Consider the following 72089-nt stretch of genomic DNA (forward strand, 5'->3'; position numbering starts at 1 on the left):
GTATTTACTCCGGTAAGATTTATCGTTTAATGCGTCGAACTTACTAAGCTTCATTAAGCTTACTTGTGTTGTTTAATGTCATTGTAAATACTCAGAAGGTTGGACGATTAGACCGGCACTAAATTTACACTATCCAGCTCAATTCAGTAGTTTTTGGAATGTTTATTACATATCATATGGCATGTATAGGCTCTTGTGTGATTATTGTTAACTTTTTGGTTTATATAAAAATTATGGATGATCTTTTGTGTAAATGGTCAACTTATATAATATATGAGAATGAGGTATAGGTTCTATGCTAATGTGAATGATATGTATTAAAGAAATGTTGTGATTGAGATACCTTTGATAGGTATTGCTTGAATGAATTGATGAGTTGAATTGATGATTATTTTGACGTATAATTATATATACTTGTGTACCAATGAGGGTACATTGGTTAGGCACTTAATAGGTTGGTTTTGGTGTGTTTTTAGCTCGATTAAAGCCATTTTGATTTATTATTTTCATTGGTATTTGAGTTTTTTAAGGTCTAAGCAAACTTAAAATGGTAATCTTGTATTTTAAGGTTCATTTTGGGTCCACAAGGCCTGAAACATAGGTGTATGTCTCAACCGTGTGTGACACACGGCCATGCAACACGGCTGTGTGTCCCTTGTAGGTTAAGGGCATGCAAGTCAGTGAGTTACACAACCTGATACATGGGCGTGTGTCTCAACCATGTGAGTCACATGACCTGACCATATGGTCATGTGACCCCTATAGTTCAATTTTTTTCAAATTTTTCCTAAACTTTCCCCGTGTGACACAACCTGAGACATGGGCGTGTGTCTCAACCGTATGAATGCATTTAAATGAATTTAGAATATGTATTACATTGATGTATGAATTGAATGGTTTACTGTTTTCTTTGTTCGGTAATACTCTGTAACTCTATTCTGGCAATGTATACGGGTTAGGGGTATTACATTTAATGGTATCAGAGCTACGATTTAGTCTATTCTCAGACTTAACGTAGTGTGTGAAATGTCTAGAATTACATGCCATATAAATTTGTTATAGTGTGGCGTGTTTGATCCGATCTAAGATTTGTTTTCTTATAGATTGTAAGATGTCAGACGGATCTGATCGTGCTGAAATGATGAGGTTAACAGTAATGTACCAACCTATGATCATGGGACGAGTAGTAGTATTTCGATTCCTCCTGCTCAGGAACATGAACTTAAAAATATGTTCTTTGGGTTTATGAACCAGTGGTTTAACGAGTTTATGCAAATAAACTTAAAAATTGGTCCATAATGTTATTTTGTTAATGAAAGATATGTTTGATGTGTATATATGAGAATTAGATTTAGTAGCTTTACGACCTCCACCCCCTTACCTTCAAAGTCTTATACAACAGAATTCATACAAGATTTATGTTGATTAAGTCTGCAAAAGAGAAGCTATAGAATTCAGAAATTGAATTAGTAATAACGTGGTCAAAGCCGAGAAGGGGTTAGCAAGTAAATAGAGTTCTCGAAGAGATATTAGATTTTTCTGAAGATCATTCGAGATACGCAATTTTGCTATTAAAAAAGAGGTTAATCATGGGTAATTGACTAATTCAGCTATTATGACTGAGTATCTTACAACGATCTCCTCTGGATATTCTATATGTTCTTTTATCTTCAGAGACATATGCAATTGTCCATCTTCAGATGTGATTTTTATCATATGGGGATGTTGGCTAACCATAACGCTGGATAGAGGTACTATTAGTCTGGATGATCTTTTGTGTAAATGGTCAACTTATATAATATATGAGAATGAGGTATAGTTTCTATGCTAATGTGAATGATATGTATTAAAGAAATGTTGTGATTGAGATACCTTTGATAGGTATTCTTTGAATGAATTGATGAGTTGAATTGATGATTATTTTAATGTATAATTATATATGCTTGTGGTACCAAAGAGGGTACATTGGTTAGGCACTTAATAGGTTGGTTTTCATGTGTTTTTGGCTCGATTAAAGTTGTTTTGATTTGGTATTTTGGTTGGTATTTGAGTTTCTTAAGGTCCAACTAAACTTGAAGTGGTAATCTAGTGTTTTAAGGTTCATTTTGGGTCCACACGGGCGTGTGTCTCAATCGTGTGTGACATACGGCTATGCGACACGGCCGTGTGCCCCCTATAGGTTAAGGGCATGCAAGTTAGTAAGTTACACGGCCGTGTGACCCCTTAGTCCAAATATTTTTCAAATTTTTCCTAAACTTTCCAAATCTTTCTGATTTAGTCCCAGATTGATTCTATTATATTCTTAGGGCCTCGAGGGCTCGATTAAGGGATGTTATGAATATGTTTCAATGAATTTAGAATATGTATTGCATTGATGTATGAATTTAATGGTTTATTATTATTTTTGTTCGGTTATACTTCGTAACTCTATTCCGACAATGGATACGGGTTAGGGGTGTTACAAAACCATCAACAAACAACGTCAATCACGTATTCAATGCTCACAAAGCAAACAGAGACTTTCTACTCAAGGCATCAGCGCTGTCTCAAATTCAAATCTTTCTGCGACATTAACTACTTTATGCTTTTATGATCTGTGAAGATTTGACATTTTTTGTCGTACAAATGGTGTCGCCAAGTATTCAACGCAAACACAATCGTGGAAAGCTCTAAATCATGCTTCTGATTATTCTTTTTGTGCGTTTTCAATCATCTAGAAGCATACGCTATTACTTTGTCTTCCTACATCAAAACATAACCCAAACCATTTAAAGATGCATCACTATAAATCACAAATTGTTTACCCGATTCATGTTGAACTAATATCAGTGCTTCGGTTAACAATTCTTTCAACTGATTGAAACTTTGCTGGCATTTCTCTTTCCAATCAAATTTCACATCTTTCTACAACTATCTCATCATCGATGTAGCAATCATCGAGAATCCCTTAATGAACCTTCTGTAATATCTAGCTAATCCCAGGAAACTTCTAACCTTAGATACATTCCTCGGAGGTTTTCAATTAACAATTGCTGAAATTTTGTTCGGATCAACTCTGATTCCCTCAGGTGATACAACATGTCCCAAAAATCTGACTTCCTAAAGCCAAAATTCACATTTGCTAAACTTAGCGAATAATTTCTTTTAACACAATGTTTGCAAAACAATTCCCAAATGCTCGACATGCTCTATCTCATCTCATCAATAAATCATAATATCATCAATGAAAACCACGACGAATCTACCTAAATACGGGCTAAAAATTTTTTTCATTAAATCCATAAATACTGCAGGTGCATTAGTCAAACCAAACGGCATCACAAGAAATTCATAATGACCATACTTGGTTCTGAATGCGGTCTTCGGCACATCTGAGTCTTTAACTCACAACTGATAGTAACCAGAACGAAGATCAATCTTTGAAAATATTGTTGTACCTTTCAAGTCATCAAACAGATTATCAATATGCGATAATGGATACTTTTTCTTGATTGTGACTTTATTGAGTTGGAGATAATCGATACATAATGGCATAAACCTGTCCTTTTTCTTAACAAATAGAACAAGTGTAGCCCAAGGAGAAAAAATGGGTCGAACAAAACCCCTATCTGTTAACTCTTACAACTACGATTTCAACTCTTTCAACTCTTTAGGTTCCACTCTGTAAGGAGCTATCGATATTGGAGATGTTCTCAGTACTAACTCAATAGCAAACTTAACCTCTCGGATCGGTGGTAACCTGGGTAACACCTCTGGAAACACATTTGGATACTCACATACCACTAGAACCGATTCTAGATTCAACTCAAAAACTCTAGAATTAATACAAAAAAGATACGCATCATAGCCTTTTTCTAACATATCTCTGTGCTGAAATAGCCGAAATAACATTAGGCATACTATCCAGTCTATTTGACACAATCTAAAGCTTTTCACCATCTTGACACTTTAATACAATAAGCTTTCATCTAAAGTTCACAATAGCATCATGCAGAGTTAGTCAATCCATACCCAAAATCACATCAAACTCATCAAATGGCAACAGCATCAAATCAGCCAGAAAGTTACAATCCCAAATCATCAAAGGACAATTTTTACAAACCTTACCAACTAGCACATACTGACCTGGGGGGTTTGTTACTTTAACCACAAATTTAGTGGACCCAATAGGTAAATTCTTACTTGACACTAAATTAGTGCATACATACGAATGTGTTGATCCCGAATCAATCAAAGCAGTAACATCAGTATCAAAGACAAAAAAAGTACCAGTACTAACATCTAGCACAGAAGCTTCCTCTCGTGCACAGATCGCATATGCTCTTGCTGGTGCTCGTACCTCAGATCTCACAGTAGAGTCATTTGTCCCACTACGGCTGTTTCCCACATTTCCAAGGTTCCTTGGCGGTCTCCCTCTCGCAGTTGTGTTACTTGGTCGAACAGTTTAAGCTTTTTTCTTTTTCGGACCTTTCAGGGCAATCTAGGATAAAATGTTCATATGAACCACATTTGAAACATGCCCCGACTTTCATTTTACACTCACCAAAGTTTTTTTGTCCACACTGTTGACAATCAAGCTTATTGCCCTTGACACTGTCTACGCTTGCAACAGACGTAGCTTTAGGTTTTGAGCTCGCACGCTGTTTACCAATATCTCTACTAGAATATCCCACTAAAGCTATCGAACAGTAGTGTTCTTTCGACTTCTTCGATGACAATTGATATGACTTTCCCTACGATCTCTTTCTGAAATCTCAAGCTTTATAATCAGCTTTTCTCTTTTCTTTGCTAAGTTCTTCAGCTTTATGCGCTCGATCAACTAAAAAAAAATTCTTTCAATTCAAGTATCTCGACTAATAGCTTTATGTCTTCATTCAACCCTTCTTCAAACCAATTTACACATGGCAACTTCAGTTGGTATACATTCCTAGGCATACTTGCTCAGTCAAACAAATTCTCTCTCATGCTTGGACACTGTCATTTGACCCTATTTAAGCTCGAGAAATTCTTTGCGTTTCTAGTCAAGAAATATTTGACTTATGTACTTCATTCGGAATTTAGTTTGGAAAAAACCCCAATCGACTCGCTCTCTCAGTACCACTGATACCAAAGTGTTCCACCACTAATAAGCTGAATCTTTCTGTAAAGATACAACACATTTTACACACTCTGCTGGTGTACAAGACAACTCGTCAAAAACTCTAATATTATTTTATAACCAGAACTCGGCCTTCTCTGGGTCATCTTCAATTGTAACTCTAAATTCTTCAGCTCCATATTTACAAATTTTATCAATTGGTGGCTTACTAACTCACATTGGTTCTAAACTCTGAGGACCTATAAGGACCAGTTGGGGAACAAGTGGGGGTGGAGGTCGTTGAGCCCTTGGGTTTGTTTGTACGAACTCGAAAAACCATTAATTCATCATATGAAAGAAGGCTTCCTTATCCTCTCCTCCCTAGCCCTCAGATACGGGCCTAGTGCCATTCAACCCTGCTCCATGAGCGGAGGCTTGTGCGTTACTTTCAACTTCATCAGAGTCAGCTCGGTTGGATGTCATTTCTATATGAAAGCATATTTCAAACATGTCAGGAGTTATCACACTATCATAGCTTATATAATGGCATGCCTTTCTAGACTCATTCACACTATGTTCAGTCTAAGAATCGACTAAACCGTAGCTCTAATACCACTAAATGTAACACCCCATAACCCGTATCCGTCGTCAGAATAAAGTTACGGAGTATTACCGTAAAATCTCAACTTAAACATACAATTCCAAACATTTCATAAATCATAGTATAACTCATTTAACACATGTTTATTCCCCCTTATTTGAGCCCCCGAGGCCTTAGAAATGATTCAGGACGAAATTGAAAACATTTAGAATTTTATAAAAAAAAAGATAGACAATTTTACACTGCAGGGGTCACACAGCCGTGTGACTCACACGACTAAGACATACGCCCATGTCTTAGGCCGTGTGGACATTCAAAGTAGGGACACATGGCCGTGCCCCAGCCCATGTAACTCTCTGACTTGGGTTACACGGGCAAGCCACATGCTCGTGTTTCTAGGTCGTGTAACTCTCGAAATGGCCTCACATGCCCGTGTGCCAGGCCATGTGCTAGGCCATGTAACTGCCTGACTTGTGACCCTTTAAAACCTACAAAGGACACATGGTTGTGTCATATACAGCTAAGACACACGCCCGTGTCTTAGGCCGTGTGGACAAGAAATAGGCCAATTTCAAGCCATTTCTTTCACCCAATTTAAGCTCACACCTACAAGCCATTTACACAACTAATCAAGCTTTCAAACATACCTAAAACATGCATATTAAGGCTAATTCAAAATAGCATCTATCCATACAACCAATATGCCAAAAGGCACCTCAATCACAAAAATAACGTATGCTTAAACATATGCATAATTTAGCCATTCATCAACCATACATTTCTAATCTATTTCCATACAAAACTTACCACAACTACCACATGCCAAAATCACATTCAAGCATACTAAATAGGTCATTCAAAACATAACTTTACTTGACCATTTCAATACCAACCATCAAAGCATTAAAATGCCAAAAGTTCATCAACCTAAAAACTACATTTACAAGCCAAACATAATGATTATCTCATCAAACATATTTCACCTATACATGCCATTATAACCATGACTCAAAACATCAAATCTACCGAAATAGTCACGAGATAGTGTGATAGGTCTCTGACGAGCTTCCAAACCGATCAAGCTTCCGATAATCTATAACACATAGGAAAGAAAAATGACATAAGCATATAATGCTTAGTAAGTTCATAAATCATTAACAAAACTTACCATTTCAATGCATAATCATAAATATAGACATGAATCAATCCAACACAAGCTTCGCACAAGCCTAAGCATCACCACCAACACAAGTTAGTGCTTAATCACATAACTTAGCCAAATTCATCACATGGTAAGGTAAATCTCATAATCATAATACATATGAATTCATACTTTTCATAACATGGCTATACATACTTTGTTCATCAATACTTCATACATTTCCATAATTTCATACTGATATCAATTTGAACCCTTACCGGTTTATCCCTTTACATGCCCGTTAAACCACTTAGAATATTATCAGATACACGGGAAGCTCATACAAAGTGTGCTAACACATGGTCGAAACCATTCCTTTCCTTATCCTTTACATAATCGCTCAAACGAGCCATAAATGGGCCTGCTCACACAAGCTAATGGTTAGAACGTAGCTACTTGATGCCACTCACACAAGCTGACGAGTATCTGCTACAAATGTTTGAACTTAGCCATCTGTAGGATGTTTAGGACCAACACCCGAAACATGGTAACCCTAATGACATGTCATTCGTATCCTATATATTCCTAAGGTTTAAATGGGGCTCGATAGTCGTCGTAACATCATTGGATTTTCTGTCGAAGCATAATATGATAAATAGCATAATAGCATTTAAATCAAAGGCATTAAAATGCTATTTAAACTTACAAACTTACCTCGATCACAAAAATGATGAAATAGGATTGATTAGTCCAACACTTTACCTTTCCCTCGATTTAAATCTGTACGAAGCTTAACTTGATATAGATAAGCAAATTCAATTCATTCAATATTCATTCTATTCAATTCAATCCAAAATTCATTTTTTGCAAAATTATGCTTTTGCCTCTATTATTTTGATTTCTTTAGAATTTAGTCCTTAAACTCGTAAATTAAAACTCATGCAATTTCATCCCTAACCCAAGCTAGCCGAATCCAATATAGGATCATAGCAATTCATAGAATTCATTATTTCATAATTTCACAACATAATTTACACATTTTACAAATAAATCCCTATTTGACATTTTCAACAAAATTCACTTTACAAAAGTTTTTTATTTATCAACAATGATTCATTTTCTTCCATCGAACATCAAAAACCACATGTATACATTCATGGAAAAACCCTAACCTTTTAACAGTTCTGCAAATTTGTCTCTGGGCTAGCTAGATTAAGCTAAAATGATCCCAAAAACATAAAAATCATTAAAAATAGGACCGAAATTTACTTACATGCAAAAGGAATGTCTAACCGAACTCAACAAGCTCCCATGGAGGTTTTTTTTCTTCTCAAATTCAGTGGAGTAGTTCATTAAGGAAGATGATAGCTTTTTCTTTTATTTTTTTACTTAACATATTTATCAATTTACTTAAATAACCTTATAATTTAACCTTTAAAAACACACATTTAATGTCCATATTTGTCCACTCATAATAACAATGGTATAATTACCACTTAAATCCCTTAACCATTTAATTTCATAGCCATTTAGTACCTTTAACTTATGGAACTTTAATTTTGCACCTATAACGATTTAGTCCTTTTCACCAAATTAAACATGCAAACGTTGAAATTTCTTAACGAAATTTTTATACGACACTACTATCATACTGTAGACTTTAAAATAATATTGAAATAAACATTTTCACGTCAAATTTGGGGTCTCAAAGCCACTATTTTGATTTCACTAAAAACGGGTTGTTACATATCTACTAGGGTTTCTGCGTGTCTTAGGGCAATGATGGGCAACCCTCACGCGATGATGAGTTTAGGAAAATTCGTATCGCAAGCATGACAGTTCATGTAACACCCCTAACCTGTATCCATCATCGGAATAGTGTTACAATGCATTACCGTAAAAACGTGACTCAAATCATTAATTTCCAACATTTCATAATCATTGCAAAATCAAATCAAACACATGCATAACGTCCCTTTTTTGAGCCCTCAAGGCCTTAGAAACACTTTAGAAATGATTTGGGACTAAATCGAAAACATTTAGAATTTCATGGTAAAAGATAGAAAAATTCATACTATAGAGGTCACACGGCTGAAAAACACGCCCATGTCTCAGGCTGTGTGGGCATTCGAAGTAGGGACACCGCCCGTGTAACTCCTAACTTAGTTCACACTGCCAAGCCACATGCCTGTGTGCTAGGCCGTGTAACACTAAAAATGCAACCTTTAAAAAACTACAAGGAACACACTGCTGTGTCGCATGGCCGTGTGCCACACACGGTTGAGACAGACGCCCATGTCTTAGGCCGTATGGACAAGAAATAGTTCAAATTCAAGTCATTACTTTCACCCAATTCAGGCTCACTCCTATAAGACATTTGCACATACAATCAAGCTTTCAAACATACCAAAGCATGCATATTAAGACCAATTCAATAGGTCATTTATCTATACAACCAATATGCCAACCTTAAACATGATCATCAAATCAACTTAAACATGTGCACATTTACCATTTATCAACTATTTTGTTTCCATGCCAAAACATATCACAATTGATACATATCAATCATACTATATTAGATTCATGTCATATCAAAATAACCTTACCATTTGGACCATTCCTCTCATGCTTCATAACCACCTAAATGACATAAACCAACCATTTCCAAATAGTACCAAACAACCAACATTTATATACCATATTTACATCATGCACATCTAGTTCAAAACCTTTCCAAAGTAAACTATATATTGACGATGTTTAGATCAATTTATCACATACCATTTTGTCCATTTAAAGATACGTTAACACATACCAATTTTGGTCATTTCAAAACATGCATCAATTTGACCATATTAACCACAACCAACAAGACATCAATTGTACCTTAAGTGCCTCAAATCCAAGGCAACATTTCATGTCATAATCATCAACCAAAATGATATATACATGTCAAACTCATCAATTAAACATTAGACGTAGTCCACCTATGCATGCCATTATAACCATGACTAAAACATCAAAATCTACTGAGAAAATCAATGGATAGTGTGACGGATCTCCAACTAGCTTCTAACCCGATCAAGCTTCTGATAATCTGTAAAGTAAAGGAAAATAACTACGTAAGCAATGAATGCTTAGTAAGCTCGTATAACCTTTAAGCATGGTATCCCATTTCAATAAAAAACTTCATAGAATAAACATAAATCTAAGCCAATGCCATAAGATTCATAAATCGATATAATCAACAACTCACAGATGAGTAAGTTCATTAATGCCACATATATTTATCATTCATAACATGATAGAATTTTATGGGACTTAATAGATAATCATCAACCTTTCTATAAGATTATCACTTTTCAATTTACTCTCTTTTCATTCTATTCCCAATGCTTATCATAAGCCTAAACCATATTATCAACTCCCGACTTAGTGTATTTATCCATGATATAGGTATATTCATCCATAGCATACGTAAATTTCTCACATATAATACATCATTCAAACTCATTATTCCCTTTTCTTCAAATTTCATTTCGACTATGAATTTACAATTTCATTACTTTTCCTCACCCATTTCATTTGCATAACACGCAAGTTATAAACATAACATCAACCATGACTACTAGCTAGTGCATTTAAACATGGCTCTTTTGGAATTAACTACATAATCAACCAATGCATATTAAATTACATAATTTGATTTATTCCACCTTTTCATGGACATAAGCACGTTACCAGTTGAGCACTTATCGTTTCAATGTATTTCATTAAGATTAAACATTATATAATTCAATCATAAACTTGGCACAAGTATAAGCACCAAAAACAACACATGTTAGCATAATTCAATATAATTCATGTGAACTTAACATAGATAACCATTATACTTGAGCATGATCCAATTGAATTTATCATCCTTCATAACATATCATGTTTTCTATATATCACCATTTCAATAAGTGTCATACACACATGTCTTGGTTCATATTGAACACTTACCATTTCATTTGCATAACACAAAAGACATAAACATAACATTTACCATAGTCACAAGCTAGTGATTAAACACATAATTTAGCAATATCATCACATGGTAAGATATGATACATAAACATAGCATCACTTAAATCATACATTTTATAATCATGAATATTCATACTTTAATCATTGGTTCATCATGCCTTTCCATATTTGTTGTAGTGAAGTCAATCCAAACCCTTACCGGAGCTTACACAAGTGTGCTAAACGATGGTCGAAACCATTTGTTTTCTTTAATCGATGGTTGAAACCATCCCTTTTCATATTTGATGATCGAAGCCATCCCTTTTCATATTCGATGGTTGTCACCATCCCTTTTCTTATTCAATGAGCGTCGATACTTCGTTGGATTTTTCTAGCTAAATTGTAGAAATGACAAAGTACAGGGGTATTTTGGTAATTTTCCATTCTTCTCAATTTTCCACCCAATCTTAATCATGCAAGCTTTTCAAGTTGCCAAAATATCCATGCTCAAAAATGGCTTCTTCCTCCATTAGAATTCGGTGAAAGAAGAATTGTAAAAGATGAAAATGGATTTTGGTTTTATTTATTTAATTTAATTATCAAATTACCATTTTAACCTTGGTTAATAATTAAATAAATTACCAAATCCATGTCCATATAAGTCCACTAACTCCTTAAATGGTTTAATTACCATTTAAGTCCCTTTTCCTTTATTCAATAAACCATTTAATCACTCAAATAAAATAATGATCAAATTTTACATCTTCTATAATTTAGTCTTTTTAATTAATTAACTATCAAAACGTTAAAATTCTTCAACGAAACTTTAATGTCACCTTAATGACACTTCATAAATATTTATAAAAATATTTATGACTCGGTTTATAAAAACGAGGTTCTGATCCCTCATTTTCTAAAACCACTTGACCTTAGGGTCTACCACTTGAACTTAATAAATTGCTTAAATAACATAAATTATCAAATCAAAAACCTTTTTAAAATCACATTTGACTCGTAAATATTAAATAATAATATTTGTGAACTTAGTCATCAAATTTGGTGACCCCAAAACCACTGTTTCTGACACCACTAAAAAATGGGTTGTTACAGTTCATGTTGTGCCTTGGTGGCAACCAAACAAAGCCTTTTTAGGCAGGTTATCTATGATGCCTTTGTGGTGTATTTGATAAATAACTTTGTGGCATATTTGGTAAATGTCTTTGTGGTGTATTCTATGTTGCCTTTATGGTAATTTTTGAAATGCCTATGTAGCGTATTTAGGATGCCTACATGGAAAATTTTGGTTATCCACCTTTGTGGTAAGATATAGTAAGTTTTGATATCTCTTCGATAAATAATTCTATGATAAGGATCTAATACATCGGAAGTTAACTTGGTTTGGTTAGTCTTGTGATGTAATTGAATGAGTATTAAGGGACGGATCTTGAAAGAAAGTATTTATAAGTATTTCTAAAGAGGGAATCTGCCATAGTAGTCTATTAGAATAAAATATTGGTGTATTCATAGTTATGGAATATATTAGTGGTAGTTTGTTCAAGTTTATCTACGCTATATAAGGATTGAAATCTGAGTCATTTGGGATCTGCCATATATGAATAGTATCATGTCTCATTCTGGGGTTTTTTAGTATCTGAGTTGTTTGTCAATTTGGGTGTTCTTGTGTTATGTAACATAGACGTTTGGAATTCTTCTAAATGATTTGGAATGTTTCATCATTAGTATGAGCTTGTTTTGGGTTTGAATCAAGGTATGATCTAATTAATAGTCTGATAGTTATCAAACTCAGTGTGGGAATCCACCAAATGTAAGATCAGTTAGTACATATCTACCAAGATATAGTATTTGTAAATAACCATTCTGGGGAAAAAAAGAATAGTAAAATTGAGGAGGAAATCCATTGAAAATGGGGTTCTGTGTAGATATTCTTTTGAGAAGTACCTTTGTGGTTCAAAGAGAAAAGAAATATAAATATAGTCTGGTAAGATTTGGAGCCAGCTAAATAGTAAAGTGAGTGTTGAAAACGTTAAGTATGGTAGATGACGTATAAGTATATTTATCCAATATTATAAATATATCTGCCAAAGACTGAGTGGTAAACCAAAACCTTTAGGATGAAGAATTCAACCAGAAAAGCTTCAAGCTATTTGGTATTAAAGCTCACTAAGTTCGCGTGAACTTACAAGTGTTTTGTTCATATTTCAGGTGTTGCTGTAAGAAAGATCCTCCAGGAGAGACCAAGCCAGGGATGTTCTAGAGAAAACGGTGAGTTGGGATATTATGCATACATGGGACATCTCAGGAGTATGGCATATAGTTTTCTACGCTAAAGAGAGTTTGTTTTAATAAACTTTTGTGTTGTAATGTACTTTATCTTTTCTAAGAGTATGTTGTATTCTTGAATATTTTCCTTTATCTCTTTGTTTAAAAAAATTATTTATAATAATAGGAAGTAAGTTGAAAAATAGTTATTCACAAATGGTTTAAAATTTTATGCTAAGTGTGTCTATGTCGTAACATCTGATATCCAGACTCGGTGATTCGGGTAGGGTTGAGGGTGTTACAGCATCAATGTTCCAACTCGACACACTCTAGTTAATAATACTAAGGTTGTTATCCCTCTCATCTATTATGAAGGGTTTTGGACCTCTAATGTATTGTTTTCAATTATATGTGATTCCTGGACTTTTGACCCAACATTTTATAATTTAATCTAACCAAATATTTTTTCTATTTTTCAAAATTAATATGATTTATTTAATTAAATTAACTAAATTAATTTCCCAATTAAATAATTTTCTTAACCCAATTCCAATTCCATTAAAGTCATGACAACTTTATCATAAAATAATCTATGAGGAAATATATTTAATTTCCTTATTCAACGAATTTATAATGACTAATTAATTTAATTCTATTTTTGAACTTCAATTATTTAATTGTAATTAATTAAATAATAATTTGAAAACCTTAAATTAATTATTAAGTCATTTCTATACTTAGTGAGAAAACACATTCATTTGTGAATGCGATTCATTTCTCTAACTTCATCGTTTCCATTCATTTTTGTTCATTTGGTTCTACATGCAATTCATATCTGGTTTTAATGAGCTAGATAGGGACGATTAGATATATATAATTAGGGCTCAAATAATTTTTAATTAAGTTTCAGCTTTTCTCCTATTAATTATAAACTTATTTAGTAACGAAGTCATTTCACTATAGTATCGTGATTGAGCTCTCCCTAATTACATACCATTACGGAAGTTACTTAACAAGTGTTCGTCCAATGACTTCGTCATAAGTGCGTTACCCTTATAAGATATCCTTAATCTCTTTGGGATAAATTTATTTTCCCAATATGATCTTATTTTATCTCATGGTAACCATTATATCTTCCTTCGTAAAAATTCAATTACTATGATATAGTAATCAAGTCATTTATCACAAAGACAAATGACCCGTGACCACATTTATTTTTCATCTATTATGTAATGTCAATGAGAGGATATCATTTGCCCATTAGTTGGGCTATAAATTTCACCACTGTAAATGATGTTACATACTTCAAAAGTCATATACTTAATGCACCAACTTTTGGTTCATTATCTGTGTAAACTTAGGCTTTTACTTACATCAAAGTATACGAGTCACACATACATAATCTATCATCCACTCTGGACTAAGATATATCACTATAAACGTCACAAGAATAAATCTATAAATGGATCAAAGATCTATTCCACATAGGTCATGTCTGATGTATTGTTGGTCCAATCAATGACATTTATGTCTCTATCTTTTGGGATTCATCTGATTCAAAGCTCAAGACAAAGTATCTCTCCAATTAGACTTGATAAACAATTTACTAGTCTTTCAATTGGTTTGCTTATTTTTTATTAGACTAAGGACATGTTTAGGTTTATCTGCTAATACAAGATGTCTTTTCATATTACGATTTGATCATGTAATACCACTTAGTATTAGTTAAATGCTAGATAATCAGTGAGCCAATATTTGCTTCCATTATATTTTACGTACAAAAACCGTTGAGGATAATACACAAATATTAATGTAATCAATGAATATTTTATTAAACCAATTTGTTTGAAAAATACAAGTATACATAGATGAAAATACTACACTTAGGGCACTAAATCCAACATGTTTCTCTATTGATCAAGTTACCTTAAAAAATGTCAAGTTTGAATGGATGAACAAGCGTTAATAAAGCTTTAGCTTGATACACCCAAGAGTAGTGGTGTTGCTTGGAGGGTATATTGTTGCACATTACAATATTTGATGTGTTTAGTTAGAATTCGTGTTATTACACACACCAAAGTATCATTACCATTTATGGCGCTTGTGCATATATTGGGTGTGTTTGGGGTTATGTGTGTATTCATTTCACATTTCCTTATTTGATTAATAGGGGAAAATTTTGAATTGGTAATTGAATATTAATAAAACTATTACAATTTTTTATGTGATAAGGTTAATGAATCTTGAGGATGATATATATGATGTTTATTACAGAGATTGCATTCATGGTGGTTTCAGTGAGGTTATTGATGGGATGTTATATTATGATTGTTGTTGGATCGATTATATGGCTTAATATCAATTGATGATGTTGTTATTTAGTATGTTTTTTTATTTAAGAAATGTATTGGATTTTTAGAAAAACGTCACTAACATTTGAGGAAAGCTCAGTGTGTCGATCATTGTTTCATTCATAGATTACAGGTAATTTAAGGGTGGACTTTGTGTTTGAGCAGCATCAACATTCGGAGTCTCAATAACTATTTTTTGTAAAACCCTTTATGCTTTCTAGAAACTATAGCATGTACTTAGGCTTTAGTTGTCGTTAAGATACTTTTTTTTTGGACTTATATGTTGTTTTTGGTTATTTAGCATTAAGATACGTATTTTGATTTTTTGGCAACTTTTGACACTCACATTTTGATTTTATGTTGAAATTTCTAAGGGTATGCATAAAGTAATATGTTTTTTTTTTCATTTTACTAGCATGACAACATTATGAATTTGTATATTACTAAATATGAATTCATATGTTATGTAGATGTTTTAGTTTGATTATCTTATCTGTAGCTTTTTGTAACATGCCAAACAAGTTTAGAAGAACCTGAAGGCATGATTGCATGACTTGAAATGACATTCTTCTGCATTTCTAGGCTTAAGTCTCAAGATATATTGAGCATGTCACAAGATAGGTTGAACAAAATTGTGGGAATATGCAGTTTTTAGGTGCATGTCGCGAGACATAGGGGGACTAAGTCTCGAGACATGTAAGTTAATAGTCAAAATTTGGTTTCAAGGGTCACAAGTCTGAAGACATGGACCTTGTGTCTCGAAACATCCTTCCTTGTTTTGCTATTTTGTCCTGAAATCCAAAACTTGTCCCCTTATTTGACCTTATTTAACCCTGAAACATTATATTAGGGCATTTGATCTTTATTTTCATTTATAGTGATATGTTAATGCCTAAAATGATTTTTGTTTGACTTTAAACTTGTTTTAAATGTATGAGTGATTGTTTGAGTTGCTTCAGCAACATATGTGACGCTTTATATTCGATCATCTTCTGAACCAAGTGTAGAGTGTCCCATTTGATTCAGTTATAGGATCCTATAAAGACTCTTCAAGTTTCCACATCAAGGGGAAGATCTCACTTAAAGAATAAAGTTTAAGGAAGATTTATTTCATGTTTGAAAACTTATCTATTATCTTATGTTGAAAAAAGAGGAGATAAGATGGTTGAAAGAAGGCCCCATGTTTCAAATAGGAGATAAGGCTATTAAACCTTATATAAAGGGTTATGGTTGAATGGTTTGATACAGAGGTTAGGCATAATATTTTGAGAGAAAATATTTTTCATCTTGGGAATTAATATGTAAGAGTTCTTCTATCATTATCAGATAATTATGAAAAGCACTTGCTAATTGATTGAGAGAGCAAAGTGTACGAATCAAACTAAATCGTACAAGGTGAGGCTACAACTTAGTGAAATGGGTTGGGCTTAAGTCATTGTTCTTTGTACTACAAAGATTTTAGTGGTTTGGTTCACTAAACAAAGCTCCACAGAAGTAGATTAAATCCGAAGAGCATAAACATTTCTTATATTGCTCTTTTCTTGTAGTTGTGTCATTCGTTGTGCCGACAACTCTTCCCACAACTAAGACAAACAAATTTTTAAGTTGTTTTTAGAAGCCTATAATTTTAGGGATATAAATCAAATTAGATTTATACGAAATGATTAAATAATTGTGGGGTGGTTGCTGCATTTTATTATTGTGTTCAATCTGTATTTTTGTTATGTTGGTACAGATGATGACTTTTGCATTGAATTTTGCCCTATTGCTCTGCATCTTATCTTTGTTTGGAAAGATTCATGTACTTTGCTTGACCCAGAGAAATGTTGGTTGATCTTTTCACATGTTGTGCTTTGTATACATGTTCTTTACTATTGTAGTTTTGTGAAAAGATTGTAGATTATTTTTCCTTGGTATATAAAATTCATATCCATGCCAAGAGTGCTTTTTGGTTGCATTTTTCTTGATGTGATTGAATCATGGAGGTTTACAACTTTTTCTTAATGATTGGAACACATTCACAAAAAGCATGGAGTGTATTAGTACGTATAATATTTTGTAGATTTTAGATTTTTTTAAATCAGATTTATAACAAACCATGAATTAGTATTAATTACAAAAGATATCTTTTGTAATTCAAGTAATTTAAAATTTTGGAGTGCTTTAAAATTCAAATCTTAATTTGGTGATGAGTTTTATGCTTGGACATGAGATTCATTTTATATATATTATCTTTATTGTAGTTTTTTTACAATTTATAGAAAAAACTATTTCTATAACAGTTGTTAAAATCTTAAAATTAGGTGAAATTTGAAATAAAATTTAAACTTGAATTATCCAAATAATGAATTTGAATGGATATTAAATTTAGAAATTAAATTTTTTAATTCCAAAATAAAGAATCTAAAAATCATAAGGCTTAAAGGTGTAAAAAGCCCTCAAACTTTAAAAAGAAAAACAATTAAGCTCCTACTTTTTTTTTGGCACTCAATCAGGTACTTGAGTTTTCAAAATGCATCTAAAAGGTCCTCAATTTTTTTCAAAAAAAAGCAATTAATCCCCACTTTTTTTTACTCAACTGGGTACTTGAACTGCCAAAATGCATTAAAACGTCCCTCAAACTTTTTCAAAAAAAGCAATTAAGTCCCTTCTTTTTTTTTTTTGCACTCAATTGGGTACTTTAACAATTGACCATTAAATAATTGTCTTTAATTTTTTTCAGTTAATGCAACCACATGTCACAACCACACATGCGAAAAAAATATAAAAATATAAAAATATAAAAATTATTAAATTTCAATAAAATATAAAATTATTTAAATTTTATTAGAAATTAAAATATATATAAATCATAAAAATATAAAAAATTGTAAATTTTATAAAAATAATAAAATTATAAATTGCATAAAAAACTCTTTAACCATTAACTTTAACACTTTAATGACCACTAGTTTTTTCAATTAAAGCCATCACGTGTCACAACACAATGTGACATGTGATGAAAATGATAAATAAAATAAAATTCAATAGAAGTTATAGAAAATTATAAAATTATTCTTTTAGTACGATAATTTTATAATTCTTTTACAAATTTTATATTTCTTTACAATTTTTATAATTTTCTTACGACTTTATAAAGTTTTATAAATTTTTTATATTTTTATTAATATTTAATATTTTTTACTTTTATTTATTTGTATTTTTAATATTTTTTTGCATATTATGCTCTGGTTGTATGAGGACTAGAGGTGCTCATGGGCCGGGTTCGGCCGGGCCTGAAAAAATTCGCCCAAAATTCCCAAGCCCGAGCCCGGCCCGGCCTAACCCATTTTTTTAATAAACACCAAAAATTTATTTTAAAAATAAAAAAAATAAAAAAAAGTATTTTAAAAATATTTTAAAATTAAAAAATAAAAATAATAAATATTTATTATATTCGGGCCGGGCCGGGCCCGGGCCAAAAAATTTGTGCCCGAGGCCCGACCCGTTTTCTAAACAAGCCTTGTTTTTTTTGCCCAAAACCATATTTCGGGCCTATAGTTTTACCTGAATCCTCCCATATTTCGGGCGGGCCATCGGGCCGGGCCGCCCGGCCTATGAACACTTCTAATGAGGACAAAAAAAAACTGAGGCTTAATTGTTTTCTCTTTTTCCGAAAAAGTTTGAAAACGTTTTTAATGCATTTTGAATATTATTAAGTTTAAAAAAAAACGAGCTTAATCTCTTTCTTTTTTTTAAATCAAGTCCTTTTACACTTTTAAATCAAATCATAAATATGAAAATCATCAATTTCAAATCAAAAATTTAAAATCTAAATATTAGCTATAACAGTTATGGGAACATATATGTTGTAAATTTGTTCATTGTCGGACACAGTGTTTCCATAAAACTACAAAAATCCCCAAAAATAAAAATTGAAATATGAAAATTACGAATTGGCCGTTTTATTGATCAAACAAAATCTCTAAACAAGAGAACCAATTTGCAGAGATTATTAGCATAACACCAAGCTGTTCTCAAAATAAGTAGCAACTAAAGAACCAGGCTTCACTCTAAATTGCTTTGTTAATATGGAAGCAAGGATATGATAATAAATAAAACTGGAAATGGAACATGATGACACTTACACTGTTATTTTCCTAAGGTTATTTCTTCACCTTACAGAAGCACATATGGATTGCTGATTATATAGCCCAGTGACTTCATTAGTAAGCTGCTGCCTGTTTTTCCGCCGTTTCTTTACAACTGTAAAGCCTTCGCCATCTCCGGGTTTCTTATTATTTATATCCAACGCTTTTGGTTCTTTATTGCTACTGGATTGAGAATCCAAGTCCTTTCCTTCATTTCCATATAGAATTTTTATTATTGCAGTGTCGCTTGTAACTGCATCCGAAGAGTTTTGGGAATGGTTGAGCCTTTTGTCATTGATTAAAGCCTCACATTCACCATCCATGTTCTGCTTGGCAGACCGGACAATGAAGCTAAGCAAAATCTGCCTTGCCAGCTCGGATTTCTCCTCTGCGCTGCTCTTTTTTGGATTAGAACCGTTAACTTCCCTACTCGACTTCTTATCAACTTCCTTCACTTCTGTGTTCATAGCTTCTTCAGAGCCACTCAAATCACCAGTTCCAGTCATTTGCCAAATTTTGCTTGGAACGAACTCAGGTGCATGAGGGTTCATAACTCTCGGAGATCCAAATCCATTGTGTTCCAAAATAGGAGTTTGGTATCTAAGAAAGCTACCGTAAGAATTATTGTTTCTGTAAAACAATGGCGACCTTGGCCCGCAAGGAACTCGAGCAGCAACTGGAGGTACAACAGGCTCAGCAAGCATGCCTTGACTAGCTGTTACATCATAAACACATGTAACAGAAACTGAGTTTAAAGGGTGATAGAGTGCTCCGGGATTGAATGGTTCAGCTGATGCCGATAGCTTACTCCCCTTTGCTTCTAAACCTTTTTCCTGACTACAAGAAGACACCTTATCAATTTCAGGAGTAGTTTCTTCCGACTGACTTTCTGTATCTTGAGTTCCTTCAGTTTCACCATTGTCATCCACTACATCATCGACAACAGAGATGTTGTTCCCGTGCTCTACATTTGTTGTCTCGGCGCACATTGACTGTTCCATTTTTCCCTCACTTGGTTCCGATAATGGCTTTAGAACTGTACCTGGAGGTGCCGCAACTACTTCTTTGTAAGAAAGTGATTTTGAAGCAATGGCACTAAGATTTGCTGAAGGGGAGGAACCTCTGGAAACAGAAGCAGGTAAACCAATTGAAGTCCCTCTAGGATTCAAGCTGGAAGACTTGGATTGCTTTACTGTTTGCATTTCCCTTATAATGTTCTTCGGGACAGTTTTTCCTGCTGGTGAGATAATGTCTCGCCTACTCCCACTCTCTCTACCATTTGAATATTCACAACCATTCACCTTTAGCTTTGCAAAAACTGGTTTCTTCCTTCCATACTTCTTTCCAGTGGCATTTCCTGACCGACCTTTCGAATTGGCTTCTTGCCACCCTTCATCTAAAGTTGTATCTTCAACAACTTCAGTTGTAACAGTTGCCTTAATACTAGAAATATTATCGGTTTCCTCTGGTTCTTCGGGATGAATAGAAGTCAGGGTACCTATTTCATTAATATCCACAGTTGCTGTAGCTTTATCTGTTGCATCAATAAACACAGCACCATCTGTTTGTAAGTTGTGATGTGTATCATGGGTTTTATCACTAATCTGTAACACCTGCCAAGTTAGAAAAAAAATGTCAATGTTATATGTCAAGCAGCATAAAGAACAATGAGATAATGGAAATCCGTATCTATAGTAATGACTGGGTCTGCGTGGAACATCAAGATAAGCAAGTGAGCCAATTTAGAAGGATATACTAATAAGAGAGATTAGAACAAGAAAGTTTTTGAAAACTTCAAAGGCAACCTCATCTTCAGTCAACAAAGTTTTGATGGTCATTAAAGAATGGTCAAGCTAAACAGAGTTTGTTGTTTGCTCTTGGAGATTTTTTAAAACAATGGTCTCATTGAATTTGTGACAAGGGAACATTTTTATGTTAGCAGCTCAAAACTGTAATATCTTAATTTGGAGTTAAAAATAGCCATGTTGATTCAACTCTTAATTTTTCTTTCAAGTACTCATGTTCGACTTGGGTATGGGGGAAAAACTGAACATACTCGTGTCGAATATATACATGTATCTGACACTCACACCAAGTTCAAGTAACATAGAGAAATGGTGCTTTGTGTTGTTATAAGTGGAGGGTCACATTACATAAGCTGAAACAAAATCATAGATGATATCATGATTGTTTTTTAAGAGTTATGTGAAACATGGTTTGAAATCATCAAGTACCTTGGAACGCCGCTGCTTCCTCTGCACATCGCTTCCTTTAGAACCTTGATCAGGACTAATGTAATCGAGGAGATCTGATACACTACAACAAATGGTCACAGGTTTTGGTGCTGCAAGAAATGATGGTATAATTGAATAACTAGTAATTTGGATATACCATATTAATACCTAAGATGACCTTTGCTTGCAATTGATGCATCTGGCTTCGGAGTTCCAGTTCGTGCCGCTTCTTGCTGTTCTAGAGCTTTTGATTCAAAATATTCAAGCCAGGCGGTAGCATCCTGCAAAAGGAAAGCAGTTCATAAACAGTTTAATAATGTTAATCAGCCAACAAAAAGTGCTTCAATCTTTTCGGTTTCTGATTTCAGTAGAACCCTCATCTAACAGAATGTACAAAGAAGCATAAAATTTCCTAGCCAAGTGGTATAGACAGTCATGATCGGCGTATTTACCTGGGTACGAAGGTCATCTGGTCCGAGTTTTGCTTGAAGTATCTTGAGTGTAGTTTGCTCATGTTGCACACTTAATGAATAAGCTTCCATCAATGAAAGAGCAATGGCAATAGCATGATAGCTTGCGGCAGTCTGTCATGGGAGGAAATCAAAAAAAAAAAAAGATCCAACTATGGGAAAATTAGACAAGTATGTATGATCTCATTGAACAAACAACAAAGATGAGACAGACCTGTATGTGAGCAGCTCCTAGCAGTCTCTGGTTGCACTTAAGAGCTTCATGTAGATATCTAAGAGCAACATGAACATTTCCCATGCCTTCTTCCATCATAGCCACATTTATATATGTTGCGGCAGTGTTAGGGTGAGACAATCCACAAGTAAAATGAAGAAGGAATAAGGCACGGTTTACATATCTGCGAAAAATGTAATAAGTTTGTCAAGAGTGTAAGAATCGAAAGCAAAATAAACAACACATACTCCACAAGAGTATATCATCATCAAGAAAGAAAAGGGCATCACTCTTAGCAGCTCGAGACTGCAGCCGTGAGCCTTTTAGCAAATTAAATGCAATCTAAACCACAAAAGATCCCGACTCACTTCAAAGCCATTTCCATGTGTTGGAGCCGATAATAGAATACAGAAAGATCCCCATAGCTTTTCATGGTATCTGGATGGTCAAGACCGAGCTCCCTCTCATTAATATCCAAAGCTTTCTGTTGATATACGGCTGCCTAAACAGCAAGAAACAATTTACATTAGAAATATTTCCCATTATGCCCAGTTAAGTTAAATTTGATAGAAAAATGTTATTTTCAGATAACATGATAATATATTATCTGAATCCTTAGCTTGCTAAGTAAACAGTATCTCGGAGACTGAGAGGTGAATTCATTTTCATACATCTTAATCTGAAATATAGCAGAGGGTTTTGATACCTGATTGAAATCTCCAGTATGGTAGAGAACAACAGCAAGAAGACTGTAAGCACTCGCAGTAGTTCGATGATAAGGACCGCATACAGCTATCATCTTTGCCAATGCCTTGAAAAGCAAGTATCACATAACATGAGACCAATCGAAGTTCTATTTAGTAACGTTGCATCCCTTCACAATGAAGGATAAAGGAAGAGGAAATAAAGGGAGGAATGAGAAGGAAAAAGGCTACTTTGTTCTTTTTCATCATTTCCTCTGTTGCTTGATGTAATTAGTTAAAATGCATGCTAACATTTACATACTACAAATTTGTCGCATTCGCTCTATCCGTGGTTAATTAATAGAAGGAAAAGAAAAGGTTAAACATTAACTGTAAGCTTAACTAATTAATATATAAAAAGCACGGAAAGGAGATAAGTCCTTTCAATAAAAATAAGAGAAAAATAGGAATAGTGAGGGGATCAGTTATTGATTAGATATGACACCAACTCCATTAGAGAAAGTGATATAATTTTTATATATCCTTTCTGTTTCAATTGCTTTCCTCAAATTTTTAACCAAATGAGAAAATATAAAAGAAAAGAAGATAAAAATTATATTACTTTCTCTTACCCTTCACCAAACATAGGGCATAAATAAATGCAAATTCTAACTGTATGGGTAAAAATACCTTTGTCCCATAGTTAACCGCCTCCTCTAGTTTTCCTTTGTCAAGAGCAATCTTGGATGACTCCAACAATGTTCGGCCATCAGCAGAAGAGCATCCTACATGCTGTAAATCATTACAGGCAGAGTTTGGTTATGGTGAATCCATAACAAGCTGGTCCATTTAGATAATAACAATCTTGAAACAAAATACACATATATGGATATAGATATGAATATAGCTATAATAGGAAAGTAATGAAAAAGAGATCCACCTTACAAATAGGATACATGCTAATAATATCACAACTTCTGAACGGTTCTTGGCATTCCATATCATAATCTCTAGGAACCAACTCTAGACCAATCTGGGAAAAAATATAAGTAAAACTCAGCATCTGTCATCTGATGAACTCAGCAGCTGAAAGAAATCAACAAGAAATAGTACCTTATAGCAAAGTCCGCGAAGAATAGAAAGTTTCCTTAAATGTTGGAATTCATCTTTCAGTTTCCAACCGAATTTTGCTGCAAGAAACTTTCTTAACCACATCAGTTTGAGTAAATAGTCATCATTTGCACTTGGGGCATTAACATCCACTCTGCAACTTCCAAGTAAGAAATTCAGGGTTGAAGCTATAACCACAGGTAAATCCTCAATTTTCTCAACTGATGCCACAACTGCTTTCACTACTTGCTTGAAAGCTCGAGTAATCATCTCATGGATGCAAAGTGATTGTATGTGAGGAAGCTTCTCAGAAAGTTCAACCTGACTTGTACAATGATAATAAGAGTAAACAAAAACAAGGAACCGTACTTCTAAGCATGTACTTTATGTAATTTTTCATGAATAAAACTACATTTATTAGGAAGTTAGAGAGTATTACTTGAAAACTATCCTAGTGCCAATAAGAAAGGATTTAAGATAACCAATAATCACTTTCACAAAAGGATTCAAGAGGACCGATTTTTTTGAGAGTTTCCTCACCACACGACCCAAAGAGTGCATCTGTAATCCCCTTAAATGCATGAAGTCGGTTAGCGTACGACCATCAACAGGAGAAAGTTCAAGCGATCCAAAATCTGTTACCTAATGAAGTAAAAAGTTTGTCCATGAACTGTGCATTAAACCTAAAAAGTATGTCTTAAAAGATAATAGCTTGGGCTATTGAATGGTACCAGCTTTGGTAAAGCAATGTCATCATAATATTTGCATGCCATCTTAATAAGCTCCTCAGCTGACTGTTGCGGACATCAAACTTAAAAGAGTGAGTTCAAAATATAACAATAAAAAACTTACAACAAGAAAATTAGTAGTTATAAAGATAGATAGCTTGAAGCACAGTCAGGCACACGAATCTATAGCATAGAAAATCAATGCCAAACTTAAGTGTAAAAAAAAGTAAATGTAGGTTAAAAAGGAAGAGTGAGAGAAGGAAACCTTTAAGTGAAGACCAGTTCCACTTTCTTCAAGATGTGAGAAGGCTTCTTTAGAAATCAGGTGCTTCAATTCCATCTCACTGCTCAACTCAACGTTACTTTCCTGTCCTAAATTAGACTTCACATCTTCACTGCATAACTCAGAACCATTATCTTCCTTCTCAACTGTGCTACTGATATTACTTGGTTTTTTGTCCCTTTTCATTAAAAATTTAAACTGCTTTCCAAGACCTTTGACAGCAACTTCAGCCTCCTGATCATTTGCAGGTCCTTTTGAAGTAGCATCTGTTGAAGTTTCCTGCTTTTGTAGATACTGCACCCAACAAAAACCAAGTTCCCATCTAATAGTCCTTTCAGGGGCAACTGAGTTCTCCTCTAATTTTGTCAAGTTCTCTTTAATTACTCGCTGAACAAGACATCTAGAAGATTTGGAATCAATCAAGTTGGACTGATTTGACTGTCCTCCACCAGTTACTTCCGCAGGGCTAGATTTGTGAAGTAAAACCCTTAGGCTGCAATAAATTCAATACTGTTTTCAGGTAGAACAAAGTAAAATTATTGAATATTATTAGTAAGCATGAAACAATTCTTATTCCTAGTAATTTATTAGGACAAGCTGTAAGTAGTAATTATTTGCATTGAATCTAAAACCAAATGCCAGTTGCAGAAGAGACCTTCAAAATAAGACCACAACAAAACCTTCAACTGATGTGAAATTAACACTCTCACTCACAGAAAAGCCCAATGTAAGGAATAAAATAACACATGAAAAACGGGGAAGAAATAACCCGTACTCATGACATATTGGTTAAGCATCCACCTCAAAACCATTTGGCAATTGATGAAAAGCTCAAATTAGAAAGCCTCATTCATAACCTAATAGACGTATTATAATACCACTCAGCATATGAGAGATGTCTTTAGCTGACGGCCTGGCACTCAATTTCATATTTTCTTTGGTCCATTCGTCAAACTCTCAATTTCACGTATAAGACTTCACTCACTTCAGAAGATCAATCCATATCATATTTAATTATCTTCTCCCTTAGCTGATTGAGTAGTTCTAGGTTAAACAGAATGGATGGTAAAAATTATAATATGATTTGATATAATGCAGTTAACTACTTAACTTCATGAGTTAAGCCCTACCGGAGGGCCCAACGTGTGTGTTATATGCATGATATCGAAATGAGAGCATCATCAAACAATTCAGACCTGTTAGTATTAAGAGCATTCGCTCCTCCATCTGGTTGATCATCAATTTCAATATCCGGAGCACCAGATTTTTCCTTCTTCACATCACCAACAACACTTACAATTGCAGTGTACCCACAATGTCTAACAATGACAGTGCCCAATGCAGAAGTATCCTGTGAGATGATTACCATGTTGATTAGCCAAACAAACAATAAGCTTTTGAAAAGGATTTTTTAGTGGAAAACTTCTAGCATTATGCATAATCGAGAAATTGACAAGGTTTGGTCATACGTGATAAAGACCACCAAACTATACAGAAAGACTTCAGACAAATGAGCATGGGTATAAAGGCCGGTATGCATAGATGAAAAAGAAAGTAATCCATGTGAGTCTCAGGTGACAAATCAGATACTGTTTGAAGTTTTAGAAGATACATAAGAAGTAAAAAAGGAAACAAAATACAATGATGACAAAGCAACAGCCAAATAAAGCACATGCATCATGTATACAGAAAAAAAAGAGAGGACAGGAGGGACAGGGAAAGATGAAAAGCTATAGGGCACGCACATTCTTAGGAAGCAAATAAAATTCATTACAATAAAAGAAAAGAAAAAATTAGGATGATATAAGATGCCTAAGAAGAGAAGAGGAGAAGAGGAGATTGTGGACTTACATGAACAACTACATTCTCATCTGCAGTTATCCCTTTAAGTAAATTCCTTCGAGCAATTTCATTGGTAGTCATGTCAGATGATTGATGGCCAGCAACCTTTACCCCACACTCAAGTTTCACATCTTTCGAGTCATGTTTTACTAAAATGGACAAGTCACCTGTGCGATCCTCATGAAGGACGGAGTCTGGATGGCCCTTGACATTTAATCTGGAATTCATGACATGTTGTATTGCAGCAACAGCTTTAAAGATTGAGACATCAATAAACTGGCTATGGAGCAAAAAGGCCTTGCGGTCTCGAATAATCCTCTCCTCTTCGGTTTTGCAAGGAAGGCTGGCTAAAATTGAAAAATCTGTAGCCCATGGCCGAAGATCATATTCACCATTTCTTCCCTGACCTCCACCATTACCACCCCATTCTTCATCTTCTGATGGGAAAGAGGGGAAGTTTGCTGGACACTCAGCAACAGGGGGAGGGACAAGCCATGTATTTGCCCGAAATCCATAGGGAAGATTACCAAACTGGAGGGAAAAAAAGCATAAGAGCTTGCAGAATTGCTTTTCGTGATGTCATGGTTTGCAAGGTAAAATAACCTATGAAGCAAATTAAGAAAATGTCACCTTATTGTGTCCTACAAATGCCTTCATAAGGGATTCATATGCCTGCATCAAGCACAAGCAAGAATAAGTTACAACATAAAAGACAAATAAATAAGCGAGAGATGATAGCTACAACAAAAGTCATGTCATGCCACAACAAACTTTTGACATGTCAGTCTTCAGATTTGTTACATTATTTGAACAAGGTTGATCCAAATTTTACAAAGCAAGAAAAGCTACACTCAACATGGTAAACACTAGTCTTTGTATTGACATGAATAGTCAACAAAAACACGGTTCAGCAGTGGAGAATTAAAGATGCCAATGGATCAGGTTGGATCAAATTTTGGTCCATTGGAAATCTATCTGAAACTTAATCACCTAAACCGAACCCAGCACAAATAGAGTTGTTAAATTCTAGCACCACCACAAGCCTGCGTGCAAACTGATAGGCCTAAATCTCACTCATAGCAATCCACAGTCAAAGGCAAGCTTTAACCATTCGAAGCCGCTGTTGGCTTAAGCTTTTCTAAGGGATAAGGCAAAGTCAAATACTGCAGAGCAGCACATTGGTGACATCGATCCCTGTGGCTAACTTGACAAAGAAGAAAAAAATTTTTCTTTCCTCGATGTCCTTTTGCATTTAAAGTATACTCTCGAGATGTAACACAAACACAACCAACATTTTCTTGTTCCCTCTAGAAAGAAGGGGTAGGTTGGGTAATAGACTTGCAGAACATCTTAGGTAAAAAGTTAAAAAGTAAAATGTTGCTTATCAATATTTATTAAAATTTTGCAATCAAGATAAAGCAAGGAGGTTTTTTGTGGCATATCCAACGCGATAAAGGGTTCAAATCAACATAAGTGCAATGTTCATGGAAGCTAAGTAATTAAAGACAAACAATGCTTACATTGGCAAAGGCTTGACTGAGGTTTTGCAAAAGATCTAACAAAGAGTGGCTCTGGAAGAAGTGCTTTCCAACAGTGAAAAACCCTTTTACTGATGCAACCACTTGTATCAACTTCCCGTTGCAGATTTTTATCTAATGAAATTTTGAGATCAACCATACATGGAAATGGAAAGGTGGTTAAAAAAATACAAGAAGAGAAACAAAATTAAAGTATGATGAATCATCTTATCAATGGTTTAAGAGGTCAAAGTAACAACATTGGAGAAAACGAGCTCCAATTAGCAAAAGACAAACAAGAAATAGCATTTTCACAGTGATCACGGTGACATGAAGTAAGGCCTCAAACAATATATGGGATAAAATTGCATCAACAATTTTTGGTTCTATAGGAAGCGACCATCAAGAAGATTTATTAAGATGGAGAGTGAGAACATACCTGCATTACAAAATAGTCACCGTCACGCCACCCTTCTACATCCTTGGGGTCACATTTCCTCAAATCTGCAAAATCCAAAATTAGTAAATAACAATCTAACCAAAGCAACTTGATTAAAAGTTTTTTTTTTTTTTTTGGGGGGGGGGGTGGTTACATCTTTCAATTGCTTAAAAAAATGCAAGCCATTTACCACTACACTAGTGGCAAGCAAATAACCATGCACAATGCTCAGAATTTCTTTCTTGATTTAGAGAATTATATTTATTTTCTGTCTCCCAAATGAAATTTCTTATGTTTCATAAATTTATTTCTGAAACAGCATCCACAAATTCCAGTTTCTTTCCTTTTTACAAACTATGGGTATTGATCTTTTCATAAATAAATTTTGTTTCATTTTGCAAATGAAGTTGAGCATTATGGAACTAATACCTTTTCAGGTGCCAAGCATTGTAAATCATGAAATTTAGATGAAATGAATACATACTGTTGATTTTATTCATCCCAAGCAGATGATTGGCACCTCTGCAAACATCTATAATAATTTGGCACGCCCGTGGCTGAGTTTTTAAATTTTTTTTCTTTTTAACAAATAATAGTGTATTAAAAGATATTGATATTTTGTAAGTAAAAATATGAATAACTTTGTTTAAGCCAAAATATTGCTAGTTATATTTATTATTCCAAATTAAAGCTACTTCAGCATTATTCTTCAATCGTGTCAACACCATTAATAGTCAAATAGGTCAATTAATCATTTCCTTTCACTATTTTTTTCCATCACCCAAATTAAATAAGGTGCATATTTTTCTAAGGATTCAAATCTTAAATCTTAAAAATTCTAAATTTTAAAAAGAATAAAAAGATAGAATGGCGAAGATTTATTCGTGGTTTTGCTTTGAAATCAAGTATTATCATCTTGTATGGTAATAATTTGCTCCTACTTAAAGTTGTAAAATATACATAAATTCACTCAATTTTATATTTATTAAAATAATATCGCTTGAGTTTTAAAACAATTTTATTTGAAATTTTATTAATTAATTTGGTGTTATTTGGCTTGTAAGATACTCTTACTGTCTTATTAAAAGACCAATTTAATGGGATAGAAAGAGTGAAATAATTTAATTTAAAAAATTTCACCAAAACAAAATTCTTATTTATAATAAATTAAAAATGTGACCGAGAACAAAAGCAAATACTAGAATTTCTAGATTATTATATTTAAAATGAAGTTTTTAACTTTTATTATTATCTTAATTTATATGAAGTTGTGATTAAATTTTAACATCCATTAAACATGAAATGTGCAGGCATAATTACACTTTCAAACTAGCCACCTCGTTGAAGTTAATTAATATACCAAATAAAGGTTTTTCTTGGGTCAGAATACCGAATAAATTTGAATTGCATTAAATTTATGATTAAAGAAACCGTAAAATCCATTTTAAAATGTGTACCCGTTACCGAAAACTAAAAAGCTCGATTGTCAGGCAAGAAAACAAAAACAAAAGAGATATTTATTTAAAAAGTTAATATATATTTTACTCTTAAATTTGTTATTCGATATTTAATTTTTAATTTAATTACTGTTTAAATTTAAAATCTATCAGATATTTTAGAACTCATGTTGTAAAATTGTTAGGATGTGATGATATAATAATAACAATCAATAATAGATGAAATGTGGCAACATGTGACAAATATTAATATTTTTTTACAATATATAAATTTATGTAAAAAGTTATTTCACATTCAGAAGAACTTGGACATTTTGTTGCTCAAATTCATTCTCGAGTACCTTTTAAATAATTTTATATATTTTTATTTTTATAAAAAATTATTATATGAATACCGAAATATATAAATAGTAAGAATTTAAAAAATTCAAATATTTTTCACAAAACTCTTGGTAATGTATTAAAATCAAGAATTTATTTCAACCAAAATTATTAAAAAGTCAAAAACAAATTATTAAAGTAACCTACCTTATTGAAACATAAACAAAGTAGAAAACATATAAAAAGAAAGTGAACCGCACTTAAGGTGGGTTTGGATGGGCGATTGGATGCGGTGCGGTGCGTTTAGTTTACTTTTTGTCTCACGCTACAGTATCCAATCTCACCGACACCGCTATTTTTACACTAACCGCAGGTAAACGCACCACCCATCCAAACTCATCCTTAATTTGGTACACATATATATATGAAGAGTGGGGGATAACAAGAAAATGTCCGAACAAAAATAAAGCAAAGATGATAGCTTTATTGAAGATAAAAGAAACTTTTTGAAGCTGGAAAATTATTCAAAAAATGAAAAAAATAAAAATACTCGAAAGTTTTAAGGTTATTAAAATATCAAAATTTAAGAAAACTAAAGAAAATTCTAAAATTCCAAAAATAACTTGAGAATTTTCCTAAAAATTATAAAAATAATAAATATTCTAAAAGTTGAGATTTTCATATTATTATTATGAAATTTAAAATATATAAAATTATTAAAAATACGTTTAAAATGAATCTAAATAAAATGGCATCTAGATTCTTTTAAATTTAGAAATCTATTTATCTAGGTTGGTTCTGAATATTTATAAATATTTAAAAAATTATTTTTCATTTATGCCTGCCATTTTAACATTGTTAAAATGTAATTAAGTAGCAAAGTATAGTTTAAAAAACGAATTAAGTAACAGGTGGAATATTTTTGCGTTATTCAAAAGAAGATATGGCACTTACTGAGAATGGGAGGAGAGAGGTGAGAGAATGAGAAGAAATCGTAAAATTCCGATAATTTCGGGGTGGGATGAATGGCAGCCATGTCCAAGTTCTCCGGAATTGGCGTCGTTTCGCCATTCGAGGGCGCAGGTGGAAGAGCGCTGTTGTTGGGCCTATTGACCTTTTCGGCTTTTGAATCTGACGGCGCTGATAAGGATTGTGATCGGGGACGTTTAGTCCTCGAGAACCTGGAGGTGCATGCTACAATATCTACCAGTCTCCGCACGTGAGCCACCGCCTCAGCTTCCTCCGCATACTTCTCTGCATCAAAGTGGCATTATTGTAACTACCGAACAATTATTGGGCAATGTCATATTGTTAGAGTCGATTTCGTTTTCTCGTGTAAAACGTGGTGTTTAAAATCCAATTAAGCGGTATTAGAGTCAATAGACGGGCAGCAACTACAATAAAATAAAAGATATATCAACATTTATTTTTATACATATTTGTCGTTTTAGTAATGTTAGTAAACCCTTGAGTGTACGGTTTCAAGTTTTACTACCTGCATTTAAGTCTTACACATACAAATTACTGGTAATTTTGGATTGTATTTTATCTTGAAAAATTATACATATTCAAAAACAATCTAGTTTTGAAAGCATTAATTATTCATTAAAATATCTGCTTGTGTTAACTTCGCCTTTTTTTTTTTGAAAATACATGTTTTGAGATTAAATTTTTTATTATACTCCACAAGTTAGAGGGTGACCAAAATGTAGTGAAAATAAAGTTAAATTAAAAAAAGATATAGTATTTGAATCTACTTGTAGAATTACAATTTTCTATTACCAATGTATCAAATGAGTAAATTGTTGGACCAAAAATATTAAATTTAAAATGTAATTATATAATTTTATATAAACAAAAAGTAGAAAAACATTTTATATAAAAAACAGAAAAACATCTCGAACTTCATTATAAATGAGAAAAAAAGGGTATATTGTTATTTAAAATGAATGGATTTAAATAATATTTATTTTCAAATAAAATGAAATTTTAACATATCAATATTATTTTATTTATTATATTTGTTAATTTTACTTTAATAAATGTTTTATAGGAAATAACGAAATATCATTAAAAATAAGAAAAGAATCATAAAGCAACAAGAAGCAGGAATAAATGTCATTAAACATTGTCACTACGTCAAGTCTAATTAAAACTTTAATACTAGAAAAGTATTATTTTATTCTTCTAAAAAAGTATCATTTCATTTTATTCTAGTAAATTTGGATTTAAGGCTTATTTTCTTTTCATTTTATACTCCAATTGAAGACATTTCGTTTTCCAAAACAAATTTAATTAAATTAAGCAATGAATAAATAATAAATAAACTTGTGAGTCGGGTTCATGATATTGTAAAACTATTTAAATTCAATTAAGAATAAGAATTCCATAAAATCCAAGAAAAAAATAATAAATGTCAAATGGTATGTACTTTCAATTATTTTGGAAGTAAATTAATCCATTAAAATTGAAATATTTTATTTTATTTATTTACTATTAAAGTGTTTTGTTCTGGAATTTAAAGAAAAACGAAATCATAAATTGTTTTGAAGAAGTTGAAGGTATCTCTTGGCTATAAGAAAACAACGTCTTCACTTCACTCATTGATATTATCAATGGGTTTGGGAAGTTACATAATTATTTCATTATGACTCATAATTTGTCTTAATCTTTAATTTCCTTTTGATTAAAACCAAATTTTGGATTTTTTTCAATTTTTAATGAATGTATTTTTTAAAGAAAAGTTACTATATATTATGTCAACCGCAATGTTCCATTCGAGATTTTGTTTTTTTTCTTTGCTTTTCTTATGTAAATAATTTAACTACTAATACCCAACAATAACAATAACAACAACAACAAAAAATTCTCTTTTCATTAATGTTTGATTATTAGAACTAAGAAGATAATAAAGAAGAAACCCAATCCTTCAAGTTTCTTTCGGTTAATGAGGGACAAAATAAAAATTGGAAAAAGTTAGAGGGCAAAGATTAAAAAAAGTTGTTTAACTCCTCTAATTACAAATTTAAGAGTTGGAAAGATTTATAAGTAATTTAGAATTTGTATGTTTAATATATTATATGAGACAAGTAATAAAACAAAAGAAGGGGACTTTTCTACTAAAAACATAAAATTAGAGATTTGGTTAAGGAGGCTTAACCTAAAAAACCTACCTTCAACCATTTTGAGCAAACATGGTTTCAAGGTAACCATTTCCACTTTGTCACTCAATCTCTTCCCTTTGACCTAACCATTATTTTTCATAAACAAAATGAGTTAAAAAATTTAAAAATTATAAGAAAATTATAAAATAAAAAATAAAAACTCGATTGCTCTCACCTCATGAGCAAAAGAATAGTTTGTAAGGTGACATGTCTCCACATGAGAAGCCAACAGCCTTCTTACATCAAGTATCCTGTCAGTGGAGATACCCTTCAAGAACCCCCCAAAAAAGAACAATTTCCAGTAATTTCAGCTAAATTAATCAATATTTTAGAATTGGAGACTCATGAAAATCATTCTTTAAAAAAATTTAAAGTTGGAATTTCAGAATTGCTATGATTCTTTTGAAATAAACAAATGCAGAAAAATGTAGAAAGCAAATGACTACCTTGAGCACAACTTGAGTTTCATAAGGAGTAGTGACAGTGATGTCAAGAACATAAGGAACAACTGGAAAAATAAAACAATAAACAAAATTAAAAGGGAAAAAAAGGGCATTTCAAAGTATCTATTATTCTTTTTAAATGTACATAAGTGAGGGAAAAAAAGTATACTTACTTTTCTCCTCTTTCCTCTTCTTCTCAGCTTTTGCTTTACTTGACTTGCTTTTCCCTGACCTTGGGGCCATTTCTTATATGGAAAAAGAAAAGGCTACAGATATAATAAAAACCCAAATTCAAAAACTTGAATGAAAATGGAGCTGAAAAGCTTAATTTGAAGTCCAAAATAATGTGGTTTACGTAAAGATGATAGGAGAGTAATGGGTGAAAATATGCAGAAGAAAGAAAAGGGGTGGTGTTTTTAGAGAGTGAAAAAGGGTATGGAGAGGAGATGATAAGATAAGGGAAGGGTATTTTTGAGTAATGTCATTGGATTTGAGAGCAATCCTAGCCTCTCCTTGTTGCTAAAAAGCCTGATTTCTTAGCCCCTTTTCTGACCATTGATCTCTTATTAGTTTTATTTATTTTTTAAAAAAATTCATGTTCAGAGCCCCTAACACCCACAAATCCAGCTTATGACAAAAACCCATTTGCATCGAGACAAAATCAAAGTTGGTGGGGACAAATGCCAAAGGGGGAAGAAAAAGATGACCGTCGAAAATAAATTTGGGTACGTGGACGGCTATTGCTGGTTTTTTCCAGTTTTTGTTTTATTATTTGTTGGGGCCTTTTTGATTCGCTTTTGCTGCTCTTTCATATTTGGTTAAAACCGTGGAGGTGTATTTGTTTTTTTTCTTTTTCGTTGCGTATTATTTTTACATCATATAAATATTTGTCTAAATTATCATTTCTTTTTATTAAGACTCTGACATGTTTGTGCTATACCCATGCTTTTCATATTGATATATATTTTTTATTTTTTTTTCATGCCGTCTAATCATTTTGATATATTTATCCAAACCAGAGACACCTGCCAAGCAAAGGAGAAGTCGGAACCAAAACAGAGAAGCCAAGAAGAAGAAGAACAAAAGGTGAAAAGGGATGGCTTTTAAAACCGATGGCACCAGCGGCAGGGATAGCGCCTGAACGGACGGCGGAGGCGGCGTTGTACAGCGGCTAAGCCACTGACGGCGGTGCCTCAATTCGACGTCGGAGAGCAGCGGCAGTGAAGCTGCGGCCAGGGGTTTTGAAAACAAAAAAATAAAGTAGAAGAGAAGAGGAAAACGGCGGTGAACGCGGTTGGAGAAGACACCGGAAGGTCGAACGGCGGTTCTAGAGCTTAGGAGGCGGAGCCGCCGACGGCACAAAGGAGAGGCTAGGGTTTTCCGTTGAGAGGAGGAGAAGAGAAAGGAAATAAAAAGAACAAAAAATAACAGAAAAGATAGAAAGAAAGAAAAAAGAATAAAAGCAATATCGTGGTGGGCCCACGCTTTATGAAAAACTCTGCAACCTCTCGTGAATTTGAGCCAAATATTGGCTTCCGGGAATATTCATTTTAAGTCCCTAAATATTTTGAAGTAGTGCTATTTAGTCCCTGTAAAAAGGAGGCCCAATAACCGTTTGGCCCATCTTTGGAGAACGGCCCAATTCTTGGCGCGGCCCATTAAGCAGACCAATATTTTTGGGCTTTGGTTACTTTCTCTTCTTTTAAATAGCCCATCTATATATTAAGTTGATTTATTTTATCAATGGTGTATGTAGGTGGAAACCACGTATTTAGGGCGAATGAGTGCATTTACAAATAACATACAAATAAATAATGAAAAGTAATATTTGAAATTAAAAATAATAACACATACAACATGTATGAGATTAAAATAAAAAAAATAGTTTAAATTGTGAGTAAAAGGAAATTGAAATAGGTAAATACATTATATGATGAATATTAAATGCACTCCAATTGTTTATCATAGCATTGCCTTTTTTTTTTCAGTTAGTTTCGAGTTAACTTGTGACACTAACTCAATCGACAACATTATCAATAAGATTGTTGCATACGCATGATGTGGGTTAAAGTAATTATATAGTACTAAAAAACTTACCGCACGCATATGCATGTGGAAACTATGTATTTAAAATGCATAGGTGTGTTTATAAATAATATACAATGAATGATGAAATGTAAGATTTAGAACAAAAAATAATAACACATATGCAATATATAATTTCCTTAACTGAATTGGTGCTCGTATGGCTAGTAACACCAATGTCGTCAATGATTTTATTAATAGTATAGATATACAATTGAATGAGTTAATAAAGTGTGAATAATAAAATTAAACTATATAAAAATGTTAAAATAAATTTTGGTTGAGTGATAAATTTAAAATTTTATTAATTTAATTGGCATGGGTTCAAATCTCATTATACACATGTTTTTATTGGTTTTTAATAAAAATATTAAAATATCCTAAAAATATAATTTGTTTTAAATGTGAAGGGATATTAAAGTAACTTCTCTAACGAGTTGGGACGAATTGAAATCCGATTAATGAGTAATACCAATTCAATAAAAGAATTTATAAATAGTATAGATTATATTATTATGTGAAATTATATGAGATTACATCCTGCATGTTAAAACGTTTATCCGACTATGTTTCATGCTTATTGTACGTACGTACATACGTACATACTTATTTTATTTATTAATGTAGGTATAATATTATATTAATATTAATATAATGTGTAATATTATATGATTAAATTACTTTTATCAAATTTTAATATATATAGATATATATATGTTTTAATTTTCCTTTGTGTGTCATTTTGACTTCTTTACCATTGTTATTTTACGTTTGATTTCATATATGATTTGATTTGATGTTAAATAACGCATAAACACTAGAGAATGCCCTCACTATGTTTCGATAAATTATAGTGAAGTTTAAACCATTATATTTTGTATTAATGTATAATGTCCAATATTATTTCATTTCAAATAAATAAATTTAAAGTTAAAATGATTAGTTATGATGAACTGTATAAGATTTTGAAATTAAGATATCATATGAAAAATAATTAAAACAAGAATAACAATAAGACAACACAATTTGTAACAAATGTATAAAAATTTGTTTATAATTTTTTTTAATAAATTTAAAAATTTGTGGATTGAGTCTTAATTTGATTGAGATAGACATCTTTACCAATATAGGAGAATGTGAGTTCAAGTGCGCTGAAGCGTATCATCCTCTTATTCATGGGTTAGAGAGGGACTATAAGTAGTTCTAGAAACACATGAAAATAATACTAATTAATACAAATATGATACTAAAAACAACATGAATGCAACATGAATATACAAATATAACAAAATTTGAATAAAAATTTATTAAAATGTATTAATAAAATATAAATTTATAATATTTCAAAAAATGAAAAATAAAACCGTAAAACCTAAAATTCATTATTTTGGTTTAGCAAAATAAAAGAAAAGACTAAAGAAAAGAAAACAAATTTATTCCCGTAATTAACCCTTATTAAAATTTAATTCCTTAGTTAGTTGTCAAAAATTAGTATCTCACGATCTTAAATTGAGCTCTCCCAAGCCATTAGGGACAACTTCAATAGATAGTTATAAATGTTTATCAAATTGATTATAAATCATTTTCAAGCACATAAGGTAATATTCTGACTTAATATAGATTGTGACTTCATTCTTATATTGGATGAGATTTCATTAATCTTTACTAAAAATAGAATACTATTTTCAAATCAAGTAAATCAATTTTCTTTATTTTTAAAAATAAATTTTGATATTTTCTGTGTTAAAATTTTATTTTTAAATAAAATATGATTTACTCTAAATAATATAATAAATATATATTTTACTTTATTGGATCACAATTAAATATTGAATTGAACTCATTTTTGAAATCAAGATAACAAGCATTTAACAAGATATCAATTTTAACGTCACGAAGGTGCTTAAACTTACATCATGCGAACTAACTCTCAATCCTAAATTTTGAAGGAATTAAATTGTTTTCTAAAAGGATTTTAAATTTCTAAAGAAGGATTTTATAATGATCTGATCACACTAGTAAAAATGATAGGTGGTGATTTTTATTTTTAAATAAAATCTTAGTTTTTCTTAAAGTGACATATTTGTGCTATACCCATGCTTTTCATGTCGTATATTTTTTTAAAAAACTCATGTTGTTTAATCATCTATACTATTAATAAATTTTTAAGCGAGTTAGTATTACAGATTAATCGGATAACAACTCAATTAAGAAATGATTAATATAATTTTTATTAAATGACTACTATTATTACTTTGATGGCCTTTTTACTTTTTTTTCATATTTTATATAATTTTAAATATAAAAACTAAAGTTAACATTTCTAGGATTAAACCCATGTCTAATAGATTTATAAATAAATTTTATCACTACACTAATAATAATTCTTAAGTAAGCTTAAAATAACTAACTCTTAACATAAAATGTTTCTCTCACCAACTATATCTATATTATTAATAAAACTCGTGATGAGTTAGTGTCACTAGTTAACCAAGTACCAACCCTTTTATTAAATGACTATTATTATTATTTTGAAGGTCTTTTATCTTTTCATAATTTTATATAGCTTTTAAATAATAATAAAAATTAAAACTAACATATCTAGGAATTGAAATCATGTTTAATGGATTTGTAAACAAATTATTTACCATTACATCAATTATAATTCTTAAGTAAACTTAAAAAAAATTTAACATAAAATGTTTTCTCTCACAAAATTTGTATATATAGATAATGTCATTGATTGCGTTAGTGTCATAAGTCAACTCGATATTTAATTTTTTAAATAGAATTTTAATATTGAATTTTCTTTTACCAACTTGATAACTTTTGATGTACTATAGAAAATGTCAATACTATGATAAACAATTAGAGTGCATTTAATATTTTTAATATGATGTATTACCTATTTCAATTTTCTTTTACCCACAAGTTAAACTACTTTTTATTTTAATTTCATACATATTGCATATTTGTTATTATTATTAGTTTTAAAACTAACGTTTCATTATTCCTTGTATGTAAATTGTTAAACACATACTTGTGTTCTAAATATGTGGTTTCCACAAGCATACGTGTGTGATAGAATTTCTAGAATAGATAATGTCATGATTGCATTGGTGTCATAAGTTAACTCGATATTTAATTTGAAAAAACAAAATTTTAATATTGAATTTTCTTTTCACTAACTTGATAACTTTTTGACATGCTATAGAAAACAATTGGAGTGCATAATATTCTTAATATGATGTATTTACCTATTTCAATTTTCTTTTACTCACAAATTAAATTATTTTTATTTTATTTTCGTACATACTAATGCATATTTGTTGTTATTATTATTAGTTTCAAAACTAATGTTTTATTATTCTTTGTACGTAAATGTTAAACACATACCTATATTCTAAATACGTAGTTTTCACATGCATACACATGTGATTGAATTTATATTATAATGTTATGAGATTGTTGAGGAGGGGATGAATTGGACGAATAGTATTTTGTATGAAAGAAGAGAGATTGAGGAATTCTACTATGTGCTCCAAAAAGCGTACTATATTTGTAACGTTTATAATGCTTATTCTAATAAAAGCATTAGATGTAATAGCTCATGCATTCTAGTTCTACTCAATAGGTCCACCATAAACAATTGTTTGATTTGTTGTAATTGACCATTACGGGCTCAATGGAATCAATCTCTATTACAGTAGGATCTGTAATAACAATTCAAGGGTTTGGGGTCTGAATTGGCTATTCAATAAAACCCGTGTTCACATTTCGTTTTCTTTTTGGACCAAAATATTCTGGCAATGTCTTACCAGAACTTCATTCATTTTGCTCTTTGAAACTAAACGACATACCCTTTTGCTTCCTTCTCCTCTACAGGTAAATGGGTTCTGTGCTTTTTTTTTTCTTTCTTGTTTTGAAACTTTTAATGAGAATTTATGGGTTATTTTTTGGGGTTTAGTGTTGTTTTTACTATATATGTTCTTAGCCTTTTCAGTTTGGAGGGTTTTTTTGGGTTTAAATCTATGAGATTTTCTTACTAGAAGTTTATTCATTTTGCTCGTAATGAAACTAAATGACATACCCTTTTGCTTCTTTCTCCTCCACAGGTAAATGGGTTTTGTGCTCTCTCTCTTTTTTCTTTTCTTTTTTTTTTAACATTTTAATGAGAATTCATGGGTTTTTTTTGGGTTTAGTGTTGTTTTTACTATACATGTTCTCAGCCTTTTCAGTTTGGAGGTTTTTTTTGGGTTTAAATCCATGGGATTTTCAGGTTAGAGTTACTGATGCAGACATACAATACTATATGGATGAATAATTTGTATTACTTTTAGCTAATTTCCATGTTGAAATGAGTTTTACTATACATTTTTGTGTCTATTTGATGTTTAGTTGAGGAACACTGCAGATATGGATTATGGAGTTTACTTTTGGCAATATCTTTACAAATTATTACTCCAACTTTTATATTTGTTGCTTTTATTATTTATATTAAGTCCTATGCATAGTAATTCAGCTTTGTTAAACTCTGATTAGAACTTGATAAACTCCATTGTTCTCTAGAATTTAATGTTTAGAGAACTGATATTTTTCATCTGGGTTTGTGGCCTTGCCACTCCTTTGGTTTTGCACTCTTGATTGCACATCTTGAACTACCGAATTGAAGCATTTTATTTTATTTCAGGTATTCTTGTTGATATTTTTCTCAGAATTGGGAGACAAAACTTTTTTCATTGCGGTTAGGCTGAATCCTTAGAGTAATATTTCATTTGTGTCTAGAAAGAATCTGTCAATTGCCTTATATGCTATTCTATTTATCACAAGTATTAGTTTTGTATCTTATTTGTATTCAGATAACTTAAACCCTATGTTGTTCACTATTCTACTATTCTTATTTTTGGTTGGATAGATACCATGGTTGTTAATCTTTTTCTGTGTTAACTGGTGCATTTTTTCAATTTTTAATCATTTTCTTTTCCATTAGTACATATACATAGATGTCATGTTTACAAATCCACATTACTTATAATATTTATTATTTATAAAATATTTATTATCTTGTAAAATAATATTTTTATAATTTTACAATTAAACTAAAATAATATTTATTATTTTCCATAAAATGTTTAAATTTGTAATAATTTTACAATTAAGTAGAGAAAGAGTCAAATTTGAGAGTGAAAATGTAAAAAAATATTACTACATAATTGCTAAAACTATTATTTTTAATAAATAAAATTTAGTTGATATATTATTTCTATAAAATGTAAATTTTATATAAAAACATATTAATCATATTTTATTAAATGAAAATCTTTAATAAATGGCATTACATTTATAAGTTTTATTAAATATACAATTTAAATCTCACTAATTAATATCATTGTTATTAATTAATATTATTTTTAATAAATGGACTGTTGGCCTTGAAATAAGTAGGAGCATTGTCTCCGAAGTGCTAATTCAACAAAAGTCAGAAATGGTGATTCAAGAAAGTGCTCAAAAATTATATCCGACCTTATGTGAAGTAGAAGGATTAATTGAGGATGAGCGCTATCGTGCGTTGAGCAAAATTCCAGACCATCCAACGGAAATGCTTATTTTCTTTAGTTTACCTTCTTCTGTACGATTGGAATGGGTGAGAAGATTTCTTTTTGACCATTAAAAATCATGGTTGTGCTGGTAATATTTTGGTAATTTTTTATATATGTAATATTTGGATGGTATAATGACATGATAGAATGCTACAGACTGATGTAATTTTGTGATGTTGTAAAATTTAACATATAGATTATGGCATATAAGCTAATGACATTATGTAACTTTTTGTTATTATATGAACATTATGTTTGGATGTAAAATATAACGGCAACCTATTTAATTACTTGAATCTTTTGCTTTTTAGGTTAGAAGATATTTAAATTATTTGTTTCGCTAATGATATTTTAGCACATTAAATATGTATTCGATTTAAAAATAATAAAGTAGGTTATATATTATTTCTATAATATTATATATTATGATTTTATTAATTCATATTTTAATAATAATTATATCAAGAATGTCATTAATTTATATATTATTTTATTAAATTTTATTTAATAATATCATGTTAAAATATGATTAAAATATTGTTATTATTAAAATATTTTAATAATAATCTTTTAAAATTTAATAACAATAACAATAATCATCTACTTAAAAAATCTGCTAAGGGTATTTTGGTCATTTAAACCTTTTTCCTTATGCTATTACAACATCTATTCCATTCAATCAAACACAAGAATACTATTATAGCTCTATTCCATTCCATTGAACCAAACAATTCAATTACTAATTACAACTCTATTCCATTACATCTCTATTCCATTACAGTCCTATTCCATTCACCCCAACCAAACGTGGCATTAGTGTGCATTCATACCGTAAAATTTTCGAGAGAGATTTATAGATGTTTTGCATTTGGATTTGTTGTTAATTTTGGCACATTATTAAGATGGGACATTAAATGAATAGCCAAGTGATTCATGTCTTATACAAAATGCTTCGGTTCATCAAATTGTTGTTAAGTTGAATAGCTTATTACGGGCAACAATGAATATGGCTTGAATTGCCATTCAAAAATCCTCTTTTAGAATTGGCTATTCAAGAATAGCTTATTATAGGCAGCAATGACAATGGCCTGAATTGCCATTAAAAAATCCTCTCTCGGAATTGGTTATTCAACACCATAAGAAATAAACTCTCAAAATAGATTTCCAAAATACCTATAAAATCAATGATCACCAAAATCTTCATAAGAAAAAAGAAACCAAACTCAACCATAACAGTATATCAACCAAAACATCAAATTTAAAAATTTAAAAATATTAGAAATCAATCTTCAATAATCTCTTCTAGGTATGATGGGATTTTTGGTTATGCATGTTAAGGTAGGTTTGGGTGTTTGAAATTTTGAAAGGAGAAAGACTAATAGAGGAGGAAGAACATATTAAGAAATTGGAACCTTCGGAGCGATGGTTGCTGAAAAAAATAAAATGGATTTTGTCATTTATTTGTAGATTTATGGTTTTTAGAGAAAACTATATGGAAAAATAGAAAAAAGAGGTTGAGAAGGATCAGGAGATTAAATTTTACACTTTTTTGGGTAAGGACATGGTGGTCGACGACAACAAACATGGTGGTTAGAGGTGGCGATGTTGCCAAAAACTAGAAAACAAGGTGCTTTCTAGGTTTTTTTTTCCTTTGAATTAGTGGTTTTTTGGCTTTCAATATAGAGTGAAGAATAATATCATAGAGAGAAGGGAGAGAATTTAGGGAGAAGATAAGCTATAGAGAGAATAGGTTGAAAAAAAAAGCTTATATATTTTTTAAAAATTCAAAAAATTATGTTTAAAAATATTTTTAACATTATATTTACATTAAAATAAAATAATATTTTATTATACATTTGTTGATACAAGTCTCAACAAGGGAAGAGTTATGGAGGAGAAGGTGGTGATTCCAAGAGGGTTGATTTTCCTAAACATATAGAGAACTGAAAAGTACAGGATGAGGAAAAGGGTTGCTAATTAAAGAAGGTAGAGAGTTAGGGAGTAAGTGCTTTATCCTTTTAATTATTTCTATTGGTGTAGCTTTTGAAATCTTTTTATGTCTTGTTTCTACATTGCACTTCTTATATAACAGCTCGTTTTCAGTAAAATCAGAACAGTGGTTTCGGGACCACAAATCTGATATGAAAATATTTATTTTATTATTATTTTAATGTCTTCGGTGTGTTAATAGTGTCGTATAAAAATTTCGTTAAGAAATTTTGATGTTTGCATGTTTAATTAAGTAAAAAGGACTAAATTGTAAAATATATAAAAGTACAGTTCTATTAGTTAAAAGGGTCAAATGGCTATAGAACTTTAAATTGAGAGGACTTGGATGGTAATTAGACTATTTTTGGTAGTTAGGGGATATTCATGGCAAGGTTTAATTGAAATTTAGAATGATTTAAAAGGTTAAAAAAGTAAAAAGATAAATAATGTTAAAATTAAATAAGGAAAAGATATCATCTTCTCCAAAGTGTTTCCTCTTCAACCAAATTTGCAAAGGGAGAATAGCTGGGGTTTGGCCATTGTATTTTGCTTGCATGGTATGTGTTTTGATTCAATTTTTAATGATTTTTATGTTTTCTGGATCGTTGTAGCTTAATCTAGCTAGCCCAGGGACTAGTTTGTACAGCTATTAAAGGATTAGAGTTTTTCCATGAACATGTTTGCTTTATATTTGAAGTTTAATGAAAAATTATGAGTCCTTGTTGTTAAATAAACAACTTTTGTGAAGTGATTTTTGACGAAATTATCATTTAGGGACTTATTTATAAAGATATAAAATATCATGGTTAAGTCGTGAAATGATGATTTGTATGAGTTGATATGGGTTCATAATAAATTCAGTTAACACGGGTTAAGGATAAAAATGCTTAGATTTCAATTTATGAGCTTAAAACTAAATTGTAAAAGTTAAAATATTAAGGCCAAATTTATAATTATGCATAAATATGGATTATGGATTGAATGGAATGTTTGAGATTGATTGAAACATTTAACTGAATATAATTATTTATTTAGATCAAGATAAATCTCAACTAGAATTAAATCAAGGAAAGCCAAAAATCACGGATTAGCTCGATCGCATTTCAATGCTCTAGTTGTCAATGTAAGTTCATAGTATTTCTATATGTAATTGAATTTCTACTTGTTTGTTTACAATATAATTATGTAATTAATTGCTTACACTTAATTATTTCCCTAAATTGCACATATGTGCCCCTGTTTAGATCAAGATAAATCTCAATCGGAATTAAATCGAGGAAAGGCGAAAATCATGGATTAGCTTCATCACATTTCAATGCTCTAGTTGTCAATGTAAGTTCATAGTATTACTATACATAATTGAGTTTCTACTTGTTTTTTTACAATATAATTATGTAATTAATTGCTTACACTTAATTATTTCCCTAAATTGCACATACATGCCCCTGTTTGTACTTCGGTTCCCCTGAATTGCACATACGTGCCACTGTTTACACTCCAGTAACTTCAAATCGAGTAAAATATGAGTTGCATTCAATTGTTGTTAAGTTAAAAGATTTATTATGTTCTTACTAAGTTTTATAAGCTTATACGTTTTTGTGTATTGTTTTGTAGATCGTTTTTGTTGACATTTGGATGGATCGAATCTTTAGCTCATACTATCTACTGATGTTGGTAGTTCTTGTACTCCTTAGGGTTGTGGCATGTATATGTGGCTATATAGGTTGTTATGACACATTTTGACAAAATATTAAACTAAGTTTTTAAGAACTTTTCTAATGTTGTAAATAGGTATCTTTTTGGTACAATTAGAATGGTATGAAAGTATACACTTGTGGTTTGTTTTGGCTTGTTGGTGAATTAAGTTGATATGCTAGAAATGGTCTTAATTGTTGTATGTTTTAAGATGATATGGAACTAGGTGTGTATGTTAGAAGCAAAGTTAATCATGCATATGTTTTGGTAAGTTTGTTTGATTGTGATTGAGGTTCCTTATAAGGCATATTGGTTGAATGGATTTTGGATCTTTTGAATTGGTTAAATTAAGCATGTTTTGGTAGATTTTTGGTGCATTAATCATATGTGTATATGGCTTGTAGGTTCTTTTTGGAATGGGTGAAAGAAATGACTTGATTTTGGCCAATTTCTAGTCCACACGGCCTAAGACACGGGTGTGTGTTTCATCCGTGTGTGACACACGGCCATGCGACACGACCATGTGTCCTCTATAGGTTTTAAAGGTGGCAAGTCAAGCAATTACATGGTCTAACACACGGCCTGGCACATGAGCGTGTGGCTTGGCCGTGTGACCCAAATTAGAGAGTTACACTAGCACGAACACGGGTTGGGACACGGTCGTGTATCCCTATTTCTATTGTTACACGGCCTGAGACACATGCGTGTTTCTCAGCCGTGTGAGTCACACGGCCTGGCCACACGGCTGTGTGACCCTTGCAGATTGAATTTTTCCAACTTTTTCCTTAGTGTTTCAAATGTTCCCGATTTAGTCTTGAATTGTTTCTAAAGTGATTCTAAGGCTTCGAGGGCTCGAATACGGGACGATATTCATGTATATTATTAGGTTATGCTATGTTTATTGACATGTTTGGAAATGAATGATTTTAAGTTACGTTTATTTAGTAATGCTCCGTAACCCTAATTTGACAACAAATATGGGTTAGGGGTGTTACATCTTGATCCTAAAGTCTTCCACTTTCTAACCTCTTATTTGTTTTCCACACTATTTTCTTGTCTTAAAAGCATTTTTACTTAAGTTTCTAGTGTAGGACCACCATTCCCATCTTTGTTGCCAATATTTTTACCATGTTTTCTATAACCAATTGTAACAACCCATTTTTAGTGGTGTCAAAAATGGTAGTTTCGGATCCCATTTCTAATGATTGAGTTAGTAAATATTGTTATTTAATATTTACGAATTTAAATTAGAAATATATTGATTTTTGGTATGGAGTTTTAATTATTCAATAGACCAATTAAGCAATTAGACACTTTTACTTTGATAGATAGTGGAGAATGATGTATATTTTCATTATTTTATAATTAAACTTGATTAAGAATGTTAATTATGGTTTAATTAAGTTAAATATAATTAATTAAGTTTTAATCAAAGCGTATATATTAAATTAAAAAGAAAAAATAAGCCATTTTGTGTCCATCTTCTTCCCCAATTGATTTTAAAAAGAAAAATAATTGGGTTTCAACATTAAGCTTTGGTTCTTCAAATTCCAAGGTAAATCAAGTCATTTTCTTATAATTTTTAAGTTTTTGGGGTCTCGAGAGCTTGATTTAGCTAGCCCGTGTACCAATCTATGAAACTATTAAAGTTTCCAAAAGTTTTCATTGATGATTTCTTGAAGCTTTTAGCATTAAATTGTTAGACTTTAAGCTTAGAAGTGAAAAATGACTAATTTGTAAAGTGAAAGTTGTTAGTTTTAAATATGGGGATTAAAGTGTAAATATTTTGAAAATGCTATAAAATTTCTGTAATTATAGATACTAGAGGGTGTAGAAGTATGAATTTGAGATTGATTTCAAAATCAAAGCTCAAATTTGAAAGTTATAGTAATTTCGATTTTAGGGACTAAATTGAAGGAAATATAAAACTTTAGTGAACATCTAAAAATGAAATTGAATTTTCATGTGCATAAAATAGAATGTTATAAAGCATTTAAAATTGATAATTGAATTGAATTATTATTATAGATCGAATTGAACCAATCGAAAGATAATAGAAGAAAATGAAAAATTACAGATTAGTCCCTAACAACTTATTATTGCGCTTTTTTCAAGTAAGTTTATATGGTGTAATTATGTGTATTGGTAACTTAAATATGTTTGAGTTATGAAATTGGTGTGTGTAAATGAAATTTTAAATTGTTACAATTTAGAATAAAAATGTGAGACATGGATTAAATTGTAAAGACATGTTCCATTATGGAATGACATGTATATGATAATTCTACATGGATTTAAATGATATGTATACAATGTTAATGCTCTTGTAAACTTAGTAAATGATTAGTGTACAAGCCCAATAGTGCCTGGGCCTAAACCCAATAGACTCAACCAACTAAACCTACCCCACAAAAAAAAAAGCAGAAACCCTAAGGGCTTCTCTGCGTCAGTCACAGAAGCCCAAAGACCCCATTACGTCGCACCCAACGCTTCCAGCAGGAGGCCAATCGCCGCAAGACTCGGAGATCGACTCCCCACGCGTGCTGTGCTCTTCGCAACACACCTGCAAAAACGGACTCAAGGAGTCTAAAGAAAAACAAACAGCAAGCAATATTTTTTCCTTCTTTTTCGATTTATTTTCTTTCTCTTTTTCGGCCTATAAAAGGCCATTTTGTAATCTGTAAAGGGGGGAATAGAGAGAATATTGAAAATTGAAAGAAAAACAGTGAAATAAAATCAAAAGAGGTGAATTTCGTCTTAGATTTTTTATTTTATTTCTTTGTTTGCCTTATTTATTTTCTAATTTTTTTTGTATATTAAACAAAAAAATAAAAAAGGGAATATCACCTTCAAGGATACGCCGTTGAAACTTGAGCCTGCTTCGCCTGAATCCAGGCCGAAATGGCCGGGATTTGAATCGGCCAGTGGGCTGAGAACGGCGGCGGCGCAAGGATGGGTTAAAAGAACCCTAGCAGAGCCACACTGTTTTTTTTAAAAAAAGGGAACAAATGATTTTATTTTTTTCTTTTTTTCAGTTTTGTTTTATTTAAAGCAAGATGAAACGGCGCCGTTTTAGCTAGGTGCGACCCGCGCGGTGATCCGACCCGAAGGGGAGGATCCGCGCGTTTGGCTTTAAAGGTCTAATTGCGCATTTAGGCCTTCCCTTTTGCAATGCGCCCCAAATTAAACCTGTTTGTTTTTTTAAAAATTAGGCCGCATATTTGATCCGCATTTCAATTCGGTCCCCAGCTGCGCAGCGTTTAGGAGAGCGGGATTAATTTCCCTTTTGGTCCTCCACTATTGCGCGCATATACAATGTGGTCCAGTCTTTTTAATTTGCTTGGAATTTACCCATTATTTTTCTTTTAAAGTTCAAATTAAGCTTTTTTTGCCATTTTAATCATTCTTTTACCACGATTTTCTATTATTATTATTATATTATTTATTATTACTATTATTATATTTTTCTATATATATATATACGTAAGCACATTCTACATAGTATATATGCATATTTAATATATATATATTAAACTTTATAAGTACATGCATTCGCATTTTTTATATATATATAGTTTTTTTAAATCTTCACATACTTTTTATTTCACATATATACTTATGCATTTTATTTTTATATGCATACCCTTTTTTACTATTTTCATATTTATAAACATGCATTTTTTATTAGTTTTTTGGTTTGATGTATTTCGTTCCTTCTTTTTGTTTGCAAATTTACTTGTATATTGTACTTATATATATATATTTGTAAATATTTATTCATATTGGTCTTAAATTAAAGTTTGTTTTATATTATACATTAACTTTTAACATACCTTTCGGGAAATATATTTTGGTTTTGTCAAAACATTAAAGTCATCATATTTTATAAATTTTCAAAGTATTTGGCATTCATGATTCTCGAGAAAGACCGTGTCCTAACTTACTGGATTGCGATTATTCTTCGATGAATTTAGAACGCTAAGTATTCATTTTGCATTAAATTCACAAATTTTAAATAAAAATTTATTCTTGGAGTTCAAAAATGTTGGGTCCTAACTTACTGGTCCTGATATTTTGATTTCTCGAAATAAGAATTTTCAAAAGCAAAAGGCAATATTCGGGTATTTTGAAGATTTAAAAATATTGTGCCCTAACTCACTGGGTGTGGTGTTTTATTTCTTTGAAATAAGAATGTCTTACTATTTTGATTCATTCATGGAATGAAAAGTTTTCTTTTAAAATATTTTCAAATTTTCGACACCAAGACATTACAGAATCAATTTGGTACCAATTTTGGGCGTTACGAGGGTGCTAATCTTTCCTCGTGCGTAACTGAACTCCCGAACCTATTTTCTCAAAATTCGTAGACCAAAATTATTTTTAAGGTGAGCCGATCACACCTCAATCAAGGATCGGTGGCGACTCCAGTTTTTGTTTTTTTAAGTCGACAACTAAAATTTTTGTTTTCAAAAAAATGGTTTCGACAGCTTGGCGACTCCGCTGGGGACGTTAGAAAGTCGAGCCATAAATTGGTTATTTGTTTGTCTTGTGATCGAAAATTAAATTTGGGTTTTAAAATCATAATTTCCCTTCATACTTTTTTTTTACCATGGAATGTTGGCTACTTTGCATTTGCATTTCCATTTTGCATTTTACCCTTTAAATGGGAGCGAGAAACTAGTCCTTCGTGAGGTTTTCACCTCCGTGCAGGGTAGTGGACTGCTTCCGGGATACATCCGTACCTATGTCTTCGTGAGATTTTCATCTCCGTGCAGCCATAGGGAAATGTATCCCCCTGAACTGAACTCGATCCATATGAGCCTATAATGGGTGAGGATCGAGGAATCTGCTGGTTCGGATACCCTTACTCTAGAAACTAAACCTCATATAGTGAGCTTTAGGAACTTGATCTAGGTAGAACTATCCCAAAACCCTAGTGAATTCCTGAATAAATGTTCTTGCTATTTCATGTTTGTATTGGATTATATCTTTTTGGTGTGATACTGACTTGGGTTTATTCTGTTTTGATAGCATGACATCATGATTGCATTGCATTTACATCTTAGAAAAGAGATGTTGATTTGAGTTCGATTACTAGATTAGAAAGCTTGTTATGGAATACGGGTTTCTTGATAAGGTGGAAGATAATACGGTGGTCCGAAGAAAACATAGCACGAAAAGCCTAACAAGAGGAGTATACAACTTTGCTGCATGAACTGAGGATCCAAATTGTCAAAGTTTATTCAAAAGTCATCAAAGGTCCCAATCTCATAAAGAAGCTAATGAACGTGAATGAGCAAGGATTTACGACCTAGATCAAACAAAACGGAGATCAAATTCGTGAGATGTATCTTAATATCTGAAGGGCCGATGTCTTCACTTGGAGTATGAGGGTAAAGCCATATATATATGTCCACTTTATGTAAAGAGATTTGTTTTCTAGTAAAGTTTTCTAGTAAAAAATTGAACATGAATCAACGTCTCTTTTCGCATTCATTTCATGCATTTGCATTACATTACATCATATGCATCAAAGATTATTAGAAGATCCTAATTAACTAAAATCATTGCTCAGTTAACCTGGAAACCAACCACCAACCAAACACCGTTACGGTACTCAAGCAAAGATTAAGGACATGGATCAGAGATTGGAAAAACTCGAACAGTGTCAGAAGGAGATGCAAGACCGACTTCAGCTACAGGTGCAGGAACGATTAGACAAGATGAAACAAGAGATGTCTGAGAAGATGCGAGAATCCCAAGAAGATATAGTGGCAAAGTTAACCCAACTGATAACTAAGGGAAGTGATAAAGGAAAGGGCCCCATGGCAAATGCCGATGAGGGAAATGATGATGAACCTATCTATCCTCCAGGTTTCACCCCTCCACATATGCGAGCTCAAGCTGAATACCCGCACAAATCTACTGTCACTATCATGCCTCAGCAGTTTTGGGCTGGTATTTCGAACTTCCAAGCTGGGCCGGGTTCTAATCCTGAAAATAATCCTGTTAACTCTGCCATTCCTGACTTTGATGTAGTGGTTGAGAAGGAAAGAATGAAGGAGGAGTTACCGAAACAGTTAGAGGAAAGGTGTAGGTGGCTCGAGGAGAAGTTCAAGGCGATGGAGGTCACTGAGAGTTATCGAGGCATTGACGCAAAAGAGCTGTGTTTAGTGCCAGATTTAGTACTCCCTCATAAGTTTAAGATGCCTGAATTTGAAAAGTACAATGGGACAAGCTGCCCAGAAGCCCACATCACCATGTTCTGCAGGCGAATGGCGGGATATGTTAACAACGACCAACTCTTGATACATTGTTTCCAAGACAGCCTTGCAGGGGTAGCATCCAAATGGTACAATCAGTTGAGTCGTGCCACGATTGATTCATGGAGAGACTTGGCACAAGCATTCATGAAACAATATAGTCATGTGACAGACATGGCTCCTGATAGAATCACTCTCCAGAATATGGAGAAGAAGCTGAGCGAAAGCTTTAGGCAGTACGCGCAGAGATGGAAGGAGGTCGCAGTCCAAGTTCAGCCACCGCTCCTGGAAAAGGAAATGACCATGTTGTTCATTAACACCCTGAAGGCACCGTTCATTACATATATGTTAGGAAGTGCCACAAAAATCTTTCCTGACATAGTCATGAATGGCGAGATGATTGAGAATGCCATCAGGAGTGGGAAAATCGAGGCTGGAGAGAGTAACAAAATGTTAGTCTCAAGGAGAAAAGAGGATGAGGTGAACAACACGGGTTACTCTAAATCAGTTACTGTAAGTCAGCCAAGAAAGGTGGTTGGTAATCAACATAATTCATCGAGGCAAGATTCTGGCATGAAGACTGAGAAGTTCCAGTTTACGCCAATCCCAGTACCGTATAAGGAACTGTATCAAAATTTGTTTGATGCACATGTTGTTTCCCCTTTTCATGTGAAGCCTCTACAACCTCCGTATCCTGAATGGTATGATGCGAACATACAATGTGAATATCATGCTGGGGTTACGAGACACTCGATTGAGAATTGCACTGCCTTCAAGAAGCAAGTTGAAAGACTTATCAACATGGGTATTGTCAAGTTTGGTGACTCGTCTAGTGCAGAAAATCCGTTACCCAATCATGATTGAGGATGGAGGGACTGCAATGTATGAAAGAAGTGGTGAGAAGTTTGCACATCGATGCCATATATGCAAAGGGTCCTTGTTAGATATTCGTCTTAGAGGTGTTTTCAATAATGGGACTGCAGAGGAAACCCCTAAAGTATTTAGAGTCTGTTAGAGTAATGTTCAGAACACACTTGTTGCTTTCAGCCTAGAAGCAATAGGAATTTCTTTGTGAAATAGACTCACATCTGAACATTATTATTTTAATGAAATACATTATTGCAATCATCTTTGAGCGAATGTTCTTTCATTCTTTACGTTTTTTCATTCTTTTAGATTTTTTCTACCAAACCATTCATTCATTTATTCATGTTATTCATACATTCTTTTGTATATTCTTTGGTACCCACTATGGGTCCCCAAATGTCAATGACACGAGTGACGCTGCTACAGACTCAGAATCTCTTTTTGAGTGAGACATATGTTTAGAGGGATCTCACAACTTTGAAGATGACATGGATTGTAGCTTATCTCCAGACTTATTGAGGATGGTAGAATAAGAGGATAGACAGATCCTACCTCACAAAGAATCATTAAAAGTTGTGAGCTTGGTGAAGATTGGAATTGATATGCCTTCAAAGACAAAGCAAGACATTGTTGAGTTACTTCAAGAATTCAAAGATGTCTATGCATGGTCATACCAGGATATGCCTAGGTTAGGCACTGTCATTGCAATCTGAACAACAGCATGATATCAAAAATTTGCAGTATGTTCAAGGTTAATATCATGAATGATGTAGTGAAAACTCTACCGGAGCAGTGCCTCTCTCTTTAATTCATCACAATTTTTGAAGTTCTTTCTCTCCGGGTATTGGCTGAGCAAGTTGGATGAAGCAGAACAGATCCAATCGCAATGTGATCAATTAAACTTGATAGAAGGAAGAAGACTAAAAGCTATTCATCACGGTCAGATGTACCAGAAATGAATGATGTGAGCCTATAACAAAAGGTTCATCCTAGAGAATTCCACGAGGGTGACCAAATGTTGAAGATCCTCCCTCTACAAAAAAAAAACATCTTGGAGGGAAGCGGATGCCAAATTAGGATGAACCTTATGATTATAAAGAAGGTTTTTTTTTCCAAAGGAGCTTTGATTTTGAGCGAGATGGATGATAAACTTGCAAAGTCCTGTAAACTCAGATTCAGTCAGGAAATACTCCGCTTAAAGAAGGAGATGACCAAGGTAAAAACCCGCAAAGGGCAGTTTGAGTCCCAAAAAAAGAAAAAAGAAAAAAGAAGTGATGTGAAAAAAATGAAAAGATGAAAATGAAAAATGAAAAATGAAAAGTAAAAATGGAGAGGCTAAAGTGAAAACTCGCAAAGGGCGCCTTAGACCAAAAGGGATTTGAGTTGAAAACCCGAAAAGGGCTGCTCAAAATATTAATCAAAATGAGGCATGAGGTAATCAGAGCAGCTCAAGTACTGATCAGAATAAGGCATGCAGTGGTCTTGCTATACCTGAATCAATAGGAAAGGGTAGGCGACATTTTGGGGGCATCGACAAAGTACTGTAGATCTCCTAAACACATATTAAAGTCAGAATGATATTCAGAAAGTCTGTCCAGAGAAGTTCAAGCTGCGATATCTGAGGCACCTAATCCTTATATTATTTTCTTTATTCTTGGAACACTTTATTCATTTCCAAGATATGCATTCCTAAATCAATTTCTTCGTTATCCATCTTTATTATCTTTGACAACTTATTCATTTTGAGCTATGTTCAGAACTGACTCAATTCTTATCCATGATCTTTTTTGCAAGCATGTTGCATTAGAATAATGATTAATGGACTAATAAAACTTTCACAAGGGAAGTTTTGCATATTACTCTAGAAGTTTCTGAATAATATAAGAACCTCAAACATGACTATTGTTTAGAACGCACCAGGTTGAAAATCTGATAAAGAAGAGTCTAAATTAAGACTATCCCTTTGAATATTCTTGTCGAAAGTATTAATTGAATAAAATGGCAAGATGTAGTGTTGGTGACAAAGCTTCAATGAACAAGCAAGCAATGATCACCGAATAATAATAAGAAGTTGTTCTTGGAGAAGATTTCTTCATTTGTGCATGAGCATTTGGTACAACACCCTGGGAATGGTGTAAGAGACCAAAAAGTTTCACATCCTGTATCCTTGAATTGTGATAACAGAGGATTGAGAAAGGGCCAAATCTTTTACTTTTGGGTTACAACGGGAAAAGATGGTACAAATTTTGCATCCCAGTGGATCAAACTTGGAGGTTTACAGTGGGGGCAATCTGGTCAAGTGCTTGGGTTCGCTAGCTGGGCAAAAAGGAGGCATAGCACATTGGCAATAAAACTTTAATAAACTTTGAGTAATGATAACCTAAGTGATAAGAAGGGATCATTCTCGAAAAATGACATTCTGCATTCATTCAAATGTCATTCATACATGCCTAGTTAGGAGCATTTGATTCATTCTGTTCATGACATCCTATTAGGCATAATTAGGTTCATAAAATGAATCATACAGGTCATGTTCCACAGGGAGCAGATTGGTGAAATCATAAGCCTTATCTCCCTGAGCAACAGTGGAGCGGGTTAAAAAGAAAGTAGATCTTGTCTTCATGTATTGGCGTGAAGTAGATCGAAGAAAGCAAATCTTGTCTTCATGTATTGGCGTGAAGTAGATCGAAGATAACAGATCTTGTCTTCCCATACTGGTGGCGAAACAGATCGAAGAAAGTAGATATTGTCTTCATGTACTGGCGTGAAGTAGGTCAAAGATAACAGATCTTGTCTTCCCATACTGGTGGCGAAACAGATCGAAGAAAGCAGATCTTGTCTTCATGTACTGGCGTGAAGTAGGTCAAAGATAACAGATCTTGCCTTCCCATACTGGTGGCAAAGCAGATCGAAGAAAATAGATCTTGTCTTCATGTACTGGCGTGAAGTAGATCAAAGATAACTGATCTTGCCTTCCCATAGTGGTGGCGAAGCAGGTCAAAGAAAGCAGATCTTGTCTTCATGTACTGGCGTGAAGTAGATCAGAGATACCAGATCTTGCCTTCCCATACTGGTGGCGAAGCAGATCGAAGAAAACAGATCTTGTCTTCATGTACTGGCGTGAAGTAGATCAAAGATAACAGATCTTGTCTTCCCATACTGGTGGCGAAACAAATCAAAGAAAGCAGATCTTGTCTTCATGTACTGGCGTGAAGTAGATCAAAGATAACAGATCTTGTCTTCCCATACTGGTGGCGAAACAGATCAAAGAAAGCAAACCTTGTCTTCATGTACTGGCGTGAAGTAGATCAAAGATAACAGATCTTGTCTTCCCATACTGGTGGCGAAATAGATCGAAGAAAGCAGATCTTGTCTTCATGTACTAGCGTGAATTAGATCAAAGATAACAGATCTTGTCTTCCCATACTGGTGGCGAAGTAGATCGAAGGAAAAAGCAGATCTTGTCTTCATGTATTGGCGTGAAGTAGATCAAAGACAACAGATCTTGTCTCCCCATACTGGTGGTGGAGTAGATCGAAAAAAATAAATCTTGTCTTCATGTACTGGCGTGAAGTAGATCAAAGATAACAAATCTTGTCTTCCCATGCTGGTGGCGAAGTAGATCGAGAAAAACAGAACTTGTCTTCATGTACTGGCGTGAAGTAGATCGAGGATTACAGATCTTATCTCCTAGCGATGAGTGGAGCGGATCGAAGATGGCGGATTTTACCTCCCGAGGTTCTGATGGAGTACATTGAAGCCAGTAATTCTATCTCCCTGGGCAACACTGGAATAGATTGAAGATTATAAGTCTTATCTCCCTAAGCAGTAGTGGAGCAGATCAAATATGGTGGATTTTACCTCCCTGAGGTTACAGTGGAGTACATTGAAGCCAATAATTCTATCTCCCTGGGAAACAGTGGAATAGATTGAAGATTACAGATCTATCTCCCTAAGCAGTAGTGGAGCAGATCAGATATGGTAGATTTTACCTCCCTGAGGTTACAGTGGAGTATATTGAAGCACTAGTTCCTATACCTCTAAAGATGCAGTAGGAAGGAATGAGACTACTTGAAAGAAGAGAAGCATTAAAGAAGTTTAGGCTCAGTAAGACCGGGCACAATTGAACTTTTTATTCTTTGCTCTGTTCCTGTAACACGACAACGAGCAAAGAGGGGCAACTGTACAAGCCCAATAGTGCCTGGGCCTAAACCCAATAGACTCAACCAACTAAACCTACCCCACAAAAAAAAAAGCAGAAACCCTAAGGGCTTCTCTCTGTCAAGCCAAAGCCCAAAGAATTTCATCGTCGCACCCAACGCTTCCAGCAGGAGGCCAATCGCCGCAAGACTCGGAGACCGACTCCCCACGCGTGCCGTGCTCTTCGCAACACACCTGCAAAAACGGACTCAATGAGTCCAAAGAAAAACAAACAGCAAGCAATATTTTTTCCTTCTTTTTCGATTTATTTTCTTTCTTTTTTTCGGCCTATAAAAGGCCATTTTGTAATCTGTAAAGGGGGGAATAGAGAGAATATTGAAAATTGAAAGAAAAACAGTGAAATAAAATCAAAAGAGGTGAATTTTGTCTTAGATTTTTTTATTTTATTTCTTTGTTTGCTTTATTTATTTTCCGATTTTTTTGTATATTAAACAAAAAAATAAAAAAGGGAATATCACCTTCAAGGATACGCCGTTGAAACCCGAGCCTGCTTCGCCTGAATCGGGGCCGAAATGGCCGGGATTTGAATCGGCCGGTGGGCTGAGAACGGCGGCGGTGCAAGGATGGGTTAAAAGAACCCTAGCAGAGCCACACTGTTTTTTTTTTAAAAAAAGGGAACAAATGATTTTATTTATTTTCTTTTTTTCAATTTTTTTTATTTAAAGCAAGATGAAACGGTGCCGTTTTAGCTAGGTGCGACCCGCGCGGTGACCCGACCTGAAGGGGAGGATCCGCGCGTTTGGCTTTAAAGGTCTAATTGCGTATTTAGGCCTTCCCTTTTGCAATGCGGCCCAAATTAAACCTGTTTGTTTTTTAAAAATTAGGCCGCATATTTGATCCGCATTTCAATTCGGTCCCCAGCTGTGCAGCGTTTAGGAGAGCGGGATTAATTTCCCTTTTGGTCCTCCACTATTGCGCGCATATACAATGTGGTCCTGTCTTTTTAATTTGCTTGGAATTTACCCATTATTTTTCTTTTAAAGTTCAAATTCAGTTTTTTTTGCCATTTTAATCATTCTTTTACCACAATTTTCTATTATTATTATTATATTATTTATTATTACTATTATTATATTTTCTATATATATATATATCGCATACATTCTACATAGTATATATGCATATTTAATATATATATTAAACTTTATAAGTACATGCATTAGCATTTTTTATATATATAGTTTTTTAAATCTTCACATACTTTTTATTTCACATATATACTTATGCATTTTATTTTTATATGCATACCCTTTTTTACTATTTTCATATTTATAAACATGCATTTTTTATTAGTTTTTTGGTTTGATGTATTTCGTTCCTTCTTTTTGTTTGCAAATTTACTTGTATATTGTACTTATATATATATTTGTAAATATTTATTCATATTGGTCTTAAATTAAAGTTTGTTTCATATTATACATTAACTTTTAACATACCTTTCGGGAAATATATTTTGGTTTTGTCAAAACATTAAAGTCATCATATTTTATAAATTTTCAAAGTATTTGGCATTCATGATTCTCGAGAAAGACCGTGTCCTAACTTACTGGATTGCGATTATTCTTCGATGAATTTAGAACGCTAAGTATTCATTTTGCATTAAATTCGCAAATTTTAAATAAAAATTTATTCTTGGAGTTCAAAAATGTTGGGTCCAAACTTACTGGTCCTGATATTTTGATTTCTCGAAATAAGAATTTTCAAAAGCAAAAGGCAATATTCGGGTATTTTGAAGATTTAAAAATATTGTGCCCTAACCCACTGGGTGTGGTGTTTTATTTATTTGAAATAAGAATGTCTTACTATTTTGATTCATTCATGGAATGAAAAGTTTTCTTTTAAAATCTTTTCAAATTTTCGACACCAAGACATTACAGAATCAATTTGGTACCAATTTTGGGCGTTACGAGGGTGCTAATCCTTCCTCGTGCGTAACTGAACTCCCGAACCTATTTTCTCAAAATTCGTAGACCGAAATTATTTTTAAGGTGAGTCGATCACACCTCAATCAAGGATCGGTGGCGATTCCAGTTTTTGTTTTTTTAAGTCGACAACTAAAATTTTTGTTTTCAAAAAAATGGTTTCGACAATTAGGATACGATTGGTATGCCAATAGGGTTAATTGTGTGCTTGTACGGGTTTAGCACCACTGTGCTCTCTTTCAATACTTCGGTTGTAACACCCCATTTTTGGCGGGTTTAAGATTCAGGCTTATAGTAGTAAAATAGTCCATCTAGCGAATTGTGATATGTCCAATTACTTATTTTGGCGTATACGTGTGGGCGTTAGAGGTTCTTCTTATTCTTTTTCTTCCTTAAGTGGTACTCTCTGATTCTTTTTCTTAAGTCTAATTTCATCACTTCATTGTTAAGTTGGAAGCTATGGTTCTTTGATAATGAGTGGTTATTTCGTCTTCAAGTAAGTATTATAGTTTTGCATGTTAAGTTATGATTGAGTAAGTCTATATGTGGTATTTGAATAGTAAGTTGTAAGAGCAAGGTTTTGCGTGAGGTTGTCAGCGGTTAAAACTATATATATAAGAATTGTAATAGTGAATTTATGTTCTCTAAGTAGTTGTTGCTACTAGTTTTAGCACTAAATTGTTAGATTTTTGTTCTGAATTGTTTATATGAATTTTTCAAGCAAGAAGCATATATATACAAATAAATGAGATGATGATGATGTCTATAGAAATAGGTAAAAGTATAAGTAGTGTAAAGATGTGAGATGTGCTATGATGATATGCATGAAGTTCTATTAAATAGAATGATGTTTGGTAAACATGCATGTAAGGTCTGACATACGAGATGTATGTACAATAAAAAGGTGATCATTTGGGCGAGTGGATGTCAAGCAAAAGTTCCTTTGTGTTGCCTTTGGTAAGGTAGTTATAATGCTAACCAGAGTGACATATCATATATGAAAACAAGTGCAAGACCATGAGGTAGAGACCCATGGCATCTTATTATGATTTGGAAACACTCATAGTGTAGCCTCTAGTAAGATGAAGACTAGACTGGTAGATCACCATACATGAATGTGTGTATAAGTCTATGTGGCTGAGACCCATGGCAATATATGTCTATATGCATGTTCATAGTGTAGCCTTCGATAACGTATGAATCGAAATGACAGATCATGATTATGAAATTATGTATAAGTCCATGAGGGAGAAACTCATGGCATCTTTTGTGTAGTCAGTCAGAATAGTAAACAAGTGATTTTGTATGATGCCTTCATGGCTTATTCTATATAACGCCTTTGTGGCATATTCTGTTTGGCACTTGTGGTGTACTTTACTATGACTGTATGGTAGAATGTGTCTATCTGCCCTAGTGGTAAGTTCAGGATAAACTCTGGGTATTCTTTGACAGATAAGTCTATGATAAGATAATGATAATCTAAAGTAGTTTGGTTGAATTAGTTTTGTAATGTAATTGGATAAGTATTAATGAGAGTTCTTGAAAAGATGTGTATCTATAGGTATATGAATATTTAGAAAGGGTATCCGCCGCGATAAACTAATAGTTTGGGGTTTGGGCGTGTTTGTATATATGAATGAGATATGTATCAATTAGCCTAAGTTTGTCTATAACATGTATGGTTGAATCTAAGATGTATTGTGTTTTCTTCTGAAATTATTCGGAATCTGAGTTAGTGTTATCTTGAGTTTATGGGGTGTTAAAATAAAGTGATGTCAAATTCATTTGAATGATCTAGTAGTACATTATCAGTATGGGTTTGTATGGTATTGAACCAATTCTCTGTAAGTATTCACCAAATGTGTATGTATCCACCCATGATTAATGTCTAAGAACAATTATTTGAGAATCGAGTAGGTGTTAAGGTATGGTTTATATGAGGTGGGCTTTGAGGGTATGTTTTGTTGAAAAGTATATATGTGACAATGAGATTTATGAAATGCCTGACAGGATCTTTAGTTAGTTAGAATAGAAAAGATGGGTCTAATAAAAGTATGATAGTTGAAGTGTAATTGTATACCAAAACTATAGTAGTTTCTGCCCGAGGTAGAAGAAAGTGGTCTAAAAAGGATAGTTCGTGCACAAATGTTCATTAATCATAATCAATATTCGCCGAGGTATATTTTGGATTAAAGCTCATTAAGACGAAATGTTTTGTGCCATGAGGAACGAGGCCAGTAGTATGCCAAGGATGCGAGGAAGAGGGTTATTATGCAAATAGTGGAAAAGTGGCGTAATATAAGATTAAGCACTGGGAATCTGTCTTTAATAAAATTTTATAATATATATCAAATCTGTAATAAGTTTGATGTAATAAGTTATTTTAAATACTTTACTTTGTTTTTAGACATTAGGTTTCTAGTTAAAATAATAAATAAAGTGTTTAAAGAAATGAGTAATTGTCAACTGTTTTGATAATTTGTTAAATATTTGATGTAACATCCAAAATTCGGATCCGATAAATCGGGTTGGGTTGAGGGCGTTACATCGGTACTTCTGATTAGCACTTCTGTACTCTTTGCTTTGCACTTTTGTGCTTTCTATTTAGCATTACAGTGCTCTCTGGTGTGGTGTAGTTACCCGTGTATCCGAGTTTATTTACTAGATTTCATTGGGATAGTTGGATAATGAAAAGTGAATTGAAAATGACATGTTACGAGCTTGATTCTTCAATGGTATATGATGATCCAATAATTTACATGATATTGAAACATGAATTCTATGTGAATGTTACTAAATTGAATAGCATTATAAATGTTGAAATTACTATGTGATTCGGTTTTTAACAAGCTCACCTGTTTGATGTGAATCTGCTATGTCAGGTTAATTGTATTGTATTACGATATTTAGTTATACGATTAACTACATATTAAGGTAAGTTATCGTTATTTGCCTATGAACTTATTAAGCATTCAAAATGCTTCCCTAGTTGTTTTCTGTTTCTGTAGATCATCATTTGCAAACTCATAAGTCGGATAAGCTTGAAGATCACACTATCCCTCTATTGACTCGGTAGACTTTTACTTGTTTTAAGCTCAGTATTGTGCAATGTACTTAGAGGCTTTTATGTCATAACTTGTGAATGGTTGAAATTATGTTTGATGTTTGAATTTGGAAAACTTATGTTCATATTTGCATATATGTGTATATTGACAATGTGATAGGCCTTATATGTACATATTGAGATATGACAAATTTTGATCATGAAAATGGTATAGTTATGCATTTTTTTTGAATGGTTGAAAACATTATAGATAAGTTGATGCTTGTGTTTGGTTATTTGAAGTATTTGGTTCCAAATTAAGGTTAGATAAATTGATTGATTTTAACATAGTTCAAGTGATGAAATAATATGTGTTTTGATTTTCTTTGTGTAGGTTTATAGGGTGTTTTATGCACCATTTTAGTTTACTTTGGTTTTGGGCATGAAAAAGGACCAAAATGGAAGTCTTTGACACTTTGATTATAAGGTATTGATACCCTGAAAAAGGTACCGGTACTTAGCATACTTCAATTTGTTTTTAAACAAACAGAATTCTATAATGGTATTGATATCGGACTAAAGTATTGATACTCTGGAATAGGATACCGATACTTTACAAGGGTATCGATACACTTGGACTTTGATAAGTTTTTATGGAAGAAACTTAATCTCAAAACAGTATCGATACTAGAATTTGGTATCGATACTTGTAAAGGAGTACCAGTACCAGAATTCAAGTATCGATACTTGTTGATTTAAAGATGAATTTTCCAAACATCGAAACTAAATTTGGTATCGGTACCTTTCAGGGGGTATCGGTACCTGTTCTAAATTTTTGAAAATTTACAATTTTGTCATATTTCATGTTCGGATTAGCAATTAAGCTTTCGTATGTCTGATTGAGTCTCGGGAAAGTTTATTGATCATGTAATTGACTGAAGTTTCAAAATGTTTATATGTTTGAATGGTTTAATTTCAATGTTTCCGTTGGTACTTGTTCCGGTAACTATTGTAGCATCCTGGAACTCAAATTCAACAATCGGTTCGGGCGAGCCATTTTACACCAATGACTATATCTGGTGCCAAATCTACTAATGATCCACTTAGAGGGGCAATCGAAAAATGACAAGTTATCAAGAAAGAGGCAAAGAGGAAGGAAGATAAGCAAGTGGCCAGTGCGTCTTATCCACACATCACTACATAAATGGAGATGAGGTGTTATTGAGGTGTTACGGGTTGTTTGAAAAGAACTAAAAATATGATTTTAGCATTTTAGATGGGTAACATCCCTTGAGTGCAACTTTCGAACCCAACTATGCAAAGTGAGGTTGGGTTTTTACCTCTCGCTACATCTACTCAAGGCTAGGTTTACATTACCTCTCAATCCTTTCATTTACGACCTACTCAAGCCATATAATGTGGCACCCAGGCAGTTAACAGGGGCCTCTTGGTGGGTTACCATAGGATATTTTATCTTGTGCTGGAAAAATAACATATAACTCGGGGTGTCTATGTTCTAACATATGTATTATTTGAGGGAGACGGGCAATGTGAAACAGTCGGGCAATGAAGGAAAGATATCCAGAAACAGAGAATATTTTTATGGAGGAACTAATCGCTTCACTGTTAACCATAGACAATATATTCTCATCGAGTTAATGTTCAGGAAAGGATTTGGTTTCCCCTTCGAGTGGAAGCTGCCATCCACTTTTAAAGCATATTTCGATTGCAATTGGTAGATTGCTTGGGAGATCACCATCACTTTAACATTATGAATCGGAGAAGCATTCTAGTAGTTCTTTAGGACATAACTCGCCCAAGTGTCTTTAAGTATTGCCTTCAGGATAGAGGCACGGGTTGAAGCCAATTCCCTAGGGATACATTATGAATTATGCTAAGCGAGGTGCCGCTTATCCTTGCAGATCACTTTGTGTAACAGCCCGATTTTGGGCCTAGTCGGAACAGTGGTTTTGGGACCACAAATCCGACGAGGGAAAATATGATTATCATTATATTTTTATGTTCTACAATTTCAAGGAAAAAATTTGTGAAAATTTCGTTCTAAAATTTCGACGTTTGGGCACTTAATTTAGTCAAAAGGACTAAATTGTAAAAAGTGCAAAAGTTGAGTTCTACATGTTAGAAGTGTCTAATTGTTATGAAATTATAAATTGGGGGTCCTTATATGGAAATTAGACCATTAATTAATTGATGGACAAAAATAGACTTAAGAAATGGGTGAAATAGATTTTTTTAAATGGGAGCATTTTAGTCCTTTGGAAATAAAAAGAATAAAAAGGGAAAAAGATGGCAAAAATCATTATCTTCTCCATAACTTGCAGCCAAATTTAGAAGGACTCCATATCTAGGGTTTCTTCACTTTCTCAAGCTCATAGTAAGTGCATCCTAGCTCCGTTTTTAATGTTCTTCGCATTTTTGAAATCCTCGTACCTCGGTTTAGCTTATTTTATCAATAATTCATGTTAGGGTTCATATTTGGAAAAATACACATAGGTGAAATGTGTTTATTTTTCTGTTTTATGGTAGAATATGAAGCTAGAAATTATGTTAAACAACTTTTGCTAAGCGATTTTAAATGAAAAAGGGTAAATTGACATAATCGGTAAAAATAATTAATGTTCAAAAGTGTGTGTTAGAGTGAGAATTTGATGTTGCCATAGAAGGGAAAAATGTTCAGTATGTCATAAAACATAAGAATAAGAGATGAAGTTTAATTTCTGAGCTTAGGGACAAAAGTGTAAATATGCAAAAGTTTGGGGGCAAAATTGTAATTTTTCAAAAAGTTTGGTGGAGGACTATTTTAATAAATGTGAACATTAAATGAGTTAAATTTGCTATTATAGATCAAGAAAGACGGGAAGACTACCTCAAACTAGGAAAAGAGAAGATAGTGGAGTAAATTGTAAAATTACGATATTTTGCACCGAGGTAAGTAAACATGTGAATTAATGCATTGTTTTGACATTATTTAATATTTGTTGAGATTTAATTGAACATAAAATAATTAATTGACGAAGATCCTAAAAATGTGGTTAAGTTGGGAAAGGTGGTAAAGTGTTGAAAAACACGGTTTTCAGTTGAACACTCGGAATAGGCCGGAGTACATTGAATATAAAGGGGGTTGCTAAGTGCTGATTCCCCCAAGGGATTGCTAAGTGCTGATTCCATTGTATTTTAAATGTGAAGGGGGTTACTAAGTGCTGATTCCCCAAGGGGTTGCTAAGTGCTGATTCCCCGAATCATTGGTGGTTGCTAAGTGCTGATCCCACCGTATCTTAAATGTGAAAGGGTTTGCTAAGTGTTGATTCCCTGATTCATTGGTGGTTGCTAAGTGCTGATTCCACCGTATTTTTTAATGTGAAAAGGGGTTGTTAAGTGTTGATTCCCCGAATCATTGGTGGTTGCTAAGTGCTGAATCCACTGATAACGGATAACATTCCGAGTGTTCAACGGGAAAATTGGAAAGGTGAATATTTATATATGGTCGACAAGGTTATGTGAGGAATATTGGGTTTGACACTTAATCAACCCATGTGTAAGGTGAAAGGAAATACCAAAACTTCAAAAGAGCAAATTTAAATATAAAATTGTTTTGTATAACAACAGTTGGGCAACTTTGAAAAATCACCATAAATGGTGGAAAATTAATTAGAGGCTGAATAATAGATGAAATTGAAGCTAAATGAGTATATTTTCATATTAAAGGAACATAGCAAGCAAAGGAGTTGTATATTTGGGGACATTTAAATTTTATTGAGATAGGGTTTGATTGATTTCGAAATCCCCTGTTCCAACTTTGGAAAATCACCAAAAATTGTACAAAAATAATTTGGGATTTAAATTTACATGATTGAATTCTTTAATGAGTCTATTTTTAGAAGAAATAAACTAGAACATAATTTGAATTTTTTATAGGGAGATAAGTAAATTTTAGTAAGGAGAGGTTAGAATTGTTGGGCAGTGAAACAGGGGAATATTTAGAGAATAAACTGTACTAATTGGCTAAGCAAAAAATTCTGAAAATTTTATGGAAGAAAGGTATATTAGCCTAGTTTTTTGGAAAATTTACGAAACTTAATTTGGAGCCCTGTAACTCTATATAAAAATAAATTCGTGACTATGATGCAGAAAAATAGCTTGCTGGAAGTTGAGCAAACAATGGAATTTTTGTGTGGTTAAAATTATGTTACTTTGTAATCATGTGAGAAATTTATTTATTTGTCATGTGTTTACTTAATAAGCTATATGCTTACTCTTCTTTATTTTCCCTTGATTATAGTGACATCGATCAGCCCAGAAATTGGACGAAGTCAGAACATCACCCACACTATCATCAACTTTTGGGTATTTTGGCAATCAACACTTTTGAAACATGGCATGTATAGATGACTTTGTGTAATGTGGTATAAGTATGTATATATATAGTATTTTTTGGTTTAATATGTTGGTGTTTATTAATGGATAGATTATGTCTGAACATATAACTGTAATTGGTTGGAAATATCGAAGTTGTTTGAAATTGTCTTTGGAAATTTGCAGGGGGTTTTATGTAAAAATAAGCAGAAATGCTGCCGAAATTAAAAAAAAACTATAAGTGTTTGAGTTCTAGTAATACCTCATACTCTGTTTCGGTAAGGAACACGGGTAAGGGGTGTTACACTTTGATCCTCCCGTGTCTCCTAAAACGGATCCCCCTAGCTTAGACTTTAAGAAGGGCAGTCTGGTTAACCCACTAGCAGGTAACTATTTTTGTTAACTGTAACGATTCGATTTTCATCAATATCGAAAAAACTCAATTTTGAGGTTGAATTTAGTAACTCGGATCAGTATGAAAATTTTTAGTTGAGTAACTATGAGTCGAATAAAGCATTCAAAAATATAAATATTTAGTATTTAACTAAATAGATCATTAAGAATAGTATGGGGACCAAATTAAAAATGAACTAAACTAGGGAGATTTAATCAAAGCATTGAGTCATCCCTTAATGTGCAATTAAGTCATGACCCAAATAGAAATTAACCAAAAATAAGTTAAGGTTAGTGGATTTGTATGATCAAAGCCATTAACACCTACCAAGCCATTTGAATTAAGATCTTAACCATTGATTTTTAAAGAAAATAAATTTATTTAGCTATATTAAATGATAACTTACATACATAGGGGAAGAAAGAGAGTTAAAAAAAACAATTTCATCATTCTTTTTCTCTTCCATCTTCCTTATCGAAACAAAAAGAAAAGGAAGTGTTTTGCATGTCATTAGTTCAACATTGTCGTATGCTAATTACAAGGTTGGAAGAATTTCTAGCTTAGCATGATAAATATATGTAGACCACTTATTAAAAGTAAAAATTGTTAGGTTTTATCTAGTTTTTTAATCTTCCGTTGTCTTCCATTAATTTGCTAAAGTGAGAAAGTATGCTTTGAATACTTTTAAGAATTCTTAATATAGAAAGCATGATAAAATGAACCCAACAAGTAGAAACTTCAATTGTTGAAGATAGTTTGGAATACCATGGTTAAGTACTTAGAAGAAATGAAGCATGAACCATGGAAGTTAGTTAGTAAGCTTGATTTATGTTGGAAACTTGTTGAATATGAAGTGGGTAATATGGTAGCAAGACTAGATTAAGTTTAAGCTTATTGACCATTGTTTAAACATTAGAGACCTTGTAACGACATGATTTTCAGTGGTACCCAAAAATATAATTTTGTAACCTCATTTCTGTAAGCTGAGTATACAAATATTAAATATGAATATTTACAGAGCTTATATAAAAATATATTAAAGATTGGTCTATTATTTTTGTTGAATTAATAGTTAATTATGACATAAGGACTAGAACGTAAAGTCCAATCACTATAGGTTCTTAATTGATCAAAGACTTGAATACTTAAATAATAATTAACCAAAGGTCCAAAATGGTAATTAAACTATTTTAATTATATAATAGTTGATGATGACGAGGGATTCCACTAAGATTGATTAACGTTGTATTAAGTTAAATTAATTAGGTTTTAATTTAACTATAAATATTTTAAATTAGTGGAAATATGTCATCTTTCACTATTCTCCATTGCTGTAACTTGAAGAAGAAAACCAAGGAAAATATTGAAACATTGGACCATTGATTAGTAGGTAATTTCAGGTCATTTTCTTGTAATTCGTATAGATTTGAGGTCATAAGAGCTTAATTTTGCTAGCCTACATACCAATTTGTAAATCTATTAAAGTTTTAATAAGTTTCCATTGTTGATTTCTTTAAAAATTAGACTCGAAATTGATAGATTTGAGGTAAATTTATATGGAACTTACTAGTTCATTTCATTTTGTATGTGATCTTATGTTTAAATTCTTATATATAAATGGTTATATATAATTAAATTTCTAGTGAATTTGGCATATATGACTAATTATAGACCGAAGTGAAATGACATGTGATTATAAGACATTTATGAATGTGGTTATATATGAAAATGAATTTGGCAAATGAATCATGTGATAAGATACAAGGATTTGTAATGATGTATATATATATGGAACTGATGCTCGTGTGAACTTGATAAATATTAGGATACATTTGGCATGTCAATAGGGTTACACGCGTGCTTGATCAATGATTTTTTAGTTTATAATGAGGTCTAGCATTTGTTGTAAATTCTCAAGTTATATATGATTTAGGTTTAGCCCGGACGGGTAACCTAATATATGTCAGCTTGTGTGAGCAACTTTTTTACCCGTGTATCCGAGTTCATTTACTATAGTTTTGATAACTCTAAAATACAGAGTTACTTTTAACACTTTTTAATATATATAAATTATGCAAATTCCAAGTAGTTGATAACATTTCTTGTAGTTTTATTTATAGTTTTGTTATATAAATTTAGTACTATGAAAATGTGCTATTTTAATTTATTTTATGCTAAATACTTTTTTTCCCATATTTTTGAAGAAATAAATGGACTCATTAAGGAAATGGTCGGGAAAGTCAAGTGCTAGACTAATTTGTTAACATCTCTAAAAGCACTAAAAATATTTATTGGGTTTCAGAATCCATATTAGGCTCAACTCTAAAGGAATTTAACATCAATGGACAACTCACTAAGGGAGATGGAGGCCCAAACCATCCACAAGGAGGGCCAAACCATCCATCTAAGGGAAAAATCATCACAAGACCCTTTCTCCTTCTTTGTTTCTTAAACCAAAGAACCACTAAGAGAGATAAAAGGGGACGACAACCACCAAGTGGAGGGAATAAAGTGGATGACAACTTCCTCCTCCAAAAATAGTAAACCGTCCACCTCTCTTCCACTAATTAAGGGTCGGCCACACAAGGGAGATTTTTAAGGATTCCCCTGCTATTTTTAGTATAAGACGTTAGGGTTTCTTCACTATAAATAAGACATCATTCAATTATACTATATTTTTTATCCCACTTCTTGAGCACTACACTTGAGAGAAGAAACATAATTTTGAGAGAAGCAAAGAAGTAAGATTTTGAGAGTTGCCATAATCAACATTGAGAGAATATTTCTGCATAGGAGCAAAGGAGGAGCAACCCTAGTAGTGTCAAAGAAGTCAACAAAATCAGGTTCTAGTTTTTTATTCCACTCTTTTATTTTTGTTCAAGTTGATAAACATGATTGCAATTTATTCTTTTGCTTTCAATTGAATGTTTATGGCTTAATTTTGTTGAAGCTAGATTAATTGCATTTTCTTAATTTATTTTATCCGTACTTTGTTAACGTGTTATGTGCATTGGTTTGTTTACTCATTCAAATAAAATCATGCTCATATTTACTCATGCATAATTAATGTTGGGAAACATTTGAACTAATTCTTTAATCCAAACAGGATGATAATTAGTGGACACAATATTTGAATGATGCATGTTTGATTTCTTGGAAATTAAATTAGTACTGGTATTTAATTGTTTCCTTGCATAACCATGATATCTACTTGTGAGATTATGAGCTTAATTGATCAGGAAATATGCTAAATAGACTTCAAGATTGAAAAGTTTAATTTCATAACTTCTGATTCTGGGTTAGTAGATAGCCAATTTGCCAATGGATTGACCGTAACATCATTAACATTGTTTGTAATAATTTTAAATTAAGGGAAAGTAATTAATCTAACTCCTTCATGTCATATTAATTTAATCTTGTGCTTTGCCGATTTTTATTCTCTATTATTTACTTTCATTTGTCTTTGCACATTTAGGGATTTTAAATTAGGTAAATTAGTTACTAAATTCACTTTTATTTATTTCCTTTATCAACTTGCTATTTAACTTTATCACAATATTTTCCTTATATATACAGTCCCTGTGGAGGCAACACTCATTACTAATTACTTTATTACTTATTGATGATTGTGTATACTTGCACATCATTATATTAATTTTGCGACAAGTTTTTGGCGTCGTTGTTGGGGACTATGTTTTAGACATTATTTGTGAAATTGATTATTTTTCAATTTGGTTTATTTTTTTGTTAATTTTTATTTAATTATTTTTATAACTTTTCAGGTGTTTATGAACATAGACCGTATTATCGATCTACTTCCAGTCGACTCTGAAATTGAATGCACTTTTAGACAGAGGAGAAGACAACAAGAAACTGCGAGACAAGTTGAAGAAATGTGTAACACACCTTACCCAACCTGATAATTGGATCCGATTATGGTATGCCACAATTTAAAATTTTTCGAGTTCAGCAAAAGTATTTGAAATTTAATAAAATTTAAGATATTGACATAACCCTCAATACGATAAGGACAAAATAATCAATTTAATTATACACCAAGAAAATTGTTTTAGACAAAACATTTAGTAGAAGCCTTATAAAAGTTGATAGAGTTATTCCCTTTACAAAAGTTTCAAGTGCATCATTGGCGGTTAACAATAATTCAAAATAGTTTGGCATACATGCCTAAAATATTATCTCACAAACCATAGCTCATTGGATAAAAAACACACACATATATACTGCTGGAGTTTACAAAATATTTCTATAACAAAGTTTAACAAAAACTACAAATCATTACAAGAGGTGATACAAAATGTTTCTACATGCCACCCTGCCCACGGTATGCATGATACAAAAATTAACAGAAGGCTCATATTCAACAGGTCTCTAGCGTTGTCCCTTCAAAATTCTCTTCCTTCAATCAACACTCTTGAGAAGGAAAAAGTAATAGAGTAAGTTCAAACAAACTTAGTGAGTTCCAATGACAAAGGAATCACATATAAATCATATAAATTAATACTCAAGATGATATCAAACATTTTAGAAGGATTTAAACACAATGATCATAATACACCCATTGACGTTTACAAAATACAGATAGATTTGATATATCCACTTAACACGACATAGAGGTGGTCACTATCTACCAGCTTAACCATAACAAATACTCAACCCATCCTTATGTCAGCCTCGTACCCAAAGTTCAGATTTAGAAGCATATCAATTAGTCGTATTCATATACGTACACCCCTTAACTCCTCATATCCTTTCTGACTAGCCAAGTATGTTTTCTTGTGATCTACCAGTTCGGTTTGCAATAGAACTACCTTACCGGAGGCATCAGAAACATAATCCCCTTTTTCAACATTTTATCTCACATATCATATATCACATTTTACATATTGGTGGTACTGACTTGTGCAGTAAGGAAGGTATTTACTTTGTAACACACAAAAAACCATGCTCACTCTGATGACACTAGAAAACCACTACCAACACAGACACCATTTATACATTATAGAGAGAGACTACTTACCTTACACAATTTATACAATAATGAAATTTATAGCACATGGAAGTAAGAAGTAACTCACCAAAAACTCTAGTACAATGATCTACTCAGTAGGTCCTTTTCCCT

General features: G+C 32.6%; 1 protein-coding gene and 2 long non-coding RNA genes across 5 annotated transcripts; 2 read left to right on the plus strand and 1 right to left on the minus strand.

Moving 5' to 3' along the window:
* Nucleotides 1-19389: 19389 nt before the first annotated feature.
* On the minus strand, nucleotides 19390-35000 carry LOC105772513 (protein REDUCED CHLOROPLAST COVERAGE 3). Of its 3 annotated transcripts, none has more exons than XM_012593803.2 (23): nucleotides 34670-35000; nucleotides 34500-34561; nucleotides 34229-34321; nucleotides 34063-34135; nucleotides 31844-32143; nucleotides 29112-29176; nucleotides 28676-28807; nucleotides 27786-27827; nucleotides 27165-27686; nucleotides 26510-26664; nucleotides 25296-25806; nucleotides 25034-25096; nucleotides 24742-24944; nucleotides 24306-24627; nucleotides 24133-24225; nucleotides 23883-23984; nucleotides 23216-23320; nucleotides 22878-23011; nucleotides 22510-22693; nucleotides 22278-22409; nucleotides 21994-22106; nucleotides 21826-21907; nucleotides 19390-21204 (listed from the first exon to the last, which is right to left on the minus strand). In XM_012593803.2, exons 1-23 carry the CDS (start codon nucleotides 34737-34739, stop codon nucleotides 19615-19617), a joined length of 5148 nt encoding a protein of 1715 aa, XP_012449257.1. In that variant the 5' UTR covers nucleotides 34740-35000; the 3' UTR covers nucleotides 19390-19614. The 3 variants fall into 3 exon arrangements, with proteins under 3 accessions (XP_012449257.1, XP_012449259.1, XP_052488867.1); XM_012593805.2 differs by having other exon boundaries at nucleotides 24306-24623; nucleotides 24843-24944; nucleotides 34670-34999; XM_052632907.1 differs by lacking the exon at nucleotides 34670-35000 and having other exon boundaries at nucleotides 31844-32138; nucleotides 34229-34304; nucleotides 34500-34548.
* A 272-nt stretch (nucleotides 35001-35272) lies between these two features.
* On the plus strand, nucleotides 35273-36236 carry LOC105772515 (uncharacterized). The gene is made up of 2 exons (XR_008197074.1): nucleotides 35273-35328; nucleotides 35516-36236. It is a non-coding gene; the product is annotated as an uncharacterized LOC105772515 (long non-coding RNA).
* A 3995-nt stretch (nucleotides 36237-40231) lies between these two features.
* LOC128041931 (uncharacterized) lies at nucleotides 40232-41514 on the plus strand. Its single transcript, XR_008197073.1, has 2 exons — nucleotides 40232-40466; nucleotides 41272-41514. It is a non-coding gene; the product is annotated as an uncharacterized LOC128041931 (long non-coding RNA).
* The last annotated feature ends 30575 nt before the right edge of the window (nucleotides 41515-72089 follow it).

The sequence above is a fragment of the Gossypium raimondii genome, chromosome 6 (assembly GCF_025698545.1).
Source record: "Gossypium raimondii isolate GPD5lz chromosome 6, ASM2569854v1, whole genome shotgun sequence".
Classification (NCBI taxonomy): Eukaryota; Viridiplantae; Streptophyta; class Magnoliopsida; order Malvales; family Malvaceae; genus Gossypium; species Gossypium raimondii.

Bases quoted from the DNA above. Each gene is read 5' to 3' on its own strand.
- LOC105772513 (XM_012593803.2), bottom strand. From the start codon at position 34,739: ATGGCCCCAAGGTCAGGGAAAAGCAAGTCAAGTAAAGCAAAAGCTGAG. The intron at 27,828-28,675 runs GTAAGCATTGTT...TGCTTGATGCAG, and splicing joins TCAGTCAAGCCTTTGCCAAT to GCATATGAATCCCTTATGAA. The intron at 25,097-25,295 runs GTTTCCTTCTCT...TGTCCGCAACAG, and splicing joins GAACTGGTCTTCACTTAAAG to TCAGCTGAGGAGCTTATTAA.